This window comes from Melospiza georgiana, chromosome 6 (genome assembly GCF_028018845.1).
Source record: "Melospiza georgiana isolate bMelGeo1 chromosome 6, bMelGeo1.pri, whole genome shotgun sequence".
Taxonomy (NCBI): domain Eukaryota; kingdom Metazoa; phylum Chordata; class Aves; order Passeriformes; family Passerellidae; genus Melospiza; species Melospiza georgiana.
The window spans coordinates 34,888,498-34,949,445 of record NC_080435.1 but is presented as its reverse complement, the minus strand read 5'-3'; the positions used below and the strand labels follow the sequence as shown (position 1 = coordinate 34,949,445).

General features: G+C 38.5%; 2 protein-coding genes across 7 annotated transcripts in view; both read right to left on the bottom strand.

The window, feature by feature from the left end:
* Window positions 1–3,647: 3,647 nt before the first annotated feature.
* Window positions 3,648–20,822, bottom strand: ZNF770 (zinc finger protein 770). 3 transcript variants are annotated; one of them, XM_058027096.1, is made up of 2 exons: window positions 20,736–20,822; window positions 3,648–7,623 (listed from the first exon to the last, which is right to left on the bottom strand). In XM_058027096.1, exon 2 carries the CDS (start codon window positions 7,479–7,481, stop codon window positions 5,298–5,300), a length of 2,184 nt encoding a protein of 727 aa, XP_057883079.1. In that variant the 5' UTR covers window positions 7,482–7,623; window positions 20,736–20,822; the 3' UTR covers window positions 3,648–5,297. The 3 variants fall into 3 exon arrangements, with proteins under 3 accessions (XP_057883079.1, XP_057883078.1, XP_057883077.1); XM_058027095.1 differs by lacking the exon at window positions 20,736–20,822 and adding an exon at window positions 12,365–12,437; XM_058027094.1 differs by lacking the exon at window positions 20,736–20,822 and adding an exon at window positions 12,344–12,427.
* A 29,120-nt stretch (window positions 20,823–49,942) lies between these two features.
* Window positions 49,943–60,948, bottom strand: part of DPH6 (diphthamine biosynthesis 6) — a 184,013-nt gene continuing 173,007 nt past the window's right edge. For all 4 annotated transcript variants that reach the window (XM_058026375.1, XM_058026374.1, XM_058026376.1 and 1 more), the window contains one exon: window positions 49,943–50,263. In XM_058026375.1, the coding sequence (XP_057882358.1) occupies window positions 50,148–50,263 (116 nt within the window). In that variant the 3' untranslated portion in view covers window positions 49,943–50,147. The remainder of the gene's footprint in view (window positions 50,264–60,948) is intronic.

The window sequence follows — 60,948 nt, the reverse complement described above, 5'->3', positions numbered from 1 at the left end:
CAGGCCACAGCCTGCATCATCACCAGCCAGCTTCTCACCTCTTGCTGCCCTCACATCCTCAGGCACTCTTTACACACCATGGCAGCACAGGGCAGCAGCCAGCTCTGTGGCTCTTGGACTGGAGCTCACACATGGGGTTTTACAGGGCCATACAGACTGGCACCAGGGACACTGGAAGGATTCCAGCAGAGAGGAAGGAAAAATTTCAGCCACATACCCAAATCATGTCAAGCGTGTAAGAGTCAAGCCACACATAAGGATATCCTGGGAGCAGTCAGGAGCTGGAATGGCAGACAGCAGAAGTACAACAGCATTCAGAGGCCCATGATAACTCAGCATAATGACACTTTCATGTTAGAACAATAGTTTCTTAACAAGGAAATATCAGTTCTCTTGTGAGTCATTTTGTTGTCATAGGACTGATTTCTCCTTCACTTGCATGGACTTTGAAGATTCACTTTTTTAACAGATGCTAAAAAAAAGCTGTTTAAAAGCTGCTTGACAGAACTAGTCATTATATGAAGAAATACAACTTATTTGCTTAACCTGGAGAAAGAACGTTATAGGAGAGCATAGAAAAGTCACTTCTGTAATTTCAATTTTCTTTATGATAACTGCCTCTCCGACACATCTCATCCACAACCATCAGACCGTAAAACCAGGCTATTAAGTTAAAACTTACACTTTAAAAATCCACAAAACCTTGTGCTAGGAATATGAACCATTACCACTTCAGTTATTTAGGAGGTCTGGGCATTTTCAACATCATTACAAGGGGCCATTAGATGGACTGAATTCACAGTCTTTATTGATTTAAGAGTCATCCAGCTGTACTTAGGTAAGTGTTACTCGAATGAGCTACCATTGTGAGATTATGACTTTTGGAGTTTTACATTTATATTAGGAGGCAGTCAGGAAAACTAAACATTAGATCCAGCGTCTTGGTTTGAAGCCTAAGGTGTCAGTAACTTCAATTAAGTTTATTTTGTGTTTATTTCCCTCACTAATTATTTTGTTGGCTCTGGGTGTGTGAGAGCAGACCAGAGCTGAGTGAGAAACCCAACGCACAGTGAAAAGCAGTTTCAGTGATGAAACAGTTTTTTCTGTGGTTTATTATTGCTTTTTTCCTCTTTTGAATTTTGCTGTAGATACATATAGGAATACTTACATATGTATGTTTTGACTTTCTGCAAACCTTGCGGGGGGGTACAGCTGCCACCCACACACACACCTTGGGCCACGCTATGATCTCAGAACTGCTCCTCAGGCCTTGGCCTTGATGAAGTGGGGCTGAGCTACTCTTGAGCTTAACAGAAACACTCTCTCTTCCTGGGAACTTCTGTTATCTAACAAGCTCCTGGTTTTTAACAAACAGCCTTGGAAACTTATTTTTGTTGCCTGCATAACAACACAAGTGGAAAAATTTTTTTGTACCAAACTTTCAAAGAAAGTTACCGAGCTGAATTTCATCCAGGATGAAAAGTTACTGTGACTAAAGGCAACTCTCTAGCAACCTTATAAACAGAGTCCTAAGTGAGACCCTTGGAGTTGCCCTGAACCACAGTGGGCTTCAACCAGCACTTGGCCTGAGTGGGATGGCTCTCAGCTGGTGAGCTCTCAAGCTTGCTGCACTCTGAGGACTGCACTGAACACCATTGGGCTGATTCCCCCCAGGCAGCCCTTTGCCCACTGAGAAGATGCAATGGCGTCTGATGTGAGAACTTCACTGAACTTGAGGGAGGTTTTTCACAGGTATATACCCTGGACATACTCCTTTAGTTCTCTGTGTGTGTGAGAGTGAATCTGCTGAAGGAAACAGACCATGAATGTTGCTCTCTTGGATTCTGAAGTATGTTAAATTTGTGAGTTAGGCCTGTGAGTTACTGTGGTGCTATATAAGTTCTTTGGGAAATGGTTTAAATTCAGTGCTTTTAAACTGTTGGTCAAATCTGGGGCTAAGTTTGGGGCTAAGTCTGGGGCAAGGGGCTCCCCATTTGAACCTCGTGACTCAATTGGAGGGTCCCTCTTATTTCTTTTATCCTTTACCCTTTTCCATCCTTTGCCTTTTTCTATCACCAACATCCACACAGATTATTTTAGTTTGATTTTAGTCATAGATTGATTTATTTTCAATTTTAGACTGTTTTTTTGTGGAAGAGGTTTTACAGAGCCAGAGAAAAGTTTGATAAAAGGATCCATGTTTACCCCTGAAAGAATTTTCTACCAAGGTCATTGACATAGAAACCAAGAAAGAAAGGATAAATAAGAGAAACCTGCAACTGCCTATTGCAGTAAGTACTTTGTCTCTCATGACCAATGAGTAAAGTGTAAACTTAGGAGTTTTGTAAGAATGTATGAAAAGCATGCATGCTAGAATAAAAATGGTTTGAAGCCTTCTGGAAATGGAGTGTGTGGCTTTGCATTGTCTCAGTCTCAACTACAATATTTGTCTGTATACTTTAACCATCCAATTAGTAATGAACACTGCCAACAAACTTTGCTGTGCTTTCACTTTTACATTAAACTGCTTTTGATGATACCTTTGCCAGTGATTCCTTGACCAACCTAATGTGTCACAGTCATTTGTGACACACTGCAATGATAGTGCAGCATGAACATTTTAAAGGCATCCCTAGCCACATCTAGGCAGCAAATGTATGATGTGATCAGTTAGTACTGCAGTTGAATAATTTGTCTTAAAAAATCCCTTTTACTTTTTTCTGCTTGTTTTAAAATATTTGACCCTTCTTCTATTCCACACAGAACAACCTCAGTTCTAAACCCATGCTGTTGGAGAAGTTCTCCTCAGCAGGAGCTCATGGTTAACACAGAAGGACCAACTGTTTTCCTCTGTAGAATATGCTTTGGTTCTGCATAGTCTCAAAAAATCCACTACTTCGGTACTATCAGATTATTATTATTAGTCATCAGTTCATTCTAACAAAACCACAGGCAATGTTTCTGCCACCAAAGATATTTAAAGAGTGATGGCTTGAAGTTGCCTCGAAGCATTATGGAAAATGACTGACATACTAATCAACAAAAGTGTTACTGTGAACACAGAGAGAACTGCTCTAGTTCAAATTCTCAAAGATACCTGAAGAATCTCACTGTTAACTGCAAAACACACAGGATTCCAACCTTGGGTTTTTTCTTTCCTGAATCTTAGAAACCATTTAACCCCTTTTCAGGTAGTTTATGGAATAATCCCCATAAAATAATTAATTTATACTGACACAAAACTTTTTATGAAGGGATGGAGAGCCAGATAGACATTGTGACTCTGAAATCCAAGCCCAAAGATTTCATTACTTTTCAAATTCATCAGACAGTAACACTTCCTGCAAATGTCTATTCATCCCTCAAAATATTTTTGTATTATTTCCCCTCATTTTACTTAAATTGGTATTTTCAAAACATTTAAGTTTTGTCTTCTCTAAACATTACTCTCATAGCATTTTTAAATGACTGTAACTCCATAAGAAAGATGTTATTATCTTCAAACATATTTATATTTTGTAACAAAAAATATCTGAAATGACACCTATTGTTCTATCATATAAAGTTATTTTGATGCAGTCTTTTCTGCATAATGAATGTTAGGTAGTTTCAAAACTCTGGTTTGCACATAAAGCACACTCTGAAAGTACATATAAATAAAATAGTTTATTACCAGTATTTTAAAAGAGCTCTACAATACGCTTTCAAAACATTTTATACAGCATTTTGCCTTTCAATATGAAACAATTCACACAAGGAGAAAAAAAATCTCAATATATAACTATAATAATCATTAATATATACTGAATTTGTCTGTCATACAAAAGGCAGAGTAACTACAGACTGTTTCCAAGCATTTTTCTTGGTTTTATTCTCACTGAAAATGGAAAAGTAACATGTATGAAAATAAAACTCCTCTTGCCCTTCATGTTCACCAAGTACCACAACATTCATGCCATTTCAAAAATAAAAAAAAAAATCAAACCCATTTTACTTAAATAAATATGTTTCTATTTAAATACTAAAAAAATTGTCATGTATCTTACAGGTATGTTAATTTAGAAACAGGAATAAGAACTTCAGGATTCAGCTACTTAAAGCTGCATAACAAAGGAAGTATCCTAAAAGGTAGTTTTTCGGAGGACAAAAAAGAAGAAACAAACTTCATTCTTGTTTGTGATGTATGAGCTCCACTGTACTTGCACTTCTTGCCAGCCCCATTGGCACAATGGACAAAACCATCTAGTTACCAGAAAGTAAAACTACAGATTCTATTAATACAAAATCAGAATTACTTAATTTCAGTTAAAAGTAATTTTCAGTCTCTTATATTTAATGTAATGAGAAAATGACTTCCTGACAAAACTGCTCATCTGAGTTATTATCACATCTTAAGAGAACATTTCTTTTACTGGTTCACTTTGTATGCTAGAAGGAGACTGAACAGAGTAAGCCCATTTTTAACCTTAATGCTAATTTCTTGTCTTCTTTTCTTACAGAAAAAAATTTCAGTAAAGTATAAATTGGCCAAAAATGGTAGAGAAGGCAAGGGATTTACAAGAAAGTAGAGTTAATAAAGTGGTGAAATGAATAAATTGATTATAAATCCTAATATTATAGCATTATCTCCTTGTATTTTATATAAAAAGGGAAATTATCTAATTCCTCATGTATAGCTCTCCAAGCACATTAAGTGTAAATAACAAAGCAGGTTTTTTTTCCTATCCTATAGGAAACAGAATCTTCTATAACACATCAACATTTTTCTCACTAAATTTTCTCCCCTTTTTCTACTCTCTTCTCTTTTATCAAAAAAACCCCCTTTTTTAAGTATGGGATAAATACAGCAATAATCCTTTGCTTGGAACATATGGGGAGCCAGAAGAAAGTAAAATGACCTTTTTTTCATATTCTCAAAATTATCTTTTTGTCTTTACTGATAGTTTAAAAGTGTTACATTTTCCCATATAGTATTTTATAGTTTTAGGGATAATTATCTTATTCATGAAATACTGTAGATTACTGCAACACTATTGATACAACATGAATGTGTATTTATAAATTTAATCTAGCCAAGGGGAAGGCAAAGAGCGTGTGGGTTTGTTGCATTTTAAAAAAACATCTCAACATGAATATCTCAGAAATTATATTAAGTAGAGACTTTTGAAGACAGTAAATTAACTTCACCAGGTCATCTCTGTAATAGAAAATATAATCCCCTTCAGTTAATTGTTTGGCCTGTTATAAATCTTTTATAATTATGCAACCAAAAAATGTTAAAATTATTTCATAGGACATTATCCTGTTTTGATAAAACATACATTTTCTGCTTGTTCCTCAGTGGAACTAAGCTTTAAGTTCTCTTTAAAGTGAATAAGGTGGTGTCTTTTCAAATGTGGGGCTTGTCTGAATTTTTTTCCACAAACTAAACATTCAAATGGCTTCTGTCCAGCATGCATTAGGTGATGTCTTTCAAGCTTAGAAGGAGATTTAAAAGTTTTAAAGCAGATACTGCATTGATATAATTTGTTAACAGCTTCACTTTTTTCAGTACTTTCAGAAAAATCATGCCAATAGCTGTAACAGCTTTGCTCTGTTTCCAGCAATTTACTGCACAAATACGGCTGTGGGTTTCTACTGCTGGTGTCAAGAACAAAATCCCCTGATTCAATTTCAACTTTGATTTCAGCTGCTTGGTTTGACTGAATCAGCTCAAATTCTTGAAAGCCAGATGGCTGTGAAGGTGTTTGAGAGTAACCTGAATAACCCACAGGCTGAGAAGACATAAATTCAGTGTGATCTCCCTGGTGGTTGAAAAGTTTGTTCAGGTTTACAAATTCTACCTGGCAAACGGGGCTTTTACAGGCTCTCTTTTCAGTATGGGTGAGCTGATGTCTTTTTAAGTGAGCTGACTGTCTAAATGCCTTCCCACAAACATTACAGCCAAAGGGCTTTTGTCCCGTGTGTATAAGATAATGTCTTTGAAGTTTGGATGAAGATGGAAAAATTTTTTCACATCTGTCACATTTACACACTTTGTGTCTGTTATGTGTATTTTTTGCAGAAGATGAAAAAGCAGAGCGAAGTACTTCTGGATTATCAAAAAAACGATCATTTGATGAACCATAAAAAGCATCATCTTTATTATCCAGTGAATCACCAACATTTAAGATGCCTTCACCAGGAAGCACATCTTTGAAATTCCTGCCCACGTCAGGAGGCTGTGGGTACTCCTGCCAAGGCAATGGCACAGCAAACGTTCTTTTCACCCGACTACAAACTGACTTGTGCACGTCACGCCGGCCCCGGCGCTCCTTGGGAGGTTTAGTGGACACGTGCTGATCACAACGCTGCTCCCTAGCTGTGACCAGGGCAGGACTTCCAACATGACCTGATTTAATTTTTTTTCTGTCAGTCAGAGAAAAATCTGTTGCCTTTCCTCCAGTATGCTTCAGTTTCATCAGGCTCTTATTTTTCCTGTTGACTGCACATCTGCGTGCTGTTGTACCATTATTTGAACTTCTGCTGTCTTTTGGATAACAACATTTGTGTAACTTTAGAAAATGCTCTGTTTCAAAACACTGGTCACATGCTGGGCACTGAAAAGGTACAATATAAATTGAGTGCACATCATGTGGGTCATTCTCCTGTGATTTGTGTGTATCAGCATTCTCAAAACTATCCCATTTTCCTTCCAACACATTGTGTAGTCTGGGACATTTAAGAGTCTTTGCTTTGCATACAGTATTGGGGAAAGTCTTATTTCTGGCATGGAGCTGTTTATGCTTCATGAGTTTGCTCCGTATTTTAAATCCCTTCTGACAAAAACAGCACTGAAAAGGCCTTTCTTCTGTGTGTGTGAGCTGATGAATTTTCAAGTGTGTTGACTGTCTGAAAGATTTGCCACATGAAGAACACTTAAAAGGTTTCTGGCCAGTGTGAATAAGGAAGTGCCTTTCTAGCTTGGATCTGGATGGAAATGTCTTGTTACACGATTCACAAGTGTGAGTTTTCTTCTTTCTCCTTCTGGCACCACGTTGATGATCTGACTTGAGACACTGATGCAGCATCCACCTCTCTTCAGTTGCAAAGGGTTTCCAGCACACAGAACAATGAAATATGCCACAAGTGACCCTGTCCTGCTCAGAACTCACATAGTTTTCTGTTTGCTTTGTATCATTCTCATAATTTTCATTATGAAGTTGCTGATGCTTTAAGAAAGTGATTACATTTTTGAAGTTTCTATAGCAAACAATACACTTAAAAGGCAGATTATGGGTTAACTGATGCCTCTCCAGGTGGACTAACTGCCTGAACGTTTTATTGCATACATGACACTCAAATGGCTTTTGACCAGTATGTATGAGGTAATGCCTAGCTAATTTTGATGGGGTTTCAAACTGTTTATAGCACATGTCACAAATATATGGCTTTTTCTTGGGTATCTTGACAGCTGCTACACAATGCTGAGTTTTTAACATTTTTAAAAGGTAATTACACCTCGCCTACTCTTAATTTCTTCAGATAGGTATTTCGAGTGAAATCATCAAGTGCACACTAAGATGGAACACTGAACAAGCAGCAAATTTTCTTAGGAGAGAGATTCTTAAATCCCACTGGTTCCTAAAACAAGAAAAAGAGTATTATTTAGCCTATATTAATGCATAAGTGCCTAAGTTTGTCTCTTGTTTTCTACAGAAGATACCAAAAGTATCTAGATTAGCATACTCTTGATTTAATTTAGCTTAAAATACTTTCCTTGTAACAGAGTAATCACTAGTTGCTACGTGATACAGAAAAACTAGATTATTTACCAGAAGAAAAACAAGTTTAAGTCATCTGTGCTATAAATGCATCTGTTCTTCCAAATAATACACAGTTCAGCTACATTAAATTAATTTTTAAAAAATTCAAGAACTTATTGTAATAAATGTCTTCTCTACAGCAGTAATTCTAACGCCCATGTAAAATATTTATGAAGATGAGAGAAAAAGAGAAGAACTAAGATTTCTTGCACTTCAGAAATACATTAAATGAATGCACTGTTAGTGAAAAGAAAACACTTAGCTTCAATATACTGTTAAATTTACTATTCATGTTTCTGCATCTTATCAACTGTACACAGCAGTACAATGAATTTTGATTTCTCTCACAATGGCAAATGGTGGAGCCAGCAGCAAGAGCAACACACTAGCCACAAACTACAACCATGACAAAGACAACTCCCAGAACATGGAAAAAACACAGGCTATGTTTGCTATCTCACCATAAAGCTAGAATATCAGGGTTGTGATACCTAACCATGCATATACTGTGAAGTCATCAGGAATACCAAGGTCGTCAGCATAATTCATCATAATTATTGTTTTAGTCTAAACCAAAATAGTGAAATAGTTCTAATTTTGTTTGAATTTTCAACACAGAACACAGCTGGGCAAGCTACTGTGCCTCAGCTCAATGACTTACAAACAAGAAAAAATAATTTGCAAGTTCCTGAGTGCATGAAAAGTTATTAAAATTTTCATAGGAACAGCTAGAAAGTAACTCAAGCAAGCCTTCCACTGTGAGGCCAACCCGTGTCTCGACAGCCTCCAAAGTGGTCTTAAAAACTTCACTGAGGGAGGTTCCTTAACCTCAGCAGGGCTCCTGCTTCAAAGTTTCACCTCCTCATGAAGCTTTTCCTTCCACCCAGCTGAGCCTTTCTTTGCTACAAAGCTATTGTCAGTGTTCTCTGCCACTACTTTATGTATTCAAAGTCTGCTTTCTCATCTTTTGTTTTGAAACTATGAAAATTCTGGGGTTTTCTAAGTACTGCTTTTAGGTTCACAAAAAAAAAAAAAAAACAAACAAAAAAACAAACAAACAAACAAACAAAAAAACAACTAAAAAACCTGTGTTTTTAATCATCTCTGGACCAATTTCAGTTGGTCACCTCATTCCTAAATTGCAGCGCCTAAAAAAGATTAAGTATTCCAGTCCACAAGCGCAGTACAAACAACAGAATAAAAAACCCTCTATGATATTACCAATATAAAACAAAAGGGATGAAGGGAGCAAACTTTAAAGCAAGAGCATAACAGTTAGCACTTGAGTTGTAATATCTAACTACCACAAATTATAGTTAGTAGAAATATCTTGTGTATCTCACAGTTAGTACAAGCTGAATATTCATTTAACATACCAGCAGAATAAAAAATTAATTTCTTCAGTGCCTCCAAAACCCTTTTCACTTCACAAAGAGATAATGTCCTTTTTATAAAAAAAAAAAAATCATAAGTATCCAAAATGTCTATTCAAAGTAACTGCAAAGAATAAAAGCCTACTGCATTTTAAAGCAAGTTACAACCAGGTTCAAGACTCAAGAAGCATACACTAAGACTGAAAATATCTGGCCAATCAAGATTTTTCTTAAGCTTAATGGAAAGAAAACCTGGCAATGAGGTAGAATTGTTCCATCCCTACCAGATATGTTCCTATGTAACTGTGGGCCTTAATAAGGAACATTTGGATGTTTGCCTAAGAAGTGACTGTCACTACCCTGAGGAGTTTCTTAATCTCACTGAAACAGTGCAGGGTAGATAAAGCAGTTGAGAATGTCATTTTTTCCTTTCCATTTCTCTTTTCCTGTAGAATTTTAACAGCTACTCAGTTTCAGTCTCCTTTTGAAGATGAAAGAAAACAGAACACTTTTAGGAGACCCCCTTTTCCTCCCAGTTGTCACATCATGTGGATGCTGGGAGTTTAGAGAGAGTAAGTGTGTGACACCAAATGCTTTCTAGTTGGTGCTACCACGAAGCTAAAGACAGGCAGGCTGAGGAGAGGAGAAAAGATCCTCTGCTGAGTTTCTGTGCAGCTCAAGGCAGCCTCCATTAGCAGGGAAAGAAAATCTCCTGAGGAAGAACTGCAAAGAGTGATGAATTTCAGTTAACATACTGTCATGCAGATCTAATTTAGACATCAGGAAAATGCTCAAACACTACAGTGACATGCAAGGAAAAGAAGTCCGAAGTAAGAGACAGCTGTGGCACATTACACAAGGGATTTTGTATTTAGCTTATAAATTTTTTAAGATTCTATCTGGTGAATGAGGAAAATGCTCTGTAGTACAAGGTGTCAAAAGCAGAGCAGAGCTTCTTGCTGTGATCTTCTTGCCCTGTGAAAGACTAAGGCTCAGATAAGCTAAACCAAGGGGATGCAAGGGAAGGAGAAAGGAGCCAAGACAGAGCATTACTGTGTGGCCCAAATATATTTTCAAATCCTATTTACTAAGGACAGGCATCTCCACAGCTATTTCAAGGTGCTCTGTGCCTTGGACATCTAAGGAATAAACATGCTGCTGCTGAAGATCAAAGAGCAAAAGACAAGCTTGGAATGTTGCTTCCTGCTAGCCTTGTCCTAATTAGAGTTAGAAAACACCTCACTATGTGAAAAGGAATTGGTTTCTGGCAAAGCTCCAATTTAATATTACGTTGTGTCTACTTTTCATCTTAGCTGCAAGGTCATGCAGAAAAATAGAACCAAGGAGTTACACAGGCCACTGAAAGTTCAGAGAGGACCCTCCTAAGTAGTATTGTTTAATAATTAACTGTTTCCTTAATATTACAGATGGCAGCAAGCTGCAACAAAACAAAACCATGATGGAAGAAAATTCTGAACTCGAATCCAGTCTTTGCTAATCAGAAAAGTTTGCATTGTAGTGTTTGTTTTTTTTGTTGTTGTTTTAAAAAGCTCCAATAAAAAAGTAAACAACCAATCAGGAAGAGGAAAGAGGGTATTTAAATAAGAAAAGCAAGATCTACAATTTAGGACAGAATAATCCCCTGGTGCAGAAAAGACCTAGGGTCTAAGTTGGAACAGAAGGTGAATATGCCAAAGGCTGCCATCCATACCAGGATGAGTGACCAGATGTAAAGCTTTAAGAGGACATAAATCTTCCTTCCTACTTACTTACTACTGTTTAGAATTCAGCTAGAGTAGTCTAGTTTTGAATACCGCCCTTTGAATTGAGTCAAACATATGAATTGATCAGAATGAATGAATTCAGAGAAGGGGATCAAGAATGATCTGAGCTTAAATGCAAAATATACAAAAAAAGATTAAAGTAACTGAGAATATTTAGGCTAAAAAAGAGGAGACATAATTAAAAAAAAAAAATAACACACACACACACCCTGCAAGACAAAGCAGAAGAATCACTTTTAAGGGAAACAGAAATAAGCTGTTCCCCAAACCATTCATTGTTGTGAATGAAAATGGCTTCAAATTACTGTAGAAAGAATTCAAGTATATTATTGTCCTTACAGCTGCAAAGTGTTTCTTAATGAGCATACAAATAAGTTATATGGGGAGACTGCTCTGCCTGCATTGGAGGTCTCCAAAGCAGGTTGTACAAACATTTTTCAAATTCCCACACTCATACAGCTGACCCTACATAAGAGAATATGTTCTTGTATTATTTTTTGGTGACTCCTTATTGTAATTCAAAACAAGACATTTAGGAATTCAAAATTCAATATATTTCAAAATTTTCCAGGGAGGATTCTTCTGCATTATTATTAGTATATCTTCAAATCCTTGAGGCACACTAATGCTTATAACCTCCCAGAAACAATTATATAAGAAAACAAATTATAATAATAGGTATGTGAAGAAACATAAGGTGCCTCAGATAACACTAATGACTCAAAAGAAAGTGAAAATCTAGCTGCTGATTTATGAAACAGCATGCCAGAGAGAGGAACCTGAGCACCAAGACCAACATTTTGCCCGCTGGATGTCCTCACCAGCTCTCCCGAGGGAAAAGTTTGGATTGCTACAATGGGAGAACAAATCACATCAGAAATGGAACCTTAACTCGCCACTTACACAGAAATCAACAACAGGCATTATGGCTCCTCAAAGTTAACACCCTTTATTCTCTCCTCTTTTCCTTGTAACTAACCCATACACTTCCTGAAGCCAACCAAAGTAAAAGATGTATGATGGTAAAGCAGGGCTGGTTTAAAAACAAACGTACGTTCTGCTTCAGGGGCCTGAGAGCCCTGCGTGTCACCCACACTCCCCCAACAGGATCACGTAAATCCAGTCAGAAACCTAAGAGCAGGTGTCGAGGCGGCCCTTGCGGACACACAGACATACATACATACATATAGACATACATACATACATAGCACCCCCGCCCCGGGCCGGCTCTCCCTCAGCGGGTCCCTACTGGGCCCGCGGCCGCCCGGCCCCGCCGCGCCTTCCCCCGCGCACAGAGACCCCCCCGGCCCGGCCCGGCCCCGCGGTGCCCCGAGCTCGGCCCAGGGAAGGGGCAGCGACCGGGGACGAAGAAGGGAGCGACCTGGAGAAGCAGCTAGCGCACCTCCACCTTCCTCATCTCTCCCGGGATTGCTGCCGCCTAAACTCTTCCCCCCGGATGGCACCGGGACAGCGGGAAACCCGGGCCGCTGCTTTCCGTTCCCCCCGCAATCCGGCCCCGCCCGCCGCTGGGCCGCGGCCGGGACCAGGGGCGGGGGAGGCTTCATTGATGTCATTTATGCCCAGGCAGAACATGCCCCCGGCCCTGCCGATAAATTTTTAATTGGTGTGGCAGGTTGTTCCGTACGAACAAGACACATTTTCTACTGCAGCCACCCAAAAGCACATAACCAGTGCGCGGTGGTTGCAGGGTTGCAAGCAAAGCACGATGGCAATTACACTCTTATTATGTGTTAAACGCACCGCAAAGCCAAACCAACTGGCCTGAAAGGGCAGGAAATGGTACCAGGAAGGGAAGGGGAGAAGAGACGCTTGCCCAGGAATTCTAAAAGCACCTCCAATTACGCGTGCACATAAATGTGACGGGTTTGGCTCCTCTGCAGGAGAGCGGGAGCCAACAAGGGCAGGAGCTGTGGCTGAGGGATGGACACCGGCCCAGCCGGACTCAGATCTCCCTCGGTGGCCACAGCCCGGCTGAGGAATGGCCAGCGAAGGGCTTAAGGCATACAGAAAAGGACAGAAACCATTTACAGGCGGGGCCTGCATCCAGTTCAGGGCTCCCCAGCCCAGGACCTGCTGGAGCAAGTCAGAAGAGGCCGCAAGAAGGAGCAATAGGAGCACCTCTCCTGTGAAGACACGCTTGGAGAGCTGGGGTTGTTGAGGAAGAGAGAAGGCTCTGGGGAAACCCTACTGCTGCCCTCCTGTGCTTAAAGGAGGCTTATAAGACTTTCCAAGGCGTATAGTGACAGGACAAGGAGCAAACATTTTAAACTGAAAGAGAATAGATTTAGATTGGACATAAAGAATCAATGTTGCACAAATAAGAGTGGTGAGGCACTGGAAAAGGTTGCCCAGAAGCTGTGGATGCCCCATCCCTGAAGTGCTCAAGGCCAGGCTGAATGGGCTTTAAGCAAGTTGGTGTGGTGAAAGATGTCCCTATCTACAGCAAGGGGTTAGGCTAGATAACCTGGGTTTGGTCCCTGCCAAACCAAATCACTCTATTCTGTGATTCTGCCTCATAAAAGAACATGCAAATGACACAACAAAGTGTAAGAGATGAATCATAAATGTCTGTTAATAAAACACAAGGACATGGATGAGGCTGGTTACATTGGTCCCCATTGGGACAGAGAATTTCTAGTCACGAGACTTTTGACTTAGCCACCTGCATTTACAGCTCAATATGAACTCTATTAGTGAAATCCCAAACTCTTTATCAAAAGCACATAAAGACATATTGCAAATTTTTTCTATTTTTTGTAATTTGTTATTTTTAAGGTATCTACCATATCCCAGGAATTACAGAGGACCAGCAGATGTCTTCTATGCTTTCCTTTTTCCTTTAAAAAAGGGACAGTTCACCAACCCCCACCTTTTTAAACACTGATAATTGATTTGACTATCTTTGTGAGTGAAATTGCAATACTGAAGACAAAATAAGTGATTCCCTGCGATAAAGCTTATAAGAAGTTTAATTTTTTTCATGCAGATGCATTTTCCTAAGAGCTTTGCTTATTTTCTTTTGTTCATGCAGACTGAAATTAAATAATTATTTGCACGTGCAGCATAAATTTCTTAGAAAAACATGACTGCCAGCTCACTCATCTTTTTTCAGCTGTCCTTTTACTGAGACTCCATCTCGGTACAATGGATCTGACTCTTAGCAGGAGGAACAGAAGAGGGCAGAGCAAACAAAATATCAAAGATGTAAATTAGTAAAGTTTTAAAATTGCTGTGGTAACTTAAATTGTCTTTCTGCTCTGGGTGTTAAGCCCTCTTTCCTAGTCCTACTGGTAATTCAAGTAGAAGCCATCTGTGCTGAGGAAACTCCAAACAACTGCTCTATATATTAAAAAGTAATTGTTTACTCATGAATGTTGCATACAGAATTGAAAGAGAATTTGGCAACACTTACTAGCCTAAGGATAATTTTTTCAGGCCTTGGTGCCTGTGAAGAGCTGTTCTTGAGATACCTAGAAATGTCCTTTTGTGATTCCTAGGAACAAATGTCTGTAGAACAATCACTACTTCTTAGCCTAGCAACATTAAAAATCAAATTATTCTCATCACCAGTGGTATAAATAACATCTGACCTAATTCACAACACACGAGCCAAATTGTAACACTACAGAACAAAATTTATTTCCATTTAAGCTGAAATACTCAAGCAAACAGCATAGTTAGTGTTGCTTGTTACTTTAGTAGCATACAGTCACATATTAACCAGTTACTCCCTGAAAGGGAGCCAAGTCTTGTGGTTAAAATGGGGACTGGGACAGCCTAGAGCTGAAGGCTTGAAAACACTATATGGCCACAGGGAAGTCACTCAGGCTTCTAGATGTCCCTCCCCTAGCTATAAAAAGTGCATAATAATTGCCATGTGCATCTCATAAAGCTATTCAGAAATATTAGTCATCATTTAATAACTGCAGATCACCTGAATATATATATATATATATTTCTTTTTAAAGCATCTATTTCATTTTAAAGTGTATCCAGCCTTAGCAGCCTGCTCATGAAACCCCTGGTCTGGTCTGAAGCAAGTACACAAGCAGCTGAGCTCTGCATTTGCCTGGTAACAAGCTAGTATAGCAGACCCACAGCTGGTGTAGATTGTTGTAGCTCTCTTGATTTTAACAAAGCTGTTGCAATGAATACCAGCTGAGAATCTTCTTGTGTAGTTCTAGAAGTTACCAGAAAGTATAATCCAAAAATACTAAATTCAATCCTAGCCCAGTTATAACAAAACAGGTGAATTAATTCAATATGTTTTTGTGGAAAACACTGCAAACACATGGAGTCAATTATATGGTTTTATGATGCCAAAGAAAAAATAGGCAGGGTTTGTAGGAAGTCATGTTGCAACATTGTAGCAACAATGCAAGACCTCCTAGGAGTGGAAAGTGGATTTCTTTTAAATCTAAACTGATTTCAACTATTCACTTATGCCTTCTTCCCACATCTCGGTTGTGGATGTCTTTTTGTAACCTGACCACAGTTATTTTCACAATCCTGTCCCACTTCAGCAAGTCATTGGGATTTACTTGCTGCCCTTTGCCTCATCTTGTGTGCTTCCAAGCTGTAGGTAGATATGTGCTGGGATCTTGATGACCTGTTAATCGAGGTGCTGTGGTACACACCATTCTTGTAACTATTCTCCAGCTGGTTTTTCTTTCTGATGCTTCCACATCCAGATGTTATTCATTCTTACTGTACACTAATATTAACATTTGTAGCAGTTTTCTACATGCTAAGAATATGCAGAATATTCAGGATGTGCATGCTTTTGTATACACATTATCCTTGTTTTACTTGTCTAGATAAGGTTACATTTAACAGATAATAAACCAGGAGCATATTGAAACAATCTGCATGATTGTTATCTAACTTGGCACTCGAGAGGTTTTACAGAATTAGCTGTAGTGATAGCTATATTGTTATGTGCAAGATCCTTTTTAAGCAGTTTTTTTTCAAAGAAAAGGAAATGTAAAAAAATAAATGAAAAAATAATTCCTAAACTTTCCTTAAATAAAAATTGTGCAATAGAATAGTTTCACTGGCTAGCGCTGAATTTCAAGATCTTGAAATGCTGTGTTCCTTCATTCATGAAAGAAAATTTTACACAAGAACATAAGTTATGTAATCCTTTTACATTATTATTCTAAATGCATATTGCTCCACTTCTTGTAGAAGGCACACTATCTAGAGTAGGTATTAACATCTCAGTCTCAATTTTAACAGAAAATGAGTGATTAGTCTTTTTGTGGGTATATGCTGTAGTCTATTGATATGGAAAGCCAGATCTCATTCAAATAAATTTCCATTCCCATTAATTTTTAGGAAGCATAAGATTTTGCCTTAAAATATTGTGAAGATGCCTCTGCAAGCTGACAGTTGGCAATTCAATTACATGAGTTGCAGGGACAGTCTGTGAGTTAACTGCAACACATTATCATTAATCTGCTCTTGTCTGCTTTTGTAAGGTGTTCCCTACTTTAAACACAAGCTGTATATGCAATGTGTTACAGCGATTCCCCTGGTGTTATTTTTATTGTGTTATAGGCTAAATAGACACATAACACAGTATATAACTTGCTAATGTGTCAATTAATGCCACCTCGGGGCTGCAGTAAATTGCAAAGGCTTTTAAAACTGTGAATATGCATTTAATGTTAGTCTTAGGTTTCTTCCTTTTTCTATTGCCCTATTTTCTGCCTTTTTTTTTTTTCCCTAAATAGTCCATCTTAAAGCCCTCTGGTGCATAACAATGAATTGCCTTGAGGGAAGATAGTTGTTTAATGAATCTCAGAAATATGTATTCTACACATGCAAGTATCATATTGTATTTGATTAAGCACTGTGTGTCAAGAGCTCCATAAATTCTCTCTGTATGCTCAAAACAGAAAACAACTTGTAATGAAATTTTTGAGAAGAATAAAAGTTATTCAGCCAGACTTACAAAAACATAGGGAAAAGAAAGAGAAATTTCCAAAGAATATGACATAATTTTAAAGACAACACATTCTACTCACTTAATTCTATGAGATGTAAGAATAATCACATTTCAGTGCCTTTAAGGATCATTTTCATTAACTTTTTGGCTTTGTCTAGCAATATATTATGCTTTGTTTAGCAGTATATTTCAAAATAATTTTCTTATCTGGTATAATGTACTTGAAACTTATACACAAACCAGTGTATGTAGATGTTCATTTGTTGAGTGAAAAACCCACAAATTGCTGGCTCACAGCTCTTAATCTCTTCAATCCCTTAAGAATCCCTGCTTTGAAATTAGTTGCAGGCTCTATCAATTTTATCTGTTTAAATGGACAAACCTAATTACTACAGAAGAGCAATTGATTTTTAAATTACCACTGATTGCACAGTGGGTATCTCAGTGGGAAGACAGGTACATTCAGGCTCTCAAATAGAATCAATGTATTAATTAATCTACAGATTGACATACTCCATAGAAAGTTCCCCTCTCTTCACCTCCTTCCTGTAGATTCACTTGTTTCATTTTGAAAGACATTTCTGATGATATAGAAGTGAAAAATCAAAATGCAATATAAAATTGCACTTTCTGTGTCTAATGTGTGAGTTTTGAGTTTCTAACTTTGCACATCCAGTGTCATTTGCTAGCTTAGGTGGACATTGAGTGATAAAGTATTCCTTACATCACTGAAACATTAAATTGTGCAATATAATTCCAAGGTATATGTATGCATGCAAGAACTAAAAATGACCTTTCATTAAATGGAAATTCATTCCTTTCATGGAATTAGTAAAATTAACATAAACAAAAACAGATATGGAGAAAACAAAACATGTGCTCAGTACTGTGCCCACTGCTGGCCTTCCCAGTAGAAGGTAGAGCTGGAAATACTGGAATGAGTCCAGCGAAAAGGCACTAAGATGATTAAGTAGCATCTGCTCTGGAAGGAGAAGCTCAAAGAGCTGTGGTTGTTTAGCCTCAGAAGGAGAAGACTTAGCAGGGATCTTATCAATGTGTTTAGATACATTTTGAAGTGGGAGGCAGGGAGGGAAGAAGCTGGAGCTGGACTCCTCTCAGTGGTCGCCACTGCAAGGGCAGGAGGCACAGACTGAAATCCAGTGCTCCCCCTAAACAGGAAGAAAAAATCCTCAACTTTTTTGCTTTGAAAATAGTAAAACTCTGGAAGAGCTAGCTGTGAGGTCTCCATCACTAGAGACATTAGGGACAAAATTAAAGGTAGTTGGAGCTGATGGAGGTTTGAAAGACAACAGGATCTAACATTTAAGCTTGTTTATAGGTCTGTGGACCATAGCTTTAGTTAAGGAAAAATATACGAGCTATGAACAAAACAGTCAAAATTACTGCTGGACAGACCAGTTTCAGTGTCATTCCCTGGGAGAATAGTGTCAATAAGAATATTCAGAACCAGTTATTCTCAGATTTGGTAGGCAATAGTGAATGATTACTGAATCAAATAGAGCTGATTCTATTTTAGAACTGATTTACATTTGATTTTTGAAGTGGTATGTGCACTAAAGAACAGCTAGTCATAAAAACAACCTTTTAAGTGATGTCATGCAGATAACATTTTGATTAGCTGATGCTTAATAGAATTTAGTCTTCAGGTTTATTGATTTCAAAAGAAAGAGTGAATTTCACGAAATTAGAATTAATTAAACCACATAGTGGTCAGCAAGGAAAGCTAAACATCAGTGATGCGAAGTGTAGTGGTGAAATAAGATTTACTGAAAATCAAACATTATGAATCTTAAAAAAATAGATAACAAAAGGTTCTTTGTCCACATAAATTTAAAAGAACATTAAGTGACATCCCTGTTCCCTGACTGGAGGATAAACCATGCATGGTTCAAAATGCAATGGATATTTTGCCTCAGTTTTCAATATGGATCAGTAGGTAGGTGAAAAGAGAGGGAAACTGAGAATCTTAAGTAGCAGCAAAACTCATAAGGCTTGAAGTATGACAATTGGGAAAGCTGTATGTTTATTTTTCCAGAAATACAACAGTAGTAGAACATGAGACACTTGACCACCTGTGGCACCAGGAAATTGGATTTGATGAGCTATGAAATCCTTTCCATTCTTAAACTCCAGTGCCCCTGTATTGACTTGCTCAAAAGCTTCTGTCTGTCAATACAATTAGTTTTATCTACACTGCAGAGAATCTTGACAAATCAAATTGTCAAATCATCAAATTATTTGATAACTTAATAAACATGCCGAAATTTAATAGATTTGCATAATGCCAACTAAAGTCATATTGCTGGAAGGATACAATTAGCTTGGACAAAACTATACTTTTGGCTTCTAAGGCTAGATATTTTGCATAAGGATTGGATATTAAGGTAAAAGATATTTTCTATCTCACAGTGCTTTACCCTTCCAACTTCAGCTTTAAATTACCTTTACATGAGTAATAAAAACAAGAAAATAGGAAATTGGTAAACTCTACGCACCCCCTAAGACCTCTAGTTATTGAAATGCATTGTGGATACTCATGTCAGCCTACACATTTACTTGTGTCTCCTTGACTACTCCAGAACTGTAATGAGAGTGTAACACCTTTAACTATAACAGTCAACATCTGTCTATTTCCCCTTTCATTGGAGAGAGAGGAAATGCTGATTTTTCAGAGTCCCATCCCTTACTCCCATAGATTGTCTACCTTTTACCATATGTTATGTTGTGTTTCCATTTATGACAAACTGAATTTCATCTGTTCACCACCCCTGTCTATCCTTGCCCTAGTGGGTATGTTGGGTCTTTTCTAGGACAAAGTCCAAACTACTTTTTTTGCTTGACATCATTCATCTGATACCAGCACACAGTCTGATGGCATAAGTAAGCTGCTAGGCTTAGGCATGAATTTCCAGGACATGTCTTCACCTAATGTACTTTCTTGAGTTAGCCAGAAGAAGAAGACACTTTCTTGCTAGTTGTACTGAATGTGCTGCCCACAGCTAACCCTGAAAGGTTTAAACAGTCAAACAGTATGGATAAATGATGCATTTGCCTTCAAAACTCACTCTGATACTTCATCTGCCCTGCAGTGTGATCACCACTGCACAGTTATTCTGAAAACCCTGATGCATTCTTTAGTTTCCAACTTTTGCTTTAACCCTAAGTCAGAAAGCAAATAATACTATGAACAACTTCCTGGGCTCAGTGGTCTGAGTTTGGTAGCTTTCCATTAAAACTCTTGTTTCAGTAAGTCAAAAGCTGAAGGTGCTTCATTGTGTAGGGTCTGTCTTTGATCCAGCAAAAGCATGCCACATCCTATAATGAATTTTACCATCCTATAATTCTGAGTTTACATGGTACTTTTTTTCTACACCTTTTCCATTCATCTTTTGTATTGTAACAACTTAAAAGCTTCAAAAAGATGAGACTTTAAACTCTGTAGAAGGTCCACCAATGAATAGATAAAGTAAACCATCCCAGGACCTAAAAGTTATCTGGCAGAGATCAGTACAATATATAAAAAGATTAGAAACCAAAGCACCAGTCCAAAGAGAAGGTTTTGTTTCTGTTACTGAATGCTGACTACTGGAGGGAAAGGAAAATGGTTCCCTGTATCCCATTTCTTGCCTTAGCTCTTTTTGGAAAACCAGTGACCACAGAACCTCTTATGTTTTACCCTTATGTTTAGGTTTATGAGTTAGAGAAAAAGATGATCACTCAGTATTCATAAACATCTTAATTTCAAGATGAATGATTGGTTAACAAAAAAAGCTGTAATTACCTGCTAATCAGCACTAGTCAATGTTGGCCAATTCATAATGGCTTTACTGCTCTTCCCAGTCTTGCACCATCCTATGTTTTTGTCTGAGTGGACCATAGGATTCCTCTCAGTTTCACTCAATATTTGCTGAGCCATGTCTTCATTCATATCTTCAGCATCTTTGTTTTAATGTCCCAGCACAACTTCAGATATTTGTTCAGGAGTCTATCTATATTAATCACCATAAGGAATAATAAGATCTCTAGGCCACCTGCCAGTACCTAGCAGAAAGAAAAACAGCAAAAGAAAAATGATAGAATGAAACAAGAGAAGTTATAGAAACTGTTTAGTTTCATTCCTGGTCTGAAATTCTGTCATTTTCTGATAGGAGTCCAGCAGTGCATGACATCATAAATCCAGCAATGCATGCAGTAACAGCAGAACATTGTGATGTATGACTGTGGCATTCAGCACTGTTTTTAAAACACTGCAGTGCAGGGCAATCACAGAAATGCAAAGGAAAGATGTTTAGGTACATATGTCCACACATCTGCAGCATGATGAGACCTGATGTTACAAATCATTTAACCCTCAGAAAAAACCTGGCAAATTTTAAAGGTATATGTAACCCTGGAAGAGCATGAAACTACAAAACTTAGGATACTGTTTTGATGCGCTCAGGTGAAGTAAAGGACACATTTCTAAACTCTCTCACAGAATGAAATGTTCTCTCCAGCCTGGGTACTGTAACTTCTCATTATATTCACTTCCAGTACTGAGAAGGCAAAGATGTATGAGAAAATCCATACTGCAACACAACTTGCTGGATTGCTTCAGCATCAGTGAACAGTATTTATTAAAAAAAAATACAAGACTGAAATATGTGTAATGTATTTTGTTCTTAAAACTTACAAAATACATACAACAAACAGAATAAATTGATCCTCATTTCTTCTGCTTGCAGGCTGTCATCATCCATTTTCCTGTTGAATAACCAGCTTGTGACAATACACGTAATGGATGAGATAAAATAGTTTTTAAATTTGATTATACTCTTTGCACTTGAAGTGCGAAGGTTGTGTTAGCATTTCCACTATGAGCTCCTGTTTTGGCAGTGTTTATGTTGCCACCATAAAAATGTGTTTCTGACTTAGTCTGGCTACTTAAGATTGCTGTCTGAGGAATAATTAGATTATGTATAATTAAAAAATATATTTTTATGTGCACTTCCATACATTGGAACATTGTTAATAAAGATTTTTAGTATCATGATCAAAGGCTGACTAGTGCTCCTTTCTTTAAAACCACATATCTTTTTTTTACCTCTACATCTCCTATTATGCTTAGCTGATAGAACTTTTCAGGTATCATTATCTCCAAGAGGATTCCAGCTATTTACTAGAAAAAAAAAATAAACAAAAAAGAAACTTTGTATGTTTCTAAATATTCTCAGATATGTAACCATAAATTCCTTTCAAAAAGAGAGAGGTTAAGTGCTGCGTCAGTTTTCATGCTGAGGATTATGAAATGATAGTGATACCTCAGGAAATATTTTTTATATAAATTTAATTAATTTTTTAATGTATTATAAATTCACCAAAATTTGTGAAAAGCTTACATTAGTGGAACTAGTCAAGAACTGCCTGAAGAAACCACCTTTTAATTAGAAAATACTCATTCACTAAAACTATTTTTTGACCCATCTATCAGTTTTAACACAACCTTTTTTGGTGAAGTTATCTTATGTCAAGCATGTGTTTTTCCTGACTGAAACTGGAAAGTGAGACTTCCCCTCTTCCTGAACAAACAAATAGCTAAGACATTCATAGGGGATGTGGAAAAATCCCACTTCACTGCTGTGCTCTGCAACTGGCAAAACTGGAATTTAAACCCATGTGTCTGTATGTGATGTGTGCCTGAGGCATGAAGCTGCTGATTGTTGCTGTTTTGCTAGTTAAAAGAAAACAGCTCAGAGTTAACCTACTTTGCTGGAAAAGCTGAGATATCCTGAGATCTCCCCAGCTCTGTGCATGTAGCAGCTGTTGTCAGTGTAAATGAAAACACTGTATGTAGTCCCATAAAATATTGTGCCATGTTTACACAGGTACAAGCGATCGCACATTACATGAAGTGACAGAAAGGCTGCCTCTGGAAGGGGTTGGACTTGCTTCCATTGTGTACTTCATACAGTCAGATCTAAAAAACCAGAGGGGTGATTAAATGTCATTGAGTGGATATATTAATATTTTTAAAAACCCTAACATTTAAATGCCAGTGTATGCGAATGGTTCAAAGTACACATCCAGTCTTGCAATGTCTGAATATAAGCTCAACATACACACTGCAATCAAAAATCAGTTTGGCAGGGAATTCCTTGACAATTCTGGCTTGAACCTCAAAGATATATTAAACCTCCTCCTTATCTCAAAACAGAAAGTGCACAAGCCAAGATTTGTCAGTGGGCCATGCCTTGTGCTGTGCCCAAACTGTGGTTGTGTTTATGGCTATGAAGTAGATGAAGAATGTGCATTTTGTCTTTGTGATGAATTTGCTGCCTTATGGTTAATGATGAAGATTCAGGTATAAAGTGTTTGGAATTTCTGTTTGTAAGTTGAACCATTATCTATAGAGAATAATCAGAGTGAGGATTGGGATTTCAGGATGCTGTGGTTTCTAAGGCAGCTTCTTATGGGGAAACAATGAGATGAGGAAGATCACAGCAGTAGACCTAATTATTCCTTATTATCTTCTCTTAATTTTTTTCCATTGTCCCCTTGATTCTTGAGAAGGATTTTTTTTTTCAGGGGGAGCCACCCAAAACCATTTTTTTTCTATTTTTGGGAGCCACATTTCCTACTTTCTCAGTAGGATAAGTCAGCCAGTCCACCTTCTCATGGAAAAATAAAAATGAAAAAAAAATATTTTGAAAGTTTAAAATTTTAGTTATGAGGAAGATCAAACTGTCTATTTTCATTGTATTTTTGAACTTTAGGCAGATGACTTAGTAATGAAGAGGTTAAATCTCCCATGTACCTAAAATATGTTCTTAGGAATAGATTTCAGTTAGGTTAAAGCAGGACAAACATATCAAGTCTCTATACAACTCTATACAGTTCCCTTTCAACATATGGCTAGGAAAGGACATTGATGAAAACAGTGACCTAAGAATTTTGAAAGCCTCTGGCATAAATACTTCAGTTAAAAACAGAGATGTAGTGAGAAGTATGGGGAACTTAGGAAACCACTTGGGGTTAATATTCCAATAAAGTACATGAAAGATTAGTCTGAAATTAAAGGCACTTTTCATATCTCTAATATAACTGAAACAACGAAAACAGTTGGTGAACATGTCACTCACTTTTTAGACATGTCTCAGCTGTCCATGTGCTTACCACATCACCCTGTTAAATTTTTAGAGTTTTTAATATGAATATCAATCCTTCTTTTCATAAATGTAACCCATAAATGCCAGAAATCCCTTAGGAGTTTTCTCAGACTTTATTTAATGCCCCACAAGAAAGGATGTAAAAGAGACCTTTCTTTTGTAAAGTGATCCTATAATTCTGTTCAATATCCATCATTTTCAAGGCCAAGTAATCATATTTAATGGATCCTAAATTACTTTCTGTCAGGCAAGGATTCCCTCGATAATATTAACCAGTACAGAGGGCTGACACTTGGAGGGCTGAAGCTAAGAGGTTTTTTTATTGCAAGCAGCTTACAAGTACTTAGACAGGGGTGATGATCACTAGCCCTGCAGTAGGCAAGGGTCAGTGTTTCCATTTTGACCTGCGCTTTGAATGGGTTTTAACTTGGCAATAAATACTCAAATTGGTTTCTGCCAAAAAAGTAATGCCTAAAGTGACCTGCAAAGGATTTTTATTCATTGCTGTGTTTGTCTTGTATTTTTTTCTCTCATTTTTTGTGTGTGGGTTATGATTTCTTATGGCATTTGAAGATATTGTCTGAGATCAGCAAGAGCAGGATGTTCTCTAAAGAAAAGGGAGCCAAGGGTGACCAAAGGCAGGTGCAGGGCTGTGATTGCACTAACAAAGGGTCCAGTCCCATAAAACCCAAAGCAGAGGACAGCAAGTCTGGTGATGGCAATGAGGGTCAGCCAACAGTCCAGGGGTTGCCAGACAAATCTGTGGTGGTCAGACAAGTGCATGTCCAAGCTGTGAAAGCGAGTCAGTGAGTCAGGATCAAGTCTGGATCACTGGGGTGCATAGCCAGGCATGGCCAAGGACCCTTGGCAGGGATCAAGTGAAAGAACAGGGAATTGAAAGCAGCTTCTGAGAAAGGAGGGCTCGAGCAGCCCCTTCTTTCAGTTTTTTCTCATGCTACTCTTTTCTCAACAATCTAAACCATGATTATGCAGGTGCACTGTGTCTGTGGTGCCTTGAGAACAGACAGAAATCCCTTGTTGCAGAAGGGCCTGAGGCTGCTCTCAAAGTACTGGTAAATGCAAGTCTGCAAGCTTGTATCTACCTCAGATTTTGTTCCTTTTTCATATACTTTGCTTTTTCTGCTGATACATTTAAGAGTTCAAATTAGCAGCATCATGTCTAGTCTTTAATCTTGAGTAGAAGTTTTTGTAGAGAGAAGCTTGTTCTGCTCTGAAGAGGTGACTGGGAATGCATTCACTCTATGAAGTGCCTCCAATTTTACCTAGGGTGCTTTCACTAATTCAGAAGTTATGGAATTGATATTTCAAAAATTAAACTCTTTTTCCAAGTATTCTATAGAAATTAAAGTTCAGAAAATATTTAATAAAAGTTACTTAAAATTTTTAGTCAAACATTGTCAAAACACTTTCCATCTCAATTTTTTCAGTAGAGATTGGTACTGAAGATTTCAGGATATGGAACATTGGGGTTATATGGTCTGGACTGAGTTTGATAATAAGCACATGATTTTCTGTGCTGTTAAATGAAAAAATAATGTATTTATTACCTCTATTGTACAATAAGACCCAGCACTAATGAGGAGGAAATCAGCTCTACATTATTGAAATTAAGGACCAATAAGGGGATACACTGAAAACTTAGCTTTGCCAATCTAGTTTTTAATAAGATAGATGCTAAGGATCTGAGTGACATTTCTCAGTCTGTTCGCTAAAAATTTCTTTTTCATTACAAATTAGTCATTTAAAGGATGGTCTTGCTCCCATATGTAGTTGTTTACAAGATGAGGTTACCCCAAGGTTTCCCTAGTGGGAAATATCATTCATCTCCCACATAAAAATGGTTTCATTGTCAACTACTGAGAAAAATATGACTTTCACAGTTCTGCTGTGCTTTGGTTTGTTTCTGAAAAATTGAGAGATCAAATATTTTCTTGATCAAAAAAATGCTTTAAAACAAAATTTGTTATTATTTGTGCAGTGCTGAAACACCATTGTACTTGGTGTTGCATCATGCCTAGGGACAAATTCCTGCTCTCTGGAGAAAATACAATAACTTCTGTCAATTCTCCCAAAGTCCCATTCTGCAGACTTTGCTGAGTCCCACAGCTACAGGTATACCTGGTGGTATACCAGGTCTCAAGTCAAGGAATTTCTATTACTTCTGGATGCATTCAAAGCTTTTTCTGTATATCTCCATAACAACAAAATAGACAGTAAAGATCCTTTCCATGTGCCAAATAGCAGTCACATTTTATTGTAAATTTCATGTTCCATTTTTGTTTTATAATTTCTACTAATTTGTACTCTTTTGTACTCAATAAAGTTTCTACTCTTGTCTCTGATAAGTGCTTTACACCGATCCCACAGAATTTATCTGAACTATACAGATATTCCTAGGAATTTAACCACCAGATGATCACAGGCTTCAAATGGAAAAAGCTTTTTCCATCATCCCAACATACTGTATTGAAGTGAAGAAAATATTTTTCCTCAAAAGTAACATTATTTCACAGAAATATTTTTTTCTTTTTTTGGGACTGACAGGTTTGCCAATATTCATCTACAGTGGAGAGTTTGAATCAGTGATATGAACATTATGCAGAAGTCTATGAATGCAGGCTTAAGAAAGAAAATAACATTGTACAATGTCATATGAAGCACAATTAAGAGAATTTATCAGACCATTTCTTTTCAAGTATTCGGGTAGAAACAAATACTTCTGTTTACTGGATTACATGAAAGATAGAAACTAATTAAATCTTTAAAAAATATTTTTATTAGGAAATAGGAGTAGGAAAGGATAGTAGGATCAATTGTGAAAACAGTTGAAGGAGGCATTGTGAATTTGAGGGTCATAGGAGAGCAAAAGAGTAGGAGAAAATGAAGGTGAGCAATACCAACATATCCAACAAGATACCCAGGTTTCCTGAGAGTCAGGACAAATAAGGCAATGGGAAATCACTGACACAAATGAAGTATCTCAAAAATTTTCTGTGAAGTAAATATTATTAATATGCATTATTTCTTTGAACATTTACATGACGTCTTCTGGAGGTGATGATTTAGTGTACAGGCTTTGGGTGGGGAAGACATTAAAATCCATTTTTTCTCTGATTTAGAGTGGCCAGGGACTAATACTCTGTGCTGAGTGCAAAAGGCAGAAAATACATATCTGACTTTGATGCCTTGGGCCAATACCCTAACCAGCAGGAAATGAAATTTTCAAAAGTCTTTTACTAATTCGAAATGTAAAGAAGAACAAATGTAAACTGCTATAGCAAGAGGAATTATTGTTGTCTTTTTAGCAACACCTTCTTTAGTCCTGCTTTTGCCACTTCTGGCATTTTAAAGTACAATCTATTTCATGCACATTCTCCAAGAGGAAATCAACATGAAACTCTAATCTGAGCTATATGTAGTTGCTACAGTGAGAAAAAAGTTTGATACACTGAACTGCTCAACCAAATAAATAATTTAGATAACTGAGTCAATGGTGCTGAAAAGTAAGTCTTTATTAATGGACATCACTGAGAGAGCAAAGAAAGCAAAATGAATCATCAGTCTATTGCCTTTAATAATATGATTAAAGAAAGAAGGTACTGAATTATTAAGAACAGTGGGAGTGGAAAAGAAAAAGAGCAAAACCCATAAAGGTACCAGTTTGCAGAATGATGATGAACTGCTTACTCATGCCATTCTGAAGGGGTTTGTTTTTCTTTTAATTTTATAAGTCTGAGAGCTGACAATTACATAGGCCTTGATTCTCTACCTAGCAAAATCACAAGCATCTCCTTCCTCTCAATTCCATATAAATCAATGATTTATGTAATTTACATATACAAGTGGACTAGCAACTCTGAATTTTCAGAGTCCCCTGAAGTAGTATGACAATCAAGTCTTATTCTTTTAGAGGTTAAGAGCAAAACTCAGAGAGACTCTAATGAGGACAGAAACAACCTCCCGGATTTTGAAGCTGGGAGAGGAGAGTAACATACATAGTTTGTTTTTTAGCAGAGAAATAAAGATGAATTCACAAAATTTAATTCCATGAGAGAGGAATATTTTAGAATGATAACTGTATGCTCTGAATCCACCTTCTAGATAATTCCACAAAGCCAATTCCCTTAGATTCCCTCAGGCATTGCTTCAAGAAAAGGCTAGCTTTACTGCCCCTTTTTATTTGACTGTTCAGCTGGATATTTTTCTTCATATACAAGCTTATGTGTACCCTTAAATGGGATGTACAGTTCAAAGATTTCTTATATGCTGGACTGGTTTTGCTCTCACAAATTATCCAAGTCTGCTCTCTGGATATAGAATCCCTAAGTAATTATGCATTTGGATTTAGTTTTAGATTTGCAACTCTTCAAAAGAATATTGTAAAAAGCTGAGGTAAGTCCTTGTCCATGACAGCTGTGCATAAAGATTTGCTCAGATTCACTTGGTTATCTAAGTACGTGCTTTTTACATGCCATTAAAGCATGATGAAAGGGTATGCTGGGGATTCTCTATTTTAATTTGATTTGATCAGTTGTTAACTTTTATTCCTTCTGAATTGGACATTCTGACAGCAAGGGTAACCTCATTTGGTGTACTACCGAGACCTCTTAATAATGATAACATGACCTGTTATCATTATTACTAAATTCCATTATATAAAAGACACAGATTTATTTTTTATTTATTTTATTTCATTTTATTTCATTCTATTTTATTTTTATTTTATTTCTATTCTCATAAATTTACCTTGTGAAATTTACATTTACATGCTTGCCTTTGCTAACCATGTAGATACAATGCTATAACCTCTGCCCTCTTCCAACTGCCCCATGTTTTGTTTCTTTCATCCCTTTCATTGGGCTACATTGTGTTTAAATTGCATTGTTACCTATCCTAGGATGAACAGAGAGAACTCTGTATGTTTACAGTACTACAAAAATAGTTAATCACTGCACTCTGATCCCACTCATAAAAACTCCTGCATATCCCTGCCCTATATTGAAAGCATGTGTTTTAAATTGTCTGAAGAAACCCCATTTGCTGAGGGCAAAAGGAGGTAAAGAATATGGTCACCAGCAGATAGGTTCAGTGTATGACCCACACAGCAATTCTTATCACCTCATATGCTTGTACCTGGGAAAGGAATTGTTTGATCCTTTGAGCAGTTGCCAGGACAACCTGTCCATGTTTTGATCCTTATTTAAAAGAGCAAGGAATGAGAAGGACATACATCAGTAACTGAATTGCTGTCACAAATTTCACCTAACCAGCAGGCTATGAACAAGGCACTCCAGCTGTACATCACTGATGAAGCTCATACAGAGATATTGGAATATGTTGCTTAATGCACTGCAGACCGAAGTTTGTGTACTGTAGTAATGACTGTGGTATTGAAATCTCTGTATGGCACAGTAATCTCAGTATAAATCATCCTGCATTCCAGAAGGAGCTGGATGGATACCTATTGCTTATTATCTCTTCCCAGGCAAGAAGCAATGGCTGCCAGCTGAGGCTGACGACAGAGCAGCAAGAACAAACAATAGGGCATGTTTGCTTGTTTTCAGGAGTGGCTTATGCAGAAAAGACAGAAGATGAAAACTACTATTTCAAGAGTTAAAAATGTAGAGCTCCTGTCAAATGTTAGCATCCAACTGAATCATTTCATGCCATCTAAATGTGCATTCTCCAACAGATTCTTTTTTCCCAAATTATAAGTACAAAAAACTCCAAGGTATACCTGAGTGGCAAATGTCCATAGATCCCCACAGAAGATCAAGGGTTCTTTTGTTGTCTGTTTGCCAGAGATGGTAGGAAACCACTAAATAAATTCTCCTCCCTGAGTGTGGCATTTCTGGTTTGTTTCCATATTGGCAAACTTTCTTCATTGTCTGACTCAGAGGAAAAGCTGTCCCCAGTGTTTATGTTGGAGTTGAGAGCTTTGCTTAACCCATTGCATGATAAATTTTAGAGTGTTCAGACCTTGGACTCCTTTACATTAGATTCACTTTTAATATAGTTCATTGGACTTGGTTGCAACCCCTGAATGTCTTTGGGGATCCATTTCTAATTTTCCTATCTTGAATTTTTCCTGTATCTCCTGAAATGCAATATTTTATGTGGTTGCACCGCTGCAGCTGGTTGTTTGCCATGAATCCCAGTGTGTTACTGACTGTATGAAATCAGCATGTTGGCCAGTAAGGCCTAGTTTCAAAGCACAGAACAAATACATATTGCTGTCCTTGTGATTTTCACTTTGTGAAACTTCAGGAAAATAATAATAAGTAATTATCTCTGTTTACTTCAAAAGCACAGAAAGGACTCAGTGACAATAGTAGTTGTCAGCCTGATACATTTTAGCACCTGTTAAGCAGAACAGTATCTTGACAGTGGTATGATTAGACTTACCAGCAAACCTGAAAGCAGACTAATTAAGACTGACATAAACCCCCCAATAACATACCCTATTCAGAAATGTCCAAAGCAGTTAAATCTACAAGTGACAAGTGTTGGTCTCACCCAACTAAAGTGAGGAAGAAAGAAAACTGGAGAAACAGAGAGCTTTGATAAACAGGATCATCAGGTTATCAACTATTTCTGTTATGTCATCTCTGCCTTTCTACTTCTAAAGAACTTTTGGCAAAGAGACTTTACAAGCAATGTGTAGTTGGACATAACATAATATTCTGATTAAGTATATTGCAATGAAAGATGATTTAATTTTTGTGTTTCATGAACATTTTACTGTGTCAAATAAAAACATGACAGTGCTAACATTACAGAAATTTTCTGGTTTTTCTTTGGCAGATCCCTCAGTTAAATACCAACAAAGACAACAACAACAACAATAATAATAATCTAGAAGTGTGAATCGATATTTTAGGAGAAATAAGGCTCTTCTAGGGATTCTTGTTCATGACTTGAATTCGCCCTAATATTTCACACTGAACTCCAGAGAATGACAACCTGAGAGTAGTTATTCAGATACTAGAGGCTGACGCTGACTAGCATCCCAAATTGAAGATATTAAAGGACCAAAAGTTGTCAATTTTTTCAGGAGATTATCTGAAAAAAATAATCTTGGCTCCTTTAGTCAGATGATTTTTTTTGTAGTCAGGTGAAAGTGCAGGAAACTGCCATAAGGGCAGCTGTATGTCTGGTGATAAAAGCATTGCAGGGCTGAATCTCTGACTTTCTTTTGAAAACTTTAGTTAGCCTGTGGGCTCAAAGACCAAAAGTTAATTGAATTTATGGACAAACAGACTCAGTTTTTGGAATTTAAATCTCAGGGTAATCTCACTTATTCACACCAGGCACTACATTATATGAAAGGTAATTCAGAAGGGAATATGTTACATTTTCTGTAATATCTGCAACCTCAGAGCCAGCTCATCCAAAACTAAACATATTTGGTAGTCAACTTCATCATTTCACCCAAAGAAAACCTAACAGCTTTTAGATAATCTAAGTCCTTCTGAGAGAGCACTTCCCTTGAAGCCTGATGCATGGTTTTTTGGCAATTGCAGGTGAATCAAAACTTAGACACAGAGCAGTCTTCATCAGCTCTTTTCACCAAGTATTTAATGAAGTTCTAACAGTCTGGGTTTTCCATCGTTGATTCTCAATTATAGCATTTCTTCTATAATGGTTGATCTAAAAAAACCCAGAGCACCAAACACTTTTGCATAACCTTACTAGGATTACTTGATCTAGTGGGCTTTCTCTAGTAATTTTTTACTTTCAGTCTGTCTGTAGTGAGAAAAATGAGGCTCTCTGTCATATGGATTCAGCTTTCTACATTTCAATTGGATACCCATCAAATGCAGACAAGGCATAACAAATATTCAAATATTCATGACAATAAGGCAAAAATCTCAGAATTCGAATTACTTTAGCAATTCCAAATGTTCTCTGTAAAACAGGGATGCAACTGGGATCTCAACTGAGGCCTGATTCCTCACATCTGTATTACTGACTGTTCTAGAAAATAGCTTGAAAGGATGCAAGTGTGAATGTGTGCCTCTGTGTGTATTGAGGATGTTGTAAAAATTTTCTTCTTCCTTCAAGAAAAAGCTGCTGTATACTGAGCTGTATGCAAACCTAGGCAAAAAAAAAAAAGGTGGAAAACAGATATTAGGCTGTTATTAAACAAAATCCTATTAGGTTGTTAGTCTTGCAATGCAGAATTTAATTTCCACAACATATTTTCCTAAATCAAGATTTTCAAGACCAGTGGTACTTTGTGATGCGAATAAGGTTTTTATTCACTGTGAAATAGTGCCTGTGCCACCTGTGGCCTTTCCTTGTCTTTCCCACCACAGACTAGATATTAATGCTGTGCTTTAAATATACGAGACTGCTTAAATCACATCCAGCCCTCCTCAGGAGAATGTTAAACAAACAGAGAAACAGTTAACCTAACATTTATCAGCACACACACTGGCAGAAACAGTCTCAGAGATTTTGAATAAATCAAAAAGCTGTTTCCACCTCCTCATTAATGTTTTTTTTAATAAGACAACCTATATGGACATATGACTATCTTAAGTGATCAGTAGTAAAAAATTTATAAATGCCATGTTAGTAACAGGAATTACATGTTCCAGTAAAACTCCACAATGTGATCAATTTGGCACTCATTATTTATAAATATTTTATAATATTTATATTTAGTCATTGTGTAAGACAATAGTAAGCTGTGTCTGTTCCAGACAAAGCTGAAAGAGTTTGGAGCTATTCCACCCTCCAGTATTATAGTAATTTTCGTGTTTTGAATCTGTCCTAAATGGAACAAAATTGTCCAGTCATGCTGTGCAACAATATTTTCTCAAATGTGTATCAACTCTTTTGGAGTTGATTTATATTCTGTTAATTTATATTCTATGTATTAAAGTGCTTTTCCAGAGGGAGGAAGTTGGAAAGGGCTGAAAAGGAAGGAAAAGAATCTTGTTCAAATATTTCACAATTCACTCAAAATCTAGTTATGTGCTGAGTCCCTACAGTTTGGTAGATCTTACTCCACCTTTGATCAAGTCACACATGGTCATTCCAAGCTGTCAGGCAGCCTTCATTTCCTCTAAGAACCCACACAGATCATGTCTGATGGGGCTGCTGCAATATAGAAGTCACAGGTTTTGTGTTGAGGGGGGCTGCTGAGGCAGTCACAGTTATGTCTCCATTGCTGCTTCTGGGAATAAAGGCTATACCATTTCTAACAAAATATTGTTATGGCTTGATGTAAGAAAAACAACACATAACCAACCAAAAGTATTTTCTGAACATCCTTTAAATCTTTCTGGCAAGGCAGTCCCAACCCTTTTAATTGTTTATGTGTTGTTCAAAACTCAAATGAAGTCAAAAATCATGGCAATCCACAATGGTGTCCTTGAAGAGTGTGAAGCTTTCAAGAAGTGGTGGCAATTTTGTGGTGCCTTCTGAGTCTATTTTTCAACCCTACCTAGAGTTCAGAGCAGCATGGAAACACTTCTTGAAATCAGGCAGGTGTAGATCAAACATTGTACATTTATCAGAGCTTTACAGGGGAATTGCAGGTAGGTCACTGATATGCAAAGCTAACCTTTAATTGTCTTCAGAAGTTTAAGGATCATTTAAATTGCAATTCTACAGGGAAAGGAGGATGGAAATGTGAAATAAAGAGTCTGTGGGCCTGATTCATGAAAAAGTTACAGACCATTTACATAGGAAAGGAATGCATGAAAATCCTTTAGAGTGTGCCTACATGATTTATTAGATTCTTTTTCTGTGTGTAATCGGTTAACTGCACTTGAAAGGTGTAGATTACAGAGATGAGAGCAAAAGGCTGCTGAAATTGAGGTAGAGCATTGTACCTTGCTCAAGATTTGTGCCCAGCAGACAGACAAAAAGGTAACTGTGGTGAGCACAGAAAACACTTTTGAGATTCAGCAGTCTTCCCTTGAAGTGCTCCTTGACAGTGAGCTCAGGAGTGCTTAGAGTTCTCTGTCATGAAGGATAAGGAAATGCTGCTGTACTGGAACTTGAAAAATTATCTATGTTAAGAGCTTGTTTGTTTAGATGGTAGTGTTTTTATAGTAATCTCATCATATTAAAAACCTGGGAGTAGCACAATTGTAATGTTGAACTCCATAGTCAAAGGAAGAGTCATCAAAGCTAAACACTCAGTATGACTGAAAATATTTTCTCCTACTTACTGATCTTTTTTCAGCATCTTTGTTAGCCATGAAAGCACTTATGTCAGACAGTATCAGCAAAAGGTAGAAACTTCCCCTCTTTTTGTGCAAATCTATTACCAATGGCCTTTGAAGGGCTAATAATCACTTGCTTATTTTGCCCTCATCATTCAAACTGGAACTGTTATCTGTAGCTCCCCAACATGCTTGTCAACTGTGTCTTACAGGTCAGGGCTCAGGATCAGAGATTAGCATTGATCAGAAAGGGATAGTTACCATTCACTGATGCTTTAAGTAGGAACTTCCTTACTCATATTACAGACAAAATGGTTTAATATCACATTAGATAAAACTTTTTATCACAAGGCACATTTTGCAAAGACAAGTTATTGAAGAGTAGGGTATCAGGCCCCACCAAAATGTATGTGAGACTAGAACTTCTTTTAACTACCCGTGAATTAAAACTCGCATGGCTAAGGAAATGTAGACAGATGGCTAAAGAAAATGTAAGAGTGAAAGGAAAGAGAAAGAAACAATTAGAAATACAAAAATTTATTTGATAAATATATAATGGAGAGAAGGGAGTCTGGAACATTTCTTAATTGGAAAAAAAGAAAAAAACAACAGCTTTTTTAGGAAAGCAGGAAGTTACTGGAGAAGGAAAGAGAGAAAGAATGCAAAAATATGCCATCATCTTTTATGCCATTGCTGAACTCTAAAACCAGCAAGGCAAGATATTCAGCCAATCCAGAGAACAGAAACCTGCATTGATCTATAATGCCATGAACTGTGCTGGAGCCCAGATGAATAGGACAAACTGAATGGACTCTGTGTGGCCATAAGGATATATAGGATGTGCATGACAATCAAATCAGGATGTGTCATGGCATGTGTTAGAGAAATTGATCAAGGATGTATAAAAAACCACGAAAGACTGAACTGAGGTGTGTGGGTTGAGCTGGCATAGAGGTAGAATGAATTTCTACACATATCAAACAAATGGTTTGGTTGTTTTTATGATTTAGAAGATGAAAAAGGAGCTTTTTTTACCATTGTTTTGCTTAGCAACAGCAACAAAGACAAGTACTCAGCTGGGACTGTCATTTGTTCAGCTCATTAAAATATTAAGAGAGAACACATCTTAGCAGAGCTCTGAGCCTGCAGAGCTGCCAAAATCAGGTTCCCAATTCACAGGGAAGGAGTGCTGAGAGTTTTTCTCTTTTTCTCTTTTACCCCTTATTGTCATCAGTCCTGAGGCAGAGTGCTTCCTGCTGTTAGTTTTCACTAGGTACTTTTCTCGTGTCTCAAGTAAAAAGAGGCCTGAGGCACCATGTTCCAAGGCTTCTTCCACAAATGATACAGATTAATGTCCATGCCAGAAGACCTGTTCTAAGAGGTTTCTTTTCCTTGAGTCCTCCTGTAGCCAAAACTATGCAAAGTTCTCTTCCTGCTGTGACAAACTGATTTATATGAGAGGGATAATAGAACCAAAACTGAGAAGATAACTGAAGGATCTGAAGATGTTGCAGCTTGTATGATTGTCAGAATATGTTGTGTAAAGGAGGAATTTGAGTAATTTCAAGGCTTTTTGACTGACTTTATGAAATTTTGTTAGTGTTGCTGTGGTGGGTTGACCCCGGCCAACAGCCGAGCACCACACCACGCACACAGCTGCTCACTCATTTTTCCTCTCTCCCCAGTGAGATGGCAGAGAAAACAGGAACAACAAAAGTGAGAAAACTCATGGGTCAAAGCAAAAATAATTTAATAGGTGAGGAAAAAACATGTGATATCAAGTGATGCAAAGGTAATCACTCACTACCTCCAACAAGAAGACTGATGCCAAATCAGCAGCCACCTTTGAACAGTCTCCCCTTTGCCTTCTACCTCAGCTTTTATTGCTGAGCACAGCACCACATGGTATGGATCATCCCTTTGGCCACTTCAGGTCAGCTGTCCGCTGTGTTCCCTCCCAACTTCATGCCCATGTCCTGCCTACTTGCTGGGGGACAGAGCTGGGAAAAAGAAAAAGCCTTGATGCTGTGCAAGCAGGACTTAGCAGTAGCCAAAACACTGGTGTGTTATCAACACTGTTTTAGCCACAAAGTCAAAAAGGCAGCTATAGCTATGCTATTGCTATACTATATAGCAATAAAGTAACTCTTAGTATCTCTGAGACCCAGCACAGTAGCTACAGTGAACCTACATACTCATAAATTGTCAATACAACTGGTACTGCTAGAAAACAGGAAAAAAATGGAAGAGTGAAAATACTGATTTCAAAATATGGCTCTTTTCATTTCACCGGGTAGTACAATTTCTCATACTCAACACTCATTGCCTGACCCCACCTACAAGTTGAGGAAGAATAGTGGCTTTGACAAGGTAAAAAAAGTAGTTTCTGGCATTTCCATTTTTTCTTTTGTTGCTCCCTTTTAATTTAGATTGCCTTGTCTGTTTCTCCTCCTCTTCTTCCCACAACTTCATTTTTCTTTTTCTTCCTGGTACATTCCCTTCTTTAAGGTATCCATAACCAGTAAACCAGTAGGTTTCACCACTGTTCTCCTCCAGCTTTAGAGCCAGTGCCTTGATCAAAATGTATAAGCATACATCTAAACGTCTCACTAATATCAGGAAAGCATATTTTTTTAGCAATTTTACTGTACCTCAGGGAACGAATTCTTGCAGGTAAATCAGTATTAGAAAAAGGTCAGCCCAATGTCAGTGCAGTATCTCTCAAGGAAAAGGAGGCTTTCATAAGAAAAGAGGAGTAACACTGACAGTTTGATACTTGGGTTTTTTGTTGGTTTGTTTTTTTGTTTGTTTGTTTTTTTTTGTTTTTTTTTTTTTTTTTTTTTTTTTTGTACTGAGGAGATTGTATCTGAAATAGAAAAGACCGAGAGAACAAGCAGAGAAAGAAAAATGATTTGATTTTTTTTGTTCCTTGTATAATTAGCCACTGATCATTCCTGAAAGGGAGCCCAGATGTTGAAATACACTTAAAAACCATTAAAAAAAAAAAAGAAAAAAAAAAGGTAATAGTCTTTCAATACCAACCATGGCTAGTTGTTTTTGGGTTTTCCTACGAACACGGTTCTTCTTGTGCTCAACAGTCATTGTCAATTGTTAATCAACAGCATGACAAGATCCTACCAATGTGACCTGCATTATCTTACTGTGTACTCATCAGAGCAATTGATGAACTTTATAGGAATTCTCTTCTTCCCAGCTGAGTTCATCATTTCACAGCTGTAGTGGAGCATATGTCTTTGTCCTTAGAGCAAAGGATTAAAATAACTCATTTCTCCTATTTAGTTTAGTTGCTGGAAGTAATTTCCTGTTGTCCTTCTCAAAGGCTTCTGGGAGAGCTGCTTGGCACCAGCAACACAGAGAATCAGGAGGGTAGCTCTGTAAATGAGCTATAAAAAGTAGATGGGAAAGCCCATCTGAGGCAAATAATTTCTCTCATGAACTGGGAAGTGACAATATAAGGATGAGTAGGGGTTTTGATGTCTAAGGTAGACAACAGGATCAGGTATTTCTTTGGATTCTAGTCCTAACAGTTCACTGAGATGTAGCCTGACTTAGAACCAAAAGAGATAGGACAACATGTGCCACTTTCAGAAAAATTTATCTCACAAATTCTATAAGAGCATCACAGATTTCCCCTGAGCCCTGGTGTTCCTTAGCACATCTGCAGAGGAAGAAAAGAAAGATATTTAAGGCAAGAAAAGCCTAAAGACTCTTCTTACAGCTAAGCTGTGCCTCGGCTGCTTCTATCAGAGGACAGTTCTGATTTGATCTGTGATGAGATGGAGATTAAATATCTTCTGTTTAGCATCCTATCCTCTACCACTGGCTGCTGCTCCACCTCTCTAGGTATAGAGCTGTAACCAATAACAGCAGTGATGCAAAGCACTCAAGACTGGATGGACAGATGAAAACTTACATCATGAACCAGAAACTTAACTAGGTCAGTGATTGATGCCAACAACTAATACAGATTCAAAACCCTTCTGCCCTTCTGGTTTTACATGCATTTTAAATGCTTCTGGTTATAGTTGTCCTGTATCCCAGTGAACTGTACTGCACAATAAGAGAGGAGTGTGCTGTGTCTTCTCTGGGTTGGGTTTTGTGCCAGGTCCAACCTAGCTTGGGTGTTTAGTATGAGGAGAGTATTCTTGACTATCTATGACTTCTGAATTGCACTGAGCTGAGAGCAAAGCATCTGAGTCCTTCAGTTGCTCTTGCTGGCTTGGCATTTACCTACACAATATCCTAACATATTGATACAGCTGATTTAAAGAATGTGATTTGTGTCTTATAAAGTGCTTTATGGAAAAACCAGGCGTATAATCTTGGTTTTTGGATTCTGCTGGATGATAAGTCAGCTCTGAGCTAGATAGTGTTCTTCCATCTGCTTTCCACCTGTACAGGGCAGCAACCTTGCTCCTGCAGCTGTAACCAACACAATCAATGATCTGAGAGAGCTGTTCCTGCCAGAATTGTTAGGACAACTATGTTGGAACAGTCAGAAAGGAGGGGTAAGGCAGAGTCATACTTACATACATATTGATGTGGCCACTTGAGCTGGTTGTCTTGCTTTCAACCTTTTGACCTCCATAGATGAACATTTGTCCACGGCAGACAAACCACAGGAATGTCTGCTAACAGGATCCTGTTGACAACTCTTTCAGGGCCCTGCCTTCCTACTGTTTGTTTGTACACAGGGCTTTCAAACTTCAGCTGCAAATTCAGTTGGGAGCTAACACAGACAATGACACAGGTAGGGTAAATGCCAGCCAGTTTCTGGTGTCTGCATTCTTGGAGATGTACTTCTCCCACAGGAAGAGAGGCTGTGAAATAAATACCTGTGATGTAGTTCTGCAGTGCCCTGCCTGTCTGTGCTGCTTTGAATATTCTATTTATCAGGCCCAGAGACTCAACCAAAGCATTTTCTGGAATCTCAGTGACTGCTAGGACAGTCTACTCCTGTTTGCTCAGCTTCTAAGTCCTTGCTCCTGGGAAGGGCCCCCTTCCTAAGCAGAGTGGTTCTAGGAGCACAGGTGAGTATCCAGGTCCAGCCCTGGCCCTGTGTGCAGTGTCACAATGTGCCAGTACTAAAGCAGCTTCAGCAGCCTGCTTCCTTCAAATGCTTCGCAAGCAGCAAGTCAGAAAACATTAGGTTTTGGTGGAAAGAAAACAGCTGCTTATTTTATTTTATTTGAATGATGGTGTGGAATTTAATTCAGCAAAGACATGAAGTATGTTGGTAAATTGTGAGTATGTGTAGGTGGGTGTGTTGGTGGGTGTAGGGAGCATATGGAAGAACTGCAGCATGAGAAAGCAGCCGACAGAAGGGGTTTGGAAAGTCTAAAGCAGAGCAGACTTCTCTTCTCTTCCTGCTTTTTAACTCTCCCTTTGGCACCACTTCATGCTGCAGCCTCATTCTCTCTCCCTCCTGGTTGATACATTATACTTGTATCTCTCGGTATTTGCTGGGAATGTAATTCTTGTATTTATAGTTCTAGGTCGGGAAACACAAAACTGACTTAAATAAACCCTCAAGTTTGCAAAGCAGCAAATGGTGTGGTGAGAGGGGTGTGTGTGTATGTTTGCCGTCCATAACACTTCATGCATCAACCGGGAACCATACCTACTACTATTACTAATTGTAACTACTGGGCCCCGTTTCTGCACAACTGCAGAGTGAGAGCAGAGCTCGGGGCTCGGGGCGCTGCAGGCCGGCCCGTGGGGCCACCATGGAGGCACACCCCGGCCCCGGCCCCGGCCCCGGCCCCGGCCCCGGCCCCGGCCCCGGCCCCGGCCCCGGCCCCGGCCCCGGCCCCGGCCCCGGCGCGGCCCTGCGGCGGCCCGCGGGCGGCCCCGTGCTGTTGCGCGGCGCGGACGGGCGGGGGCAGCATTGCCCGCGGAATGGCGGCGGCTGCCGAGGCCCGGGCGGGAGGGACGCGGGAGGGGAAGCAGAGAGACCAAAGCCCCTTTTCTGTGCCCCTTCTTCGAGGGCTGCTCTGCGGCGTGCTCGGACGCGCCTTTACCACCTCTCCATTTCGGGGGAGAGTGTGAGATTAAAAAATGCGGTCAGTTCCAGCAGCCGGTGTCCGCTGCGGCGACAGGCATACCTGTGCCTGGGAGCGGTGACAAAGGCTCCCCATCGGGATTTGTAACTTGTAAAGCGTGTGATCTGTCGTGTTCTTAGGAAAATCCTTACGTCGGAACACAGGTCCTGAGTAGCACAGTGCTCTGAAAGCGCCCAGGGAGTCAGCAGAGCGGGGCAGAGCCGGGCACAAGGGCACGGCCGCTCCCGTCGGGGGGACCTGCAGGGCCGGCCCCAGTGCCTGACCGCCGCAGGGCGGCCGCAAGGCAAAGCACGGTGATCTTGAGCACAATGTCCACATTCCTCCTGGACACTGACACACAGAGCCACCTCTCTGCGAAGCCTGTTCTGGCGTTTCACCACTGAAGGAATCAGTTCCTCTTTGAGCAACCGTGCAAAGGTGCAGATTTTTAGGAGATGTGCTGGGCTTCAACATTCAGACTAAGTGGCATGGCACTCGTGGTGCATCTCCTTTAAAGCCTTTCATCACATGGGAAAAAGGGACAAGGAATAGTGAGGATTTTTCTAACACTTTTTTCAGTAGATTGACTTTATATTTTATCTACATAGTCTGCTTTGCCAAACTTTGGAAATCTTGGTTCAATCTACCAGATCATAAAATACTACCTTCCCAAGAAACTTTTTGTAGGTCTGTCCTTACATGACTAGGGAGCACAAATTCCACTCAGTCAAAATATAAATTGTTCAAAGTTCCCAGTCACTTTGGTCATTTTGAAAGAAGTATGTGGGCCTTGGTAAAGGCAGCAGATGGTGTTTCACTACCAAGTCACATTGTTGAGATGCAGCTGACACCTGGGTACAATGTAAGGCTTGGTCTCACCTTGCCTTGGAACTATGAAACTTTACAGTTTGTATTTCTAAATATATCTGATGCCAATGGTACCAGGTGCAAGTTTCAGCATTTTTTTCTGTGTGCTGTCTCGCTTATGATCTTCATTGTAACTTGGATTTCTAAGGTCCTTAGTCATGAATGCAAATGTAGAGTTTACATGGATCTTTCCTTTTGTTTAACATACACTGAACATTTTAAGACAGTACCAGGGAGTGAGAGAATAAAATAAAATAAAATAAAATAAAATAAAATAAAATAAAATAAAATAAAATAAAATAAAATAAAATAAAATAAAATAAAGAGGAATAGGAACCCTAAAGAGGGAGAAAGAAAGGAGAGAAGAGAAACACAGAGGTAACACAGGAAGAAGACCAAAGGGCATACAATGTCTGATGATAGAAGAGAAAAAGCAGTTTTCTCAATCCTCCTGCCCTGTTTGCAGTTCTTAACTCTGCAGCTTCTGTGGAGAAGTAATATTATAAAATATCAGTGGTATTAAACCCAAGGCTTTCTAGTTTTGAAGAGAAATCCATGACAATGAGGGAGTAGCTCTAGGAGACAAAGAATGCCCATGCTACACAACACAGCTCTCCAGTGCAGAATCTCAACAGTGACCCTGCAGCTTTACAGGAGACAAGCCTGGGCTCCTGTGCCAGTCTGCACCTGACCTGCAACAGCATTCCCACCCATCCTCAACTCTGCATGTGGACCAGAAAGCAAGTGAAAAAAATTCTCAGTGTTGTATTTTAAAAAAGTGTCTGCCACAACTCACTCATGACTCAAAGTTACCTCATGAACTGTGGGCATAAAGAGCATTGGGAATGTTCTCCTTTCCCACGGTGTGTGCCACTCACAGGATGCCTCACTGTATTCCTGTCACTGCCTAAAAGAGAGTCTTCAGAACAATCCAATCCATACCCATTACTGCTGTCCTCGTTTTACAGGACAGAAGAGATCATAAATATATAACTTGTTACTGTTGCAAGGTTCAATGTCAACATCAGAATGTAAGAGCTCTTGTTCCTGAGGATTCTGCTCACACCTCTGAACTCTGTTTACCCCAGAGAGAAAGTTTTTATCTTTTTTTTTTCTCTCTTGAAATAATGTGTCTCTAAGTATCTTTTAAATAGAACTAGGTATTCCAACTGAACATTTTAAAATATGTAAATTGCAACAAGTTCTGCAACAGAAAATTTTCTATGGTTCAATGCTTCAGGATAATTCCAGGGAAAGAAAGGAATCTGAACAGAAAATCTGCCCTTTTCAATAGAAAAGAAATACTTCTTTTGGGAGGGGGGCGAAATACAACCATGACCAAAAGAAAAACCAAACCAAACCAACCAACAAAAAAACCCCAAAAAACACCCCACCAAAAAAAACCCAACCCCCAAACCATTTAAAAACCATTTTACTTGCATTCAAATAGAAAATAAAATACTCTGACAGTTGTACCGTGGAATTGAAGTCCATTGGCCAGCTCTTTTTGTCTCCTGAAATCATGTAGCAAAAACTGTAGCCACTCTTGATATATGTACATATTAGTGTGGGCACTCAGTGTTTGAAATACAGTGTATGGAATTGCTCACAGCACATTGAGAATGCTCAGAAACGTGCAATTTTAGGGTTGCACTTTATGCTGTGAGACACATGGTGCTGTTAGCAATCCTTTTTCTCCCACTAAGCACACATTACCTGAGTTTTCTAGTTGAGAATACACCTAAATGACTTCTTCCTTTTTTTTTTTTTTTAAGAGGGCCATAAATTGTCATCAAAGACAGGGGGTCTCAAATCAGCTGTTATTTAAACACTGCCTACTTGTTCTCAAAATCCTATGTCATTCTTATATCAATATCCTTTAAAGAAAAGCAGAAATTCGAGGAATATAAACCTACAAACCCAATTAAAAAAGCATTACATGCAGTTTGCATGTGAAGGTAGTGTGGGGTTCTTTAAACAAAAATTCTGTCTTTTGGGAGTTTTGTGTGACCTTTGTTAATTTTCTTAGTTTGTTTTCAAAGATGATTGATTTCCATCCATTTTTTCTGATAAGAAATAGCAGTAGCTGCCTCCACTTTGCTATATCCTTTCTTTTGCTTCCTTTACAGGGGGTTGATTCACCTGTTCATTAAAAAGGGGAAAACCCAACTTTGGGGAGTGACTGTCAAGTAGGAAAGTTGCATAGTGATGTGACTCTGCCTGTGTGTGAGAGAGAAATCAAATAAAATCCAGAGCTGAAAAACTAATTCATTGTATGTACCATAGAAGAAAAATCATGCTGAAGTCCTGAGCTAACTCACATAATGCCTTCAGGAATCAGAAAAATGACACTGTCAAAACACAACATTAGTTTTCAGAAGCCTCCAGGCAAAATTTTATTTATTTAAAGTTAGCTCCTATTTTAATAACAAAAAAGAGGCAGTATATTCTACATCAAAGAAAAAACTTTTCCTAATGTTTCCATTCCTCTTGTGAAGTACTGGAGTTGAAGTATTGGAGCTGTCTTTCTCTAAATAATTACGTGAGTGGCAGGATCTCAACCTGAGAAAGCTTTTTGTCTGCACTGGGGACTGCAGCATTAAGAGAATCACATTTGGCTTGCCTAATCTGAGCTGCAATACAAGATACTCAGACTTTCAGTATTTAAATAGTTAGTTTTATACAAGATCCATAACAATGAAGATGAATCCTGAAACAACATCTGGGTACACTGTAGCACCTTGATCAAGGGTACAGATGAGACACACATTTATGAGCTACACTCTCCAGTCAAGACCTATTAACCACATTGCTGGTGGCAGTACCCAGGAGAAATATCCCTTAACATGGTGCACAGCTGGTGGCCTCTCTTGCGTATTACCCTCATTTCAGGCATCCTCCCCTTCAGACCCAGACAAAGCACGCTGTTAGAGGAGTCAAAGCATTTACCTTGTTGAAGGGATGAGAGATGCATTTTAAAGTTCACTTCTGGATCTCTTTCCTGGCAACTCTATTTATTCCTCTTTGTTCTTCATTCATTAATCTTTTATAGTAAGAACTAGTAGTAGTGAGAAGGCAGTCCAGGGTCCTTTCCTTCAAAGACATCCCATAAATAAAGAATAAACCCCTTAGGTCCCTAGACCTGTTGTTTGCCTTTTTAGCTTGACTTCCCCACCAGTTCCTAGTAATACCATTCCTTTGGCAATAACTTCTGTCTGTGTTTCCTTTCTATTATTTCATATCCTTTAACACCTCCTGCTGTGAACCTTAACAGATCTGGAGCTGTGGTAATTTGGTTCAGTTCCAAAAGGCTCTACATTTGCATGTATCTGGGTCTTGCTGCTGAACGGTTGGGTATGTGTGGGAGTAGGACTGAACTTTGTTCCAAGAGATAACTCTAACATCTGAGAAATGTATTTCTTCCTTCTGGGCCTCTGGTCTTTTATAAGCAACAAAATAAACTAATGTCAAGGCAGCCACCAACAAACCCATGGGTCTCAGTGAAGGGGAAGCAATGCTTGCATGAGTTTGCACTCCTAATGCAATAGCTTCAAGTTCTAGCTAAGACAAACTATGTCTTTCTTGTGAAGTGAGGGTATGGCAATAATGTGATGTATGAAGGATGTTATGGTAAGACAGTACCAGTACCAGTACCAGTACCAGTACCAGTACCAGTCAACAGCTACCAGTAGCAGGAGTTGCAGGAAGACAATAGAGACAGAGCTCAGAAGAGAGAATTTCTCCCTCTGTCATGGCAAAATCTAAAGTAGAACGAATCTCATGAGTAACAGAAAGTAGTAACTCTGGCTGGCAGGTGATGTGCCTTTGAGGTTGAAAACTGCTTCTTCTGCCAAAGCAAATTCCCCTACTTGGGGACTGTGGAGAGTGGAGGAGCTCTTCTCCCAGCAGCATAACCTGAGACCTGCCTACTCATGCTGGGCAGGGGAGGCCCCGTGTGCAGCTGTCCCAGTGATGGACCAAGAAAATTTTATGTGACGGACCTGTAAAGCACTTCAGGATCAGCGAGGATGAATCCTGCTGTAAAATGCATCATTAATGCTACTAGATGTATTATAGACTCTGTGATCTGAGACTGCTGCAGGCAGTGTGCTGGGAGAAAAGCTTTCCAGATTGTGCTCATGCAAATTTCTGTCTGTGATCACATTCGTTCTGGTTCCCACTACAACATTGCTTTCACACTCGTGTGCTGCTCACTCAGTCTAAACTTTTTGTTATTGCAGGTTGTATGACTACAACATAGCATCCCTTTGCTAACACCTTTGCAAGGGTGAGAAAACATACAAATATGGAAATAAAGGCATAAAAAATCTAATGGATATGCTTAAACTTTCCCAGAAAAGGGGTGGAGTTGGTCCTAATCTTTGGCTCCTCACTTGAATATGTGCCCTAACAGGTTACTAGAAAAGGGCAGCTGTCAGCTTGTTCATGGCTTGTCTTTTTGTTCAGAACCATTGTTTTTAGTTCAGCTTGTCTTTTTGTTCTGAATCATTGTTTTATTCCGAACTGGGGATCTTTATAATTCAGAGAGGAATTTCTGAAAGCTGGGAAAGGCAAATGTGAAATCTGATCTATTTTGAGTTTGTCCTCTTGTAATGTGGGCAGTCTCATCAACCCTGTTAAATCATGCAAACAGCATTTTGAAATAATTAGGGATTGATACAGTGACAAAATAGCTATATAATAGGAGATGGAGGATGAGCAGAAATATCCAACAAATGTTTTTTAAACATTGCAAGTGAAATGGAGAGCCAAAGTAATGGCAAAGAGACCTATGGCCAGTGAAATAACCTGTGCCAAGAGCCTCAGCACAACCAGACAGAGAATGTAAGAAAAAAGCAGGCAGTGCTCTAAAAAATTATAAAAGCAGGAAATCACAGGCAAACCCTAGTCATGAATTAATCCAACAGAAGTCAAATCCAAAAAATTGTGAGCAGTGAATCATCAGTAAAAGGGCACTTGCATGTAACATATGAGTTCAATTCACAGGTACCCAGTCTGTTTTTTAAAATTAAAATTTAAAATAGGTCAAAAATATTCAGTGTTCAGATGATAGTTGAAAAAAGAAGCTTTCAAGATATCAAGTCTGTATTTTGAATGTTTGTCTAATACATCAACACAGGCTGGCTTGCCAGAAATATTAAAATACAAGTAAAAAGATCATAAATTAGTAAATTGTCAAGTATTCTTAATATGTATTCTCTATGCCAGACATTTATAATAGTGAAAGCAGGTTACTTAAATAATAAGTGCCAGTTAGTACTCAGAGAGCTCAGAACAGTTTTACTTTAATAGAGAGAACAAACTATGTTTGCTTCAGGAAAGCCATCCTGAAAGAAATAACAAAGATTTAACTTGGACACATGAAAAGTTTCTGTATTTTACAATTTCAGTGTTCATTTATAGAACTTTTACACCATGCAGTAGAAATCTTTTATTAAACCAATGCACTCATTTATTTGAAATAAAATTTTTGTTCAGTCACTGTCTTTTGATAGACTAGGCTCTGCACATAGACAGGAGATAATGGATTGAACAGGATGTCCTTGAAAAAGAAGAGCTCCTTCAGATTACCTCTCTAATACTCAGGAGACATCCTGCTTCCAGTTCTCATTGCACTTCTGAAGGCTAAGAGGAAAGATGCATCCATGCTATCTGGTGTAACAAATCAGCTCCTGAACTACCTAACTATAAAACTCACAGGGAAAAAAATTAAATAATCTCTTTTTAAAATATCTCAATGTCATTTTAAAATCTATTTAGGAAGATCAGCTCTGGTGCCTTTATAGCAGCTTAGCCATGTGCATTGTAAAGGCTCACTAGTACTGTTGCCATCACTGGGTTTTGAAATGAGTACAGCACAAAGTTACTAAATCAGTTTTGGTCTTACAGAGCCATTTGGTCATACTTTCAAGCAATTAAAGAAATTGATATACAGAGACTTTTAAAAGGAGGCAGGAGACAAAATTTTATGGGCACAGAGAACTATAACAGGACATAGATTACTTTTTGAAAAAAAAAAAGGAAGTAGAGAAGATTTGCAAGACATATTCTAACAGTTGTTAAGCACAGAAACAAAAAATTAAAACTTTGGGTTACATTTTTAAAGACATTTTTCCACCCATTACATAAGGGCTGCTGGAATAAGCCAACATTTTGTGTCATAATAAGCATACAAAACATTTTCCTGCAGGCTTAATAAAAATCAGAGAAACATAAGAATTTGTATGCATACAAAGTCCTCAAAACTGGTGTCTTAGCACATATAGGAATTTATAGTCTCAAGATTAAAACTTGCTGGGGTAATCACTCCACTGACCTTTCTGTGGAAAAAAAAAACCACAATAAAAACCGCAAAAAACCAGCCCTGTACCTATAAATTTTGAGTATTGATGTTTTTCCCTCTTTTCACTAAACCACGTGTATGTCTGTGTGTGTGGATGTCTGTACCCCTGTCCCCACCTCACATCTTCAGCATTGTGACAAAGAAAGTCAAAAAGAGCTCTGCTGAACATCTTATTCATAGTAGGACCCAGTAGTTCTGATGAAAATACAGCAGCTTAAAGCAGATAAATTGTGCTTTTTCTCTCTATTATAAAAGTCTTAGGCCTCTCTATGGCACACTTTTCTCACCTACTTTGCATATAAATGTTGCACAAATGGCCTTGATCATACTTAAAATAGTGTAGACCGAGCTTATAGTTTCAGTCATTCACACCACTCAGAAACTGCTTGAAGTCTCTCTAGGAGAAAAAGCCAGCAAACTGTTCTTTTTTATGTATTCACAATTTAAACCTGTTGAAGTTCTATTTCTCCCTCTCTCAAAAAAGGAAAAGGTTTTGCTTTCAGTTGCGAGAAAAACAAAAGATCACACTGTTTTTCAGACCAATCCATTCTGTTACCATTTCTCAATGCAGCTCTAATGAGAAAATAAGCAGGCTAGCTGGAGTCATGAATCTTGTAGGAAGACTTACAGGAAAAGCTGTTTTCTTTAGAAGCAAATATCCTGCTGCCTTAAAATATCCAGTACAGTACAAAAGCTAAGATCAACATGTTTCAGTATCTTTTTAAACTCATGGTGAAAAAAAATGACTGCTCCAGGAGACTCAGTGAAACTTATGCCATCTCTTTGGTTTCCATATGCATCAATGGAAAAATAAGCTTCATCCTTATCTCTCTGAAAGTCCATCTTCTCTTCTTCTCTTACAGTCCATTGTGTCTCTGGCCCATGGACACTCCACAGTGAGAGAAATAAAATACTGGTAGTTGCAGGGAGAAGTGAGAAAGTGATTTAGCCTTTTAAAAAAGTAGAATTCAAATAAACCAGGCACATCCAGGTATTAGCAAGTCCTTTTCTGATCGTGGGAAAGGATGAAATGTGTTTAAGTCTAACCTAAAAATGATCCTGAATACTAATCAACTAATGTATTGTTAATACACTCATCCCTTTTTCCTTACGAAATTTAATACAACCATCTTTTTGTACACTGTTATATAAAAAACTCTTTGCCTTGCCCATTTCAAAAACATTTAAACATCTGTGAAAAAAGGAATTCTTACTAAAGAAGAGGGCAGCTTTGCTATATTAGTAAGCAATTGTAAAGAACAATAACATTTAACAGTTTCTAATTTCAAGCACTGATCAGCATAGTATGCTGGGCATGTAGAAGTTCTAAGAGAGGAAGATCCTCTTATCTTTAGTCTCTTGTTTTATATCGGGTGCTGCCAAGTGCATTTCTTGAGAGTGGGTAAGAAAATGAAACTGGAGGACTAAGTCCACCTAGTTGTCACCTCAATGTGAATGTCCTGCCATACAGTTAACTTTTGTGGGGGTATCTCAGATATATGCTGAGGACAGAGAAGGATAACTTGGAGTGCTGGTCTCCTACCTCCAGTGCTCACACTGTGGAAGAGAAGCAGTGAGAATATATAGATGCAGAATATAGGCAAGGCAAAGGTTTGACACTTGTTCTTGAAGATTTAATTCTATAACCTTTGTTTGAAAGTAAGATTTTTCTGCAGTGCATTACTGCTTCAAGCAAAGTCCAAAAGGCTTTCTTTTCTGTACTGACCTTATCTAATGAGTAAAGTATCAGTGGTAATGAAATTGACAGGTGCTTCACCTGTGTGTCTGAGCCTGTTTTAGTGAAAGCAGTGCTAAAACTCCTGTTGATTTTCTGGAGAAAACTGAAGCCCGGGGTCTATGACAGCTGTCAATACTGGTAGCTGGTAGTCACCTGAATGTTGGTAGCTCTTTAATAACACCTGTCTACCTGATATAAAACACAGAAATACTCCTGGATTAGAAAGCAAGGTGGTACATCCTGATGTCTGGCCATCATTTCCATTATTTGTTTCAGTAAAATGTGCATCCTAAATACCACTCTGAATAATTCTTCCTCAGTGCTGGAAATGGTTAAAATCTGGCCACAAATAAGGTTTTCATGAGTTGGCCCGAAGTGAGTAAATTCAACATAGAATTGAAAGGAATACAGTCCTTAAAACAGTATTGGAGGTAATATTCTAGTTTCACCTCCATCCAAATGATATAAAGTTATAATTGGTGTATAATTGGTGTAACCAGACCTAAATATATCAAACAAAGAACCAATGTGATCACACCAACTGCATCTCCCAGAGGCCACCTACTTTAACCTGCACACATCTAAAAACAAGTCAGACAAAAGTACATTATTTTTAAAAGAAAACTTTATTCTTCATACAAACCCGACTCTGTCACATATCATGAGGGATCATTAACAAGGTAATATGGCTTTGCTTAAATCAAACAATATTGCTTCATGAACATATCCAACGGAGTTAGTATCAGCTCTTTTCTTTGTTCTCTCCTAGATGGAATGTATGCATGTTTTGATATCAACTCATCTCCTTTAAACTGCTAGCTTAGCCAGCATGTTATATGAATAACATCTTTGTCAGGTAAATCCACCACAGGTACTAAAATCAGAGCCGGGGTCTTCTCTTCCAAATATTTTTCAAGGTATTCTTGCAGTCCTAAAATAGAAACAAAACAACTAATGAGTCCCCCTTGTCTTGTGTCCTATCTCTTAAGAATGATTTCTAAATACTTTTCTGAAAATTATTGTGGAGTAGCAATTAACAAAAGGAAGTGAAACACAACTCTTAAATTTTCACTTTATATAGAAGGAAAATCTCCCACCTCCTTTTTGACTAATTTGAGATTAACTTGAGCTGTTGCCTAAGGCCAGAATTCAGCAAAACAGTTAAATGCATATTTCTCAGCCTTTAGTGAGTGAGTGGTTGATTACAGATACAGAGAGCTGAACTAGAGCAGTAGTAAAAATACCAAAAGGCCAGCTGAAATTCAGTTGTCATTTTTGATATTTGGCTGACCAGCACATAGCTGTCTGTAAATGAAACTCTTCTCTCAAGTCCCATTGTGGGGCATCAATAAAACAAGAAGAAGTTAAAGTGGGCCATTTTTAATAACATTATGAACTTCATTTCAATTTGTAATCAATGGATGCATGCCATCTTGAAGACATAATGGAGTAAGTCCAGGAATGGCAACATATATGACTGAATATCTGGAATTACAGTAAGATTCAAACTGCTAAAAATACAGAATCTGGCTACGAGAAGCTCTAAAGGGACTGGTATGTGTGGTAGAAGTTTGCAAATGTAAAAGTCCACTATGGGAACAGAATTAATAATTGAGATGATCTAATTAGAATACAGAAGAAAAGTAAAGAATGGAAAATTTAAACTTGCCATCAAGACATTCTTGGTTGTGCTCAGCCTCAGTGAACATGCTAGAAATGAAGCCACAGAGAACCCTAAAGAAAACTACTGAAAATCCACTGAATGACCCACAAAAGACACTTTCCTAATGATAAGGTATAGCCTGCAAAGGTTCTTGTTTCAATAACGTATTTCTGTCAGCAGCTTCTGGGATTATGGCAATTCTTTATAACACTAAGCAATCTTGGCTAGAAAGGGTGTAAAGAGGGCAGAACTTGCAGACTGTCAGAGCTTTTTTTTTTTTTTGGCGTCACTGCCTGTGAAACTGCGAATAGGCAGTTCAGTCAAAGTGTTACCTCATCCAGGATAAAACAGGAATTTTGCAATTGTATTCACTGAAGCCAAAACTCTCTTTTTATCTGGCAGCAGTAGCACAAATTAATGTAATAATGGCAACGCTGCCTACAAAATATTGCAAAGATAGTACCAGTTTTCTGAAATTCTGCTGGCTTCCCTTTGTATTAGCATCATTGACATTGGAGGTCATTGGAGGTGAAGACTGACAATGGAGAGCCAAAGATCAACAGTCACCTCAAAGGTCAAATAACTTCTTCCATTTTGTGTGCAAAAAGGAACTCATTCTCTGTATTACAGATATTCAGCAGTGACCAGGTAATTAACTATCAACTAGGATTTTTCTTGAAAAATTTGACTTCAGAAAATTTTGTGGCTATGCTGACTCTGAAGGCTTAAAGTGGAAGGGGTAAAGACAAGCCACCTCAAAATCACTGATTCCACCCTATTAAAATTACATTTATTTTTTTCATCAATGACAATTGTGAAAATACAATTTTAGACTTTAGCATTTTATGCACAGGCTTAAAGGCTCCAAATCAGTGCTAAAAACTACCAAAACAAGTGCTGGTATACATTTTAAAGGGAGAATTTTAAAGTGGGACTATCTGGAAATAGAACTCCATTCTTTAGTGGGTTTGAGGTGGCCAAAATAGCCATAAATATTTACATTTGAATGCGCCCTAGCGGCCTTGCTTGCCAACCAGGAAGAGCCACCTTTCCTAAAGACCAGTGCCTTTTCTATTGCCAGTGCCTATGTGTATAAATGAAATGTGGATAAAAATCTGGGACATATGCCTCTAATATTGTACTGCATTTACAAATCAATTTTACCTGCTATAATATGACTCTAAGTCTTCCAATACTAATTGTATACTCTTAATGATGGGAAGCTAATGAAGACACTATATTTTTTTACTCATTCAAAATATCATTTTAGATAAATAAAAGCCTTGGTCATGAATGTTTTCTAAATATGTAACTCTTTGTTTGAATACAAAGATTTTCAAAACTGTCCTTCCTTTTGTATCATGTATGGGGCATGCTTGCTCAGTTGTATGCCATGCCAAGTTGATTTTAAAAATAAAAAAAAGTAAAGGACAAAGGGTTACAGTGAGTGTGTTTGCTGAGGTTTAATAGTGGCTATAGATGACTGATGACAGTTATTTAAACTGCCCTGATACAGGATGTTTATGTACAAGCAAAACCAGCTGATTATCAAGCAGCAAACAAGTGGTGTGTTGTGGATGTTTTCATTTCCTGTGAGAGTCCACACAAATTATGCTAGCCACGTTGCAGCCCACTTGCAGTTTTATGGAGGCCACCCAGGGACTCCTGGGGTAACAGAAGTCAACAGGGAAACACAAAGGAAATAACGCAAAGAAATGAAGGGGTGTGCCTCTAGGAAGCTCACACAGCCCAGCTGAGGTGCCTTTACCCCAACGCATGCAGCATGCAAACAGGAGGAGTTGGAGGACACCATGCTGCCTGACATCTCTGTCCTTGCTGCCATTACAGCACAGCTCAAGGCGGGCCCATGGGAATCTCCTGAGGTTTAACAAGAGCAGGTGCTGGTGCTGCTCCTGGGTTGGGGCACGCCCCAGTCTCAGCACAGGCTGGGGATGAGCAGCCCCAGGGCAGCCCTGCCCAGAGGGACTTGGGGGTGCTGCTGGCTGAGAGGCTGCACATGAGGCACCATGGGCACTGCCAGCCCAGAGAGCCAAACGTGTCCTGGGCTGCAGCCAGAGCAGCGTGGGCAGCAGGGCCAGGGAGGGGATTCTGCCCCTCTGCTCTGCTCTGCTGAGAGCCACTGCAGGGCTGCACCAGCTCTGGGCGCCAGCACAGCAGGGACAGGGAGCTGCTGCAGTGACTCCAGAGGAGGGCCTTGAAGATGATCAGAGGGATGGAGAACCTCTCCTACAAGGAAAGGCAGAGAGAATTGGGATTGTTCAGCCTGGAGAACAGAAGGTTTTGGTGTGGCCTCATTGTTGTGGCCTTCCAGTACCTAAAGGGACCCTACCAGAAAGACGGAGAGGGACTGTAGTGATAGGACAAGGGGAAAATGGCTTCAAACTGAAAACGAGTAGGTTTAGATTCGATATAAGGAGAAAATTCTTTACTGTGTGGTGAGGTACTGGAACTGACTGCCCAGAGAAACTGTGGATGCCCCAGCCCTGGAAGCGTTCCTGGCCAGGTTGGATGGAGCTCAGGGCAATCTGGTCTAGTGAAATATGTCCCTACCCAAGGTAGGGGGATTGGAACTGGATGATCTTTAAGGTTCCTTCCAGCAAAAACCATCTTATGATTTTATGATTGTACATGAAATTTGCTCAAAGCAGGTGAACTTCATCCTAAAATATGGATACTCCTTCTCCCAAATAATGCACAGAAATTCAGGGAGCAGGTTCCATATGAAGTGTCTTCCTGCACTGCTATGAATTGTTTTTCTTTTCTTTTTAACCTGGGTGCAGCTGAGGAATATGGACATAACTAAAACTTAAAAATGTACAAAACTTATTCAGTGTCTTCTGGCATTACCATCTATTTCTTCCATTGCTTTGTGAAGACAGGATATTGAAATCAATGATTTGATGTTTTCTCATGCTGATTTAGCAGCTCTTCTATATAGCATGGCATGAACTAAGAGTGTAATCTATTGTTTTTAAAGGTGATTTTCATACTAGGTAAAAAAAAACAGTGCTCTGAGAGCTTCTAAAAGGTCATTCCAAAAGACTAGGAGGTGATTTCTATGTCTTTGCTGTCACTGGCCTCAGCTGGATTTAGCCAGTATCAGATGAGGCCACAGAATTCACTTATATTTTTCAAAATCAAGTCCCTGTTATTGTTGCCATACTCTTGCTTCACTGTATATCTGCAGGGGAGTAGTAATCTAATAGCTCATATGAAAAAGGAAAATGGTGGCAAAAAGGAAAATTGTAGGAAGAAGGAAGATCACATTTAGCCCAGTACATAAAAATCCCTTTCAAATTACTACTATCTTTCCTTCACTTTTTAACCAAAATATATTGTTACATTTCTTAGAGCAGGTTTTAAATCCCTGAGCTAATAAGGCTCCATGGCTTCTGCTGCAGAGATCTGACATGCAGCATGTACTTTGAAAAGATGCATCAGAGGGGATCAGGTTCCTAACAGTTGACTAAGAGTTCCAGTCCCAAAAGATCTGCCCCTGGTGTGCAGAACACTTAACCCTTCGACCAGTACCAACATGACTATTCACAAATTATTGATGTCCCTAAATCCCTGGCAGATTGCAGACAGTTCTTGTCTCCCTTGAAGCCAAAGCATATGGTCACTAATGAGATGGATTAAAAATACATATACACATTCAGGGCTTTGCCACATGAATGTAAAGCCACAGAAATGTTAGAAGGTGATTGAACTGGACTGAACACTGTTAAATACATGATTAGCTTGTTATGGATCATTTCCATTGATCTGTATTCAGTTTCACAGCATAGTTTAATTGAAGCTGTCTGGAACAAGCCTCTGCCTTAAATGATCAGGCAGTGCAATGAAAAGGTGAAACATGAGGAACTGGAGATGCCCCTCCCTTAAACATCCAGCTGTCTCTGTGGTGTCCAACCACAGCAAGAACAGAAGCTGTGCTTTAAAATATTGTCTGTTTTGTCAGTCACACGTTTTTCTTAATATAAAATGATGTAGTGAGATTTAAGATTTGAGGAAAAACCCCTGCATAATTTTCTTGCAATGCAATTAATGCCTTTCTATCCAAAATAAAATCAAACCCAGTAAACAAGAATAAAATATTGGAATATAAAAGGGAGTCACCTGGAAAAATATGATTTTGTGCTGATTTTTTTTTTTTTTGCTGCAGCTGTAAAGATTTTAAATCACAATATGGGTATCTCTCACAGTCCAATAGTTGAATTTTCATGTGGTGCCTTATGCTTTTTGTTGCTATTCTTGATGACATTATTTCATGATGGTCATTGTACTTTTAAGGGACTGGTTTTTCAAAACTGATGTAAGCTCCTTCATGGAATACTGATGATGCACTTCAGTCACTCTGGGCTAGGATATTTATGTGAATACAAGTTAAGCAGTTGTTTTGAATTGCAGGGATGTCTGTTATAGCCATGATATATGAGACAAATGACCAGGAGGAGTTGGGATAAGGCTGTGAAACCACTTCAAACCTGCGATTCCCTATGGCAGTCCTTGGAACTGTGACTATAAAACAAATTACAGAGGGAATGGTAGTTGTGTTTGGAACTCAAGTCATACGCCTTGTCAGTTGCCAAAGGAGCATATCTATATTTGCAAACAATTCTTTCATAAAAGAAGAAGAATTCCTCTCATGGACCCATCTATACTGACAGACTTCTTTCTTCTCCCACTAAACTACTTTTAGTTGTATTAATGAAAATACCTTTTTCAAGTAACCACCTAACATGAAAATACAGCCTATACTGAAAGCACCAAGGCCAATGTTAGCCATCTTCTTTCAGCTTGTTCCTAATACTGGAGTACCATTTCAGATCATTGCAATCTCTTTTGTGAAGGATATGGTTATTAGGATCCAGACTGATAGGACTGTCATGTTGGACATGGAAAGTGGGCAACATTTACCCAGCTGAGCATTCACCAAGAGAAATCATAGGATCATTAAACAGTTTGAGTTAGAAGAGACCTTTAAAGCTCATCTAGTTCACTCCCCTGCAATAAGCAGAGCCATCTTCAACCAGACCAGGTGGTTCAGAGCCTCATTCAACCTAACCTGAAAAGTTTCCAGGGAGGAGACATCAATCACCTCTCTAGGAAATCTGTTCCAGTGCCTCATTGCCCTCATTGTAAAAAACTTCTTCCTCGTATCTAGTCTGAATCTACCATCTTTTAGTTTAAAACCATTACCCCTTGGATGAGGGGTACACTGTCAATACAAGCCCTATTAAAAAGTCTCTCCCATCTTTCTAATAAGCTTCCTGTACATATTGAAAGGCTAATAAACAATCTCCCAAGAGCCTTCTACTAGCTCTTGAAGCTAATAACCCCAACTATCTCAGTCTTTCCTCATTGGAGAGAGATGTTTCATACTCTGACCATTTTTGTGGCCCTCCTATGGACCGGCTTGACAGCTCCATATGTTTTTTGTGCCAAGAGAAAAATCTGCTATAAAGAGAATACTAGTGCTCTGTTACATTTCACTGCTAGTCCTGTTTCTGCAGTGGACTTCTTGTCCCTTTGGAATCTATCCCAAACCTAAAAGTTCTAGCAATGTTTTTAAGCAGGCTACAGTGAAAAGATAATGAAAGTTGCTCTAGGCTTGATGGGTACCCACAGGAGTTGTAGCAACTCTCCCTACAGCTGAGCAGATGAAAAGAAATGAGGAAAATAAGCTTTGTTTCCCTGCATGCCATACTGATAACTCCTGCTCTCAGATTCAGTGAGGAGAAGTTCCAAGCGCAAAAGGCAGCAGTTGTGGACCCTACTGTTCATGTGAGATACAAGAAAAAGGAGTGATTGGCTTATCAGACCACACTAGTAAGTCAGTCAGGATGCCTGAACTCTGCACCACCACCAGCAGCAAGAGGAGAGGAACAGCTGGTATAAAATTATCAACTCTGAAGGAACCCAGATTCTGCCTCTTCCTTGCCCAACCACACAATCCTCTTTGCTGTTCCTCTGTTTCAACAGGAAGGTGTGGGAAAGAAAAAGGGCTCACTCATAATCAGGGAGGGCATTAACATTTACAGGACCCTCACTTTTCTAGAGCTGAGTCACTTGGCTGAGTAACTGTACAAGTCTTTTTAGACTGTAGCTCATGCATTTTTTTTAGCATTTGAAAGAAAATTAGTAGACAAAACAGTTATTTTTAGTATTGGTTTGATTGTGGGCCTGTCAGCCTTGGTGATGCATCTCTTTTATCAAGCTGCCACAGTATCTTGTTTTGTTTTCAGAGCAAAGTTTGATTAAAGACCAATTTCAGAAAAGTTACTATGGGCGTTAATTAGTGCTTCCTGGCCTCTGCGGGGTTTATCTTATGATCTGTTTCACTTACTAAACCCTGTAATTCAATTTACATGAAGATGGGAATGAACCAACCTTTTTCTATTCTTCTGAAGGCTTCTGTTTAACTCAGTCCCGAAAGAAACTCTCTCCTATCATTCCCTAATAAGGAATTCTGCTTTCTAGCCCTTTAAAATCAAAATTAATGCAATACTTCATATCTATAATGGCTTTTCAACTAATGAACTTAGAAAGAGCTTCAGAAAGGGGGTAGGTAAACTTTAGCAAGTCTTTACTTCTAAATAGTGTTTTCAGTGATGCCCAAGTATACTTAGAAAAAACTGATAATAATACTCTTTTTCTCTTCCTCTGCATCTTTCTGGGAGTGGAGCATTGTCATTCTGTACAAGAAAGTCGCTGGTGTTGCCCTCCTCCTCTCTCATTAGCAGACAAGAAAAGCCTTTTGTCTTTCTGAAAGCAAAAGGCCAGCTACTAGGTCAAAAATATTAAAAAAGTGGTTGATCAAGAAAGACTTAATAGTACTTCATAGGGAGGCAAAAAGTAGCAGGTGGAAGTGAAATTTATAATATGATATAGGTAAAATTAGGAACTGCTGAATAAAATGAATGAAGAGAAAATGCCACTGGGGTACTGTACAAATACAAGCAGACAAAAAAAAAAACCCAAACAAAACCAAAAACAAAACAAATCAACCCAATGTACTCAAGTACATTGAGTATTTGAAAACAGTACTAAAGAGACCAAACCTGTGAAAGAGGAGATGACCTAAAATGGCCTTTTTTTATATAGTAGAGAAGCTGCACAGGAAAACTGAGTCTGGGTGAAGCAACACATTCAATCAGAGTTCATGGACACTTCCATCTTAAAACATCCTCTTCCTATACATTCTCTTGTGAACTTCCTCCCAGATTTTGAAACCTTAAGTTCATCCTAAGTGTAGTATGGACTTAGGCTGGTAGGGATGCTTCCTAAAGTTGTACAGTGTGACAGATACAGTAGGAACGTTGAGAAAAACAGGAAATAAGGCAATGATAGTAATAAAATAGATTAATATTTACAACAATTATAATTTCAGGCTAAAATGCCATCCCTGAAACAGCTATAAGCCACCCAGCTATAGCTTTCATAGCTACCTTCCAACATGCACACAGTACCAGTCCAATTAGGTAAGTTATCATGCACATCAACAGCAAGCTGCAAAAATAAATGTGACTCTTTTAAAGATAAACTAATGTTGCTGAGCTCCTCTTTGTATTAGTTAGGGCTGTTTTCCAATAGAAAGAATTAAGATTTGGCTTCCATAACAATTCTTTCAAGCTGCTGGCTACAGCTTAGAAAATAGCAGAACATGAAAACTCATCACTGTGTGTTTTCCAATGTTCTGTTTTTAGTCATGTCCTATATACACATACTGAGAATCAGCCTATACAAGGTTATAAATGTGCACTTTTGTTTAAAATGTCATTAGCCTTCTTTATTTCTGCACTAAATAAAGAAACACTTAAGCATGCCCTTCCAATACTCACAGTGAGGTCTAAATATAATTTCAAAGAAAACAGAGGTCTGAACTTTCCAACTACAATCACTCAGAGAAGAACTTGTGCTTTTTCTAAATCCATGACAGAGTGCAAAGATCATGAGCCTGTTTTCCCTGTGTGCTATCCTTCAACCCTGTAATCATCCAGTCTCTTTATGGGGTGGATGGTTATTGAATTTGTATGCCAGATGTGTCCAGAATCTCTGGGGAGGATGGGCTGTAATGACACCAAGCAGAGATGAGTTATGAATGGAGACAGATTATTACAAACACAGAAAGCAGTAAGGACCCATTTTTCAGGAGGCATTTAAGAATGCGCTTCACAGTATGTGTATGGACTTGTTCACCCATACAGTCCCCCCTGAATGTGCCTATGTGGGCAGACAGAACCACAGGATTCACTAGAGGCTCACACACATGTTTTTGTTGTACTCTAAATCAGATAAACATGTACTTCATTTTTTTCCCCCCAGATTAGTTGAAAACTTGGTGTGAAAATGATCAACTGCAACAGCACCTGTGCAGTAACTATGGAACTTGGATTTTCATCCTTAGGTCAAATTACAGCTACTGACTCTTGGCCCACAGTCCAGGAGCCTGAGATGGGCAGATTTGCAAGCTGTAGGACAGTTGGTTGCTGTGCCCTTCAGGTAGGGCTGGGGACACTGGTGGGGCAGCGTGTGTGGGAAGCCCGGCTGTGCCTGCTGGTAATGCAAGAACTTTTATCTCCAGGGCCTGTCAATCTGGCACCTTTCACAAGTGTTAAATTCACTTAAGTATATTTTTTAAGAAGCTGTCATGAGACATACTGAAGCAAATATGTCCTTCAGTGGTTACACATGGACTAAGTTGTAACAATGTTTGTTAAGTGCTTTGACATTCCCAAGTGATATGTTTGGTACAGCTTCCACATTTGTTCGTTTATTGAAGTTTGCTAAACAGTCTTCAAAGCCAGTGGGTTAAAGAAATACCTGACTGGACACAGTGCATCCAAAAGGCTGGACCACAAAGAGGTGTTTATATAATTAGAGGACACCACATACATCTGCTGGTAGGAGAATTTAGTCCATAAATAATAGAAAAGCTTTCTAAAAGATGTTCTGGTAAGCATCTTTTGATTTGCTACAGAGAAGATTATGTGATACTTGCTTTATGTCAAGTTAAGCTGTGATAATTTAAAATAATACTGATGGAATAACTGTTTTCAGTTTCTAGGCTAGATTTTCAACAACTATAAATGGTAGCTATGCTAATTTACACCTGCTGAGGAGATTGCATGGTAGATTATATATTTATATATAGTACCATGTGCAAACTAATGCAGTTATTTCTAACTATGAAAATTTAAATCAATCTCCTGCACTAATGTAAACAGTGTATTCTAACAGAAACAGATAAAAGTGCACTGAACATGTTAAATACATTATTAGGTCGATGAAGATCATTCATATTGATCCAGGTCTGGCTTCACAGCAGTTTAATCAAAGCTGCCTGGAAGATGTAACAGAGTGGTCATGGCATTCACTGCCTTTTGTGCTGAGTGAGTCAACAAATGACTAAAATTTCATTACTGCTGCAACTGACAACTTATGCAAAATTAGCCACAGCAAGCTTAAAAAAAGGGTAGATCACTATTGAGAGGTGAAACAAAACCCAGCTTCTGTTTTAATGGGGAAATTGTGCTGCCAGAGGTTGCTGATGATCCACCCAGAAATTTGTGGGCTCTTGATAGCCCCACTACTTACTTCCCATGGATCTGGCAGATTTACATTAATTGGATTTTTATCCTGTATGGCAGTGACCCAAGATATCAGTACCCTCTTACTCCCTTCAGCCAAGGAACAAAAAGAAAGAGATGAAAGTCTTTTGTTCCTCCTCCTGGCCTCCAAGGATGGCAAATAAATCTCAGTGCTAGTGCTTCCTGTGTAATATGAGCTCATAGTTTGTTATGGAATTGGGAACAGGAGGCTTGGGAGAGTCATTCAGCTGTGTCAGCCAACAGCTAAATGAAAGAAAAAGGGTCTGTAACTTGGCCACATAGTGGTCTGAGCTGCAAGTCATTTTTGCTCTAACTGGA

Bases quoted from the DNA above. Each gene is read 5' to 3' on its own strand.
- ZNF770 (XM_058027096.1), bottom strand. From the start codon at position 7,481: ATGTTAAAAACTCAGCATTGTGTAGCAGCTGTCAAGATACCCAAGAAA.